Source organism: Eucalyptus grandis, chromosome 11 (assembly GCF_016545825.1).
Source record: "Eucalyptus grandis isolate ANBG69807.140 chromosome 11, ASM1654582v1, whole genome shotgun sequence".
Taxonomy (NCBI): Eukaryota; Viridiplantae; Streptophyta; class Magnoliopsida; order Myrtales; family Myrtaceae; genus Eucalyptus; species Eucalyptus grandis.
Genome location: NC_052622.1, coordinates 7,521,609 through 7,582,556, shown reverse-complemented (window position 1 = coordinate 7,582,556; position 60,948 = coordinate 7,521,609). Strand labels below are relative to the sequence as shown.

Genomic DNA, 60,948 nt, shown 5'->3' with positions numbered 1-60,948 from the left:
TAAACATCACGGATCAATTAAGACTGGCTTCTGAGTGACGACGCAACTAATTACCGGAAAACTTGCATGGCATGAACATGGCTGGACCCACGTTCCGGTTGGTAATGTAGGGTCAATGCGCAAAAATGAAGAAAAGCAAAGATCCAGCGAATGATCATCGGGGCCCCCCACAAAGCCATGCGCAAAAGATGGGGAAGTAAACAAAATGCACATGATCACCTGATGGTGACCCAAAGAGAAAGTGTATAATCATTGGATAGCTATAATATTTGTGATTCCTTCTTTTATGTACCAAAGCATAAACATCCTTTCTTTCAATTCTCTGTAGGCAAATATTTACTTAAAAACAACAGCTTCTCACATTCTTCTTTCTCTGCACAATTTCTTTACTTCCTTTGTTCAACTATAACAGCAAGACTCTACTATTACTAAACTTATCCTCTAACACACCCACAAGCTCTGATGAAAAGCTTGTAACTTTGACTCTGTATAAAACCCTTGTCATGAAATTAGCTTCTTCTCTGTGCATCAATTTCTTTTGCCTGAACTACTTTCGCCGGTGAAACACGGAGGACTTAAATCGCGCGTCCCTCCTGAGCAGCAGCTAGTTGAAACTGCAGAAAGGAACAAGAAAGAGAGAAAAGTCCAGTTGTATGTCGAACTCGCCACATGGTATTCGAGTTCTTCGGTCCTCTATAGTTGCTTTGTTTTTTTTTTTTTTTTTTTTCCCTGGTTGTCTATGTAACTGTTGAAATTCCAGTCCCTATTGTAGATGCGAATGGGCTGTCAGGAAGATTGATTCCTTGGCTGCTACAAAGTGGGAAAAAAAAAAGAAGAGGTTAAATTAGACATGCTATATAATTAGATGCAAATCAATCGAAATGACCAAGTTTTAATTTCGATCTCTGCTATAGTGAAGTCATGTGGTAATAAAAAGATAAGATCGCGATTTTCAGCAGTATAGTCATGAACTCTGTTTCAGAATGTCAGAGAATCATAGTAGACTTTTTACCTATCCTGTTCGGTGCAATTAGTGACCCGCAGCGAGATTTTGCTGGTGTTGCTCGAACCATTTTGTACGAAATCTAGGAAGTGATTAAAATGATCAGCAGGTGGTGACACTGCTGGTTCTTCATGGCCTACACAGAAAGAACGAGTCATCAGAAATTAAACGACATCATCAAAGATAGGGGGGAGAAATGAATAATTGAGAGAATAGAGAGGAGTCAAGAAAAGAGGCATAAAGATGCATTGCAGACCTTCTGATGGGTTCAATTGGTCCATTAAGTGCCCAAAGTATACAGGGCGGGCCAAAGCTTTTGGTGCCATATGAAATTCTGCAAAGCGTCTCCTCTCGAATTCAAGTGCAGTTTCATGCTCTTGGATGACCTCCTTCCTAAGAAACCTTGAATTATCACAACTTCTTGGCACTGAAAAACAATAGTTTTGGAGACACGCAAACCGATGAGAACACGTAGATCAAGAAGATTCTGCACAAAAGATGCATGCACCGTCAACGGTATCATCTACTCACTTGACTGAATATCAGTCTCCCCTTCTATAAGGTGCTGATTGTAATTAAATGTGAGATTCTGCATTTTCTCCATATACCTTCTGCGCATAAGTAAATTTCAAACCGTCAAAAGAGATCATCAGATAAAGGGAAAGCACCTTTGGATACAGTTCTTATACAGTACACTTCACATAAAAACCAGTGAAAAGGAAACAACAACCGACAATGCCAGCTGAAATTAAGAATTAATACTCGGTGCATATGTAGATATAGTAAAAAATTTATTCCTTTTAGCAACCAAAGCGGCATATGTTCTATAGTTGGTCAACCAACTACTATAAAGTGGAAAAATAATATATGTATGTATTGATTGTACACTAGAATAATGTAAATAATGGTAAATAAAGAACGGAAGCGCACAGCACTGACGCAGAACTCAAGACAGCTGGAAATTACTAGGTCAAGCACTAATGAAAAGTTCGTTCAGATGGTGATGGTTTTATTTTGTTTATTCTTAAAGAGGGTACTAAAAGGTAAAAGAATGCATAATTATTTCAATTAATGATTCAAATTAATGATTGTTTTTTACTTAATATATATCACGACATGACCCCTAAAAGTGCACTCCGAAAGAAATGCACCATCAAGCAACAAACCACCGATTAAACACGGATAACAAATGACTACACAAATGACTACGACGCGGAATGGCAACAAAAACCCACCAAAACAACGTTTGAAATACGTAAGTTCACCTGTCAAAAAGCCTCGACTTCTCCTTGTACGGTTTCACAAGAACACGAGCGTTACATATAAAGTGAGGATTTCCCTTGGCCAAAACCTGCTTGGCCGTTTCTGCAAAGACAAAAGTGACGAATCCGAACATCCTTTTCTGTTGGCAAGGAATCCTAACATCTTGAACAGGTCCAAAATTACTGCATCAAAGTAACCAATGGGTTATTCACAATGTGAGGTGCTTCTGGCAGAAAAGTAGACAGAAAATGCGCTTCCATACTTGAAGTAATGCGAAACGTCTTGTTCAGTAAAAACACTCTCCGCCGGAAACGTAAGATATATTTGCCGAGACCCAGAGTTTACACCTGGATCACATCTTTCAATCGTATAGTCCAAGTACTTTTGAGCATCCTCCGCCAAAATCACAGAGTGTTGGCCATGTGGTCTGTGAGATTTTAGGAACAATGTTAAAAGGCAGAACACCAGCATGAAATGTTTAAAAACCTCTAAATTCATAGGAAGTACCTGTCAATAAGACAAATGCTGCTCTTAAGCCGAGAAAGAAGCTTCGACAAACTAAAACCAGCCTTGCCATGTCTTTGGCTCTCTGTTAGATACCCCTCGGCCTGAAGTGTCCTCCCATACTTCTCATAATACAACATGGGTAAAGAAGCGATTGAAACAGGCATTCCTCCTCTTGATTTCAAAAGCTCGGCAAGCTCCATTTCTAGTTTGTCAAGAGATCCTTGAATAAATGCATGATCATCATTTCCTATCTCATTGTAATTTGCATTAAAATGCTGTGAAAAGCTCTCCGGCATAAGATGGCCGTGAAAGTACCGACAGTTGTTCCCGTGCTTGCAAAACCCCTTATTGAAGTAATGGCAAATCTTAACAGGAAAATCTGGTAAACTTGGAGACCTACGACTCGATTTTGCACAAATTGCAGCCTCAGGGAAATAATAACTCCCCATAAACTCCGAACCGCTGAAGTTGGCAAACTCAGCAGGGTCCTCCAAACCCAAGTGGCGAACTTGGTTTATGAGATGAAAATCATCAGGCACGTGACCACCAGGAACCTGCGATTCCCAGTATGGGCTGGTGATTCGGAGAGACGATGGAGGTGAAAGTGCAGGGGCTGACGCTGGCGAAAACGGAGTGAATTGCACAGGAATTTCTGCAGCAGACTGAATACTAACCGTTGGTGCAGAATTTACATGGGCTAACTTATTAACAGATACTGCTGGTTTAGACAATCCCAGTTCGGATTTTGCTTTGGCGATCAAGGAGTGAATCGCATTATCAGGGCTGAAGGCGAGCCTGATCATCTCGCGTTCGCCATGATCTTGCAAAAGAAGATATCCAATGATCTTCGAGACATTCTCGGGCTCGAGTTTCTGGATCCTGTTGTACACAACTTTGGTGGACTCTGAAAAGTCCATCGCAAACCCTGCAAAAAGCTAGAACTTTAAAGAGTATGCATGAGTGCAAACAACAGAAACAGCAAAAAGGAAAATAAAAATAAAAATTGAAACAGTTGCAGATCTGGCAATCAAGATATTACTATAATCCCGCAAAAATGCATTCAAAGCTATTCCACGACATTTGGCGTGTCGAAGTTGATGATTATAGTGAAAACACCAATGAGCAATTTATTTTATTTTTTTGCCCCGGAAAGGCATTATGCTATATGTAATCAAAATATTCATTCTCTCTGTTCTTTTCCTATCCAAGGAAATTAACAGACGCAGGGAAAAGATTATAACCAAGAGAAAGCCAGATCAAAATTTTCAGAAAAGTAAAAGTCTGAAAGAGAGGCAAAGATAAACTTCTGAAGCGTAAATTTATGACGTCTAACTAATAGCTATCAGGAAAAGGAAAGAAGAAGGCCTCAATATTTTATGCAGAAAAAAAAATGGGATTTTTTTCCCCATTTCTCTGAGAACCATAGCAACAAAAAAAAAAAAAAACTCAAACCACTTTCTTTTTCCTGTTTTGACTAAAAACTCACATTTTCCCCTATTCTATCATCTCCTTCTCTATGAAAAACTGTCAATTTATAGACATCTCCACAAGTGACCCAACACGAAGGAACAGTAAAGGTTAAATTTTCTAGTTTGAAAGACACAAACATAACCGGACCACAATTGTCTGCCGGAACCGAAAGGCTTCCCACTCTCTTACATCCTGAGAACAATTCCAAACCACAGAAAAAAAAAATGACAAATGAAACTCGAAATTCCTCCTCTTTTTTACCCCCCGAGAACTGCAACACAACAGAATTTCAAGCTTTCGTTACCATTTTTTTTTCCAGAAAAAAAATTATCCACGCGCCAAGAACAGAAGCAAAATGAAGTCAAACTCACACAACAAAGACAAAACACGAAAGGGTTATCGTTTATCATCCCCAAATCACTCCTTCTCCCCAAAAAAAAACAGAGAGAAAAAAAGGCAATGTTTTGGAAGAAAAACACAACCCATTTCCAGAATAATAAAACAATAGGCCAACAATGACACCAGAAGATGAATACAGAGATACATATACACACGTATATGCACACACGACCAAATTCAGAGGAAAACCACCCCCAAAACCCACGTATTCCAAACCAATTAACCCCCAGAAACAGAGAAAAATGCAGGGGAAACAACACGAAAATCCCAAGTCTCGAGCCTTATTTTCCCTTGCTTTCAGTGCGAAAAACACACGACGGTACATACACGTACTCACCACAAACTCTTCAACCGGGGGCCTTCTATGGAGAGAAAAACTTCAAATTCAGACAAGCCAATCCATGGCCCTCAACCTCCTCCCTCCCTCCCTCTCTCTCTCTCTCTCTCTCTGCTTTTTTTGGTGGGGGTGCTATTTTTAACTGTGTTTCCCGGAGTTCAACCCCTTGGCAGCAGCAAGCGAGTCAGCGACAACAACACGCCTTTTTTAAATAAGGGAGGCGAACGGAAAAAGAAAAGAAAAACCCAAAAGCCCAAAAAAACCAAAACTGACAATAAATGGATAGCTATAAAGAGAGCGCCATGTCTTTTTGCTCCAAAACGAGACCCCAACCCACCTCACGCTCCCTTTATATAAGCCACCCGCGCACGCACCCAGCAACGCCCATGACTTTATCTCGAATTAATCCAAAAAAGAAGAAGAAAGAAATAAACGTGACTGAGCAGGAAACCAAAAGAAAAAAAATCATATCTTTGATTGCTAATTTACTGCCACTTGCATTTCTTTAATCACCCATCATCCCTCTCTGTCTCTCTCTTTCTCTCTCTCTTTCTCCCCTGTTGCTGTCACTCAAGAAATCATCCATGGATTTCTTGAGAAAGGGATGAGCTTTCTCTCTCGCAATTCATCATCATCCACGTCATCGTCATCATCATCATCATCTTCTTCGTTTCGTTTCGAGCGTTAAATAGCGAGGGAATTAAAAAAAAAAAAAAGTTAATAAATTGGAGAGATAATGAGAGCGCGCGGGGGTGATTTACAGGGTGTACTTTGAACTGCGTCGCCCCCCGCGAGAGAAAATTACGGGGGGATTTTTAGTGGGGATGCGCCTGGATTTCCGAAACGGGCACGCGTGCGGATTGACGGGAATGCCCCCGCCGCGGCCGCGGAACCTCGAGGCTGCCATCTCTGTCTCTCTCTCTCCGGAGTTCGTGAATTTCTATGTGTGGTTACAGGGCGGACGAACTGAAAATCTGTCGGCTCTCCTTGTCCGTGTCCTCGAACGGGCGATCCTACGGTGCGGCCAGCACACCGTTTTCGAATCGGTGTGAGCGAATCCTGGCCGTTGATCATAGCGATCTTTTTCTTTCTTCAATTTTTTTTTTTTATTATGGCGATCGATTCGATTAAAGATGTTATTTAGAGTGCTGAGTAACATAGATTTGAGACATGTGCTAATGAAATATTATTTGTTCTCCGAGTGCACAATGAAATATCGACATGACTTATTTGTTCGGAGATTTCTAGTTTCAAAGCAGTTCGAAAAGTAGAATTGAAAACACTAAATAAAATGATCGAACGTTCAATATAGACAAAATTGAAAAGAAATATGATAGTCTTTGCATTCAATTGATCGCTAGGAAGATAGGTCAACACGAGTCTACTATTTATTCAAACTATTCAATTAACTTTGTGTTGGACAATTGAAAAGACCAACAGAACGTGTTCATACACTGATTTCTACTTCCAACTCTTGTGGATCAACCACTAGAGAGGCGATAGTTAGAAAGTAAGAATCTAAAACGCATGAGAGAACGGTCTAGTATGCGTTACAAACAACGCAAAGAGAAAACGACAATCTTATATATAATCAATCATGACGATGATTGAGTGACGTGAGCCTAATATCTATTCTAACGGTTGAATTTACTATATTATATACGGTGATACGAGATTTGTCTCAATATGGTATTTCATTTTAACTAAATATGAATGGTCGCAAAATTTAAATAATAGTAAATTTTCAGCATTAAATAAGAAAGATAATATAGATAATTTATGAATTTTGACCGAATATACAATAAGGTGTTTAAATTTTTAATTTACTGGATGTAATCCTTGAATTTAGATCGGTATGTATAGCCTCTTTCTCTTAGCGAAATGTCGGAAGCAACGAGGGTGCACGGTAGCCGCGGCGCAGGGGATCAGGGAGGGGGTGCTGGGCCCCACGGAGGGAGGAATCAGCGGCTGCGATCCTCCCAACTTCGAGAAGCTGTTTTCCTCCCTCTTTGCCGGTTCCGTTGGATTCCCGCCAGAAGAAGGAAACGCGAAACCCCCCGCCCGAGGCGCTTGCATGCGCGCCACGTGTCGGCCCGAGGCGCGGGTCCTGCACGGTTTCCTCTTGGGTTTTTTTGCGGTGATCCGCGGTGCGGGACCAGGGGGGCGCGCGGTGCTCCCGCCCGCGCCGTATTCGGATCTCGGGATTTTTTTGGATCGTTACGTGGATATGCAGAGAATCAGGACCGCGCAGGGTAAATCCGGTGGGACCCACCTCATCTACAGAATTTCTCTCCCCTTTTTTTTCTTTTTTCTTTTTTTGTCCCTTTTTCCCTTTTCTGTCCCCTCCTTTTGCGGGTTCCAAATCCAAACGTGGCCCGGAGATTCGGTGGCTTCCATCTTCCCGGTCCGGTTCGACGGCTGTCCGGTCCGGTCCGGTCCGCGGAGGGGGCGGGGGGGGGTGGGGAGAACCGGACCGCGCGCATCATCACGTCTTCCGTGATCAGCGGCCGATAATAATTGCCTCAACCCGCGAATTTCACAACTAACTAAGCAAATAATTATCATCCCCAAAAGAATAAAACATAAAAAACCAATTTGTAATAGTTCGCCAACTTAGCATGCAAGTTCGCAGATGGAAGTGCGGCGATTTGAAGCTAAACCTCAGACGACGAAGACCGACCACGAATGGATGGAGTTTTTGTTATTTTAATCTCGATTTTTTTTATTATTAATTGTCGAAATGGGTTAGAGGAGAAAGAAGAGAAAAGGGCGAATTGGACAAAACGCAAGCCCCATCTCAAAATTCCTAATACGTTGGGATTGCCCGATTAACCGGGAGATTATCTCGCTATTGAATTTGTTAAAAACCTTGCCTAATTTGCCGGTCTCCCAGCAAGTATCTAGTAATAATCCTCTTTACGCGGTTATTTCCAATTTCGAAAAAGCTTTTTCTTTTTTTCCGCAAGAGCTAAAATTATTTTATTAAAAGAAAAAGGGTCCTTTTCCTCGTGCCGCCACGTCACCATTCCGTATGGAATTTATGTTGTCACGGTGGTGGTTTAACACTAAGTACCGTGACATAAGACAATTCCGACGATAGCATTTATATTAATTATAAACCGACCATAAAGAAAAGGAGCTTTTAATTATCGATTATGTTGGTAGCTAGCACGTACATACGGACATTTCATAAAAATAATTATATTTTAAATAGTAGTGATGATGATGCCGGATTATCCAAGCTTTGATGGAGACATTTGATTGCATTTCTTTTATTAATTGGTTTTCCGAAAGGGGTATAAGATTTCATTGAACAGTAGTGCAAGCCAACCCGAATTGATGGACCCCAAAAAAAAAAAAAAAAAGTTTATGGTCGACATGATTAGAGGGGAGCAATTTAGTGGTTCGCATTTTGGAGATTATGTTCAAGTTTAATAAATTAAATCAAGCGACTCTTTTTATTAGCAAATAATGGGGATTTCACCCTAGCACACATTGTTGACAAAGGCCAGTGTGTACATTACAATGAAAACTAAATGTATAAAAATAAATATCTTGATTGTAGAGTATATAAATCGAATTTTTGATAAGTACCAACCTCTAGGTCGCCTTTTAATAATACCCAATTATCAATAAGAATCGCATGTTTGATAATGATACACAAGGGATTCACTAATTGACTTTATTATTTGGAGTTATGTTAAATGTTAGTTGAGTCGGGGTTTAGTGTATAGAGACCTTGTATGAAATAGCCGGTGATCAGTATATGTATATTGAGGTGAATAATCGAAATCACAAGAAAAGCAAAGCAACCCGAGGTCATACGTTATGTTAAATGCTAGTTGAGTTGATGTTTAGTGTATTAAGACTCTGTATAAAATGGCTGGTGATCAGTATATATAATGATGATAGGTATTGTTTTAGTTGTCATGATATTTCTAATGATGATATGGATAATTTCTCACACATTTTTCGCCAGTAACTAATATCTACGCCATCACTGCGAAACCCTATATTTCTTTGGAAAAAATATTAATTTATTTTTCTATATGATTTGAAATGTCTCGTGAGCATAGAATGATTTCACGCGACAAACAGGAATTTTCTTGATTTACGTCCAATAACAACATAATCAGTCCGAAGATGCATGTTTGCTGTCGTCACGATGAATATATCAATATAATAAAATGTCCCAATGAATTTTACGTTTCTGTGATACTAAAAATAACGTAATTAAAAAGTATCGAGAAAAAAAAAAGAAAAGAAAAAAAGAAATCTGTTTCATGGGAGGCAGTGCTGGTGTTATGCTGGCATTGGTAGGTTTAAGGGCAAAACACAGTTAACGAATTAAATTAAACTATATTAAGTTAAATTAAATTAAAATGAGGAGATAATTAATTATAAATTAATGAGCATCGAAATCAGCGACGAATTGGCAGCTCCAAGAGTTGAGAATTGTTAATGCCGTGTTCAAAAGGTTGCTTAAGCAGTTCGATGCCGAAATTCGATGTCGAGTCAATCTCTATTTTATTGTACTATCTTTATTTTTTTTTTCTCGGTGGGTTATTTTATCGATATTTCCTCGTTCATTTCGAAGAAATATAAAATATATCATTATGAATGTCGTGCGTGACTGCTCTGTCTCCAAGACGGATCTCGCTAGAGCAATGTAGATAACAAGAGGGATTTCTCAGTCAAGTCAGTCGTTGCTTGATCTTGTTTTAGTGATCTAATTTTAGAGAATTGTGAAATTAGACATCCGAAGAGTTGTGAACGAGATAACCCAATAAAGAAATGACGAGATCCTCCTCTTGGAATTTAGCTAATCAGAACAAATTATGTAGCATACACACGATATTATCGTATATATAGAAAATCCTCAATTTGTGATCGAATCCTAATTTCATCCTAAATCTTTTTTGTCTTGTAAAAAATCATCAGCTTTAGGTCATGTTCTAATTCTACCATAAATTTTTTTTTGTCGCATAAAGAATCACAAATTTTTACTTGAGTCTCATATTTACCTCCATTAACACTTCGTCAAAATTGCCTTTAGTGATAAGGGGATTGATTCTCAATCCGGTTCGGTTTTGGGTGATCTAGTAAAATCGATCGAGTTCAAATGAGATAATGCATTGAACTCCATAAGAGGCGAAAGAGACGGGGGGAAAAAAAAAAGAGAGTAGGCATGAGTGTGGTGAGGTGGAAGGGAAAGATCAAAAGAGGAGAGGAGATGTGTGTGAGAGTTTTTAAGAAATACAAATAATATATGAATAACAATTGGCTCAGGTAATCTTGTTCAATCCAATTCCTCCCTTGGATCCATACCGACACTCTTAGGAATCGGACCCAATCGGCCGATTTGGCCCAGTTTCGGTAGATCCTAGTTTCGGTCGATTCATTTTGCTCTCCCCTACTTAGTGATGTGGTATTTTTCATGTCGCCACTCTAGTTTTTTCCCAAATTTCAAATCCAATAAGACATCTTTTGGAAATGAATTTCCACGTTAGCCCGAATGATGTTGTTCTGAATCTAAAATTTGGGTAAAAACTATAGCAATTAGGGTTGACATTTTTCAAATGCTCTTACTTTTAAATGAGTCTTCCTTCCATCTCGTCAATTCTTGTGTTTGGGAATCTTCCATCTTTGGCGGTCAGAGAGCTTGTGCTCTAGAGCTTTCTATCTCTTGGTTGTTAAAGGAAATTTCGGAATGAGGGTTAATGCGCTTAGAGTTGGAACCAAAGTAAAAATTGGTGATTAAAGTCGAGGATAAAATTGGAATTGGACCAAAAGTTAAGGATTTTTTAGATGTAAAGTTTTAGGTTTTTATGAAATGAAGAAAGGTTTAGGGTAAAATTGTAATAAAACCTACATTTGGGTTTATGGAGGTATTAGTTTGTAAAGTGATGACCCTATGATTGATTTCTTGACACATAGGTTTAGGATGAGTAGTCGCCAAACATTAAATGCTATCTAGATCGACGGTTTCGATTCGATTTTTTTTACTTAAAAGAAATGTTATATCGCGTTATTGTACTTATACTATTGGATCGCAATGAAAAAAGTAATATAAGGATAAAGTTCATCATCCTCATATATTTCAGAGCCCGAGAAAAATTAAAAATCGCAATCAAAGACACTGCTAGATGCTAAACATTAGCTATATATATATATATTATATAGCTTATAGGTATGGGGATTTTTATTGTATTTTTTTAATGTAAAGTCCAAATGAGCAATCAAAGCAAGCAAAATCATTGAGGGCTCCCATTTGACACACTTGTCACGATCGATCATTCACCATAAGAAACTCATTATGAAAGCTGACCTCATTATCCCCTCCTTTCTTTTCTTTCCTTTCTCTTTTAATCTTATCCAATCAAATAATATACTTTACCAAAATTATTGGATGCTAATCATAGTCGCAGCTCCCACCATGTTCTTTATGCATGTTATGAAATAATTGCAATTCGTCTTCTTTTTAGTACACCTGGGACTTGGACTGGTGTCAATTCTCATGGGTTTCCGTAAAATCCCTTCAAAAGATCTTTCTATTTTTGGGAAGAAAACCAGCGTTGATTATTGATGTTATGGTAATTAAATTAAAGCAAATTCGTGCTATCATATTCATCTCTAACTTCTACTACAGCATACAATGATGGATATGACTTGGGTAAAAAAAAAAAAAAAAAAAACAAGGTCTGCGTATTCTGGGTCCCTAATATTAGTTTAATTTCTTTACCAAATTTAACAATGCCCACGTCGACTTTTAATATAATAAACTCATATGGTTCAAAGTGAAATCTATTATTCTTTGACAACTAGATATTAGCAAGCCAAATTACACTTAGGCCCTTCCTGGTGATAGTTGATTGGAGAAGAGTACAATTTGGAATTTTGATTTGCCATTCCTGTTCATTTAATATGAATTGAAGTGTTAAAAACCTATATATATATTCTGTAGCAATAGCAGATAAGGTAATTTCCTGTGATTCTGCAAAGAAGGAAAGTATTCAATGCAGAACTTTTCATCCAAAAAAATTCTAAGGCCACTCCTGTCTACCAGCCCAAGGCCCATCAAGCAGGCCCATCCATGTCGCCACAAGTCTCCAATCCTCCTATTAACTATTATGACGAGAAAGTTTAGCGTGCCAATTTTCCAACCATTACCGACCAAAAATAAAAAATAAAAAAATTCCACCAATTATATGGTATCACGTGACATGTTAATATAATAATGTCGACCAAAGTCGCGTCTTTTTTTTTTTTTTCCTCAATTTGCATTTTCTTTGTCATTGGACGCTCGAAAGTCTGATAAAACCAAGTAATAGGATTAATTTACCTCCACAGCATACTGCTCAATTCATTGATGAAATATGGGAATGCAATCTAGAGAAGTATACATTTTTTTTATTTGCTATCCGGTTAATTCAAAGAATTGATCATAAACTTTCTCAAACCGTTTCTTCTTAAAGAAGCAATAATTATTTTTGCCATGATAATGCATGCCAAAAATAAAGTGCATCTAGAAAGAGAGCTCTTATATTGCCTCAAGGGTAAGCAATTCCAGATTTCGCTTAAAACTTGAAACCTATCAATAAAAATCAATTATCCATTTTTTTTAAGAACTAGGAACCCACTTTATATACCAAAAGTCAGTTCCAAAGTCTAGCTCGGAACTAACAATTTTTTTTTTTTCTTTTAGTTAAGGAAATCCAAGAATCTATAATTGATTCGATTCTTGGTTTTACCTTGAAGTCATACTCACTCCTAATTTTATTATGCTTCCGCGCCACTTTGCCACATTCATATACTTGGTTATCATGTAATTCATGATTTAAACAATATTGTCACAATGAATAATTTCATCGGGTAACGAAAATAATGCTGGAAAATTTTAAAAATAATAATCTCGCATTGTTTAAATCCGAGTTTTGAGAAACCCTTACATTTGGACATTCTCCCTTTACACAATAAATTAATTTATATTTTCCGGTTGGACTTTATAATAAGAATAGATGAATTAAATTGCTGTACAACCACATTCAACTTAATTTTCCATCTCCGGCGGGGCTTTGGCGACACTTAATTTGCCCGAATCGGACCGACTGACTACATGATATTGCGAAATAATCATTCTCAAATCTCAAAATTAATGCAAAGTCGAGGTCAAACATATTAGGAAGGGTGTGGCCCTGGCGTGCCGACAATTACGGGAACCGAGGCTTGAGGCTCTAGGGCACCACATGCTGCACATGCATCTCCATGGTGGCCATTGACTTTGACTGCACTTCCTCTATTTAATTAGAAGCATAATGCACAACCCTTTTTATATTTTGTAATCTCCAATTTGTTCGAATACCGAATCAAGCTCGCCACTTCAGCAATACAGATAGAATCGATCGAAACATTAGGTCTCTCCTTATTATTTAATGTAAAGTAAATTCGCACTCACAACATCCAAATAAATCTTAAATTATGATGTGTTTGATTTGCGAGCTTTAGGCTTCATTTAGTAACGTTTTTATTTCTCTTAATTTATATTCTTTTGTTTTCGAGAGCAAAAAAGGATATACATCCGTTTGGTAACGTTAATCAATTTTTTTATTTCCTCGAATAGAAAAATAGTAGGCGGATATGTTTGAAATAGAAATAAGAAATAGGAAAAAATAGATTTTTGTTCTTGGGAACAATTCTATAAATAAATCATTTTCTTTCTTTTTTTCTTTTCATTGTTTTTCTTGCCATCGGCCGTTTCTCGCCATTTGTCGCTAGCTGCTGGCCGCTAGCTTGAGGAGGAGCAATAAGAAGAAGAGAAGGAAAAAAAAATATATACAAAAATTATTAAAAATTAAAAAAATTCTACGTTATAAAAAAAATTATGGATCATATCCTATCATTTTTTACTTTGAGAATATAATAAATTTTATATAATTACCAAATATATTATTTTTTATTCAAAAATTATTTCATGAAAAAAATTATTTTCGGAACAGAAATTCTATCAAAAGCATCTTCAGTAAACTGCGGATTTACTAAAAGCCTGCATGTTAATGAGGTTGCGTCACGATTTCATGGATACGCAGTGAACCTGTCAGTACAAGAGGATGGATGGAGGACTCTTATGGGTTGACCACGTACACGTACAGCACAAGCTGACGCACGAGCGTTGAGCTTCTGTGCGTGCATCTCTCTCTCTCTCTCTTCCTTCCTTTGCGCCTTCCCTTTACTCTCTCTCTCTCGGTCTCTTTTTCTCTTGGATTCTTTCAGTCCCAAATGTGGAAAGCTTCCCAGAATTCAACTGTCAAGGTAAGTTGACTGATCTTTCTGTACTTGCTTTTTCTTTGATTTCCCAGCTGCTGTTTGGTTGTTGCAGAGCGATGAGAAATGTAGTGGGGGGCGTGTATGTGAAACGAAACGAAAAAGGCTGGAGGCTTTTTCACTGCCTCCTCGTTTTAATTTTGTGGGGTGGTTTCTGTTTTTGAGTTTTTGCTTTCCTGATTTTGGATGTGTTGTTGCCCATGAATAGTGGGTATTGATTTTGTTGCTGTTTGCTGGTCTTCATCATGTCATTCCAGGAGTGAAGGGTTGGGGTTTGAATTAATAGTGATCTTCGTCGTGTAGAATTGATTTGGGAAATGAGCAAAGCGAAGTCACCCGAGCCTCTCGATTTCTTCATCTGGACTGTTGAGGTACTCATTTTTTTCTGAGGGTTCTTAATTGATTAGCTTTTTGGTTGACTTTGCCTGCTGTTCCTTTCTTTTCTTGTCTTTTGGGAGAAAATGGTATAAATTTTCGTGTCCAGGAGACTTTTGGGTTCTTGATTCTTCCTGTTTTCTTTTCTGTTCCAAGAAGAAAAGAAGTTCTGTTTCTTTCATTTCGAGATGTTGCCCTTATACAAGGAATTGGAATTTGGATTTTTAGTGATTAGTGAACCCTGGGGTGGGGCGGGGGGTTGGGGGAGTTCAATGGTGTAAAATAGGGGCTTTGGTTTTGTTTTCAGAGCCCAATCGCGTGGACTCACCTCATATATCTTTTGAAATAAATTAGCCAGAATTTTCATTTGTCGGTTTGCACTGGGGGGATATCTTGGTTTGGTGATGTTGCAAGCAAGATCATTCATCTATAAACTGCGCTTGTCATGTTGGCATTCTACACTCACCCTATTGCACCTGACTCTAGATCATCAAATGGTTTTGTTGGAGCACCATGCCTAATGCGAATTCCAGGACAGGTGATGCCTTTGGATTTCAAGAGCCCATTTTCTTAGCAGCAGTTTGATATAGGCATTTATAGTGTTGTGATTACAACAAGTAATTGATGCAAAAGTAAAGCACTGGCACAACAATTGAATGGATTGCCATCACCAATCTGCGGCGCTTTAGTTTGCGCTCTACCAATATCTTTGAAGCATTACTATCTATGTCGCAAGATGCTTGGGTTTTTAGACTCTACAAATCCAAATTTTCTTTACATTATATACATAATCTGCCTGCAAGTTAGTCATGAATGTTCAAATTTAATCCTCTCTGTCGGACAGACAAGCAATATAATGGAATGATTAAGGGACTCCTAATGAGAAATAGGGGAATTCCTCTGTTCACCCATGAGGTTAATCAGCAGAGCGACTTAGTAGGTCTCTGGATTAGCTAATCACAGTTTTTTGTTTGGCATGGCAAAAGTTGTGATTTTCCAGCGACAGATATATCTACTTTAGTTCATTCTACTGTTGCTCAAACTGGAACTTGAGTGCAAGAAAAACCAAAAGTAACTGCTGACAGGATGTGTGGTTCGTTTGCCCTGTCATGCACCTAAATTGGAGCAATTGATGGTTCATTTGGAAATTTTGCAAGGATCATAACTCTACTCTTGAGTGTTAAATCTGGCAAAGGAGATGACCTTGCTTGTCAAATTGGTTTGAAGATAAGTTTTATGAGGACTGGACTTGGATGAAACGCAAAGGTCTTACCAATAGATTTAGAATTTATCTGATTTTGTCATTGGTAACCTCAGCCGCATGTTTCTATAATGATATGTTTAAAGAATCTTGATGTAGGTGTTATGATTATTAGATTAGTTAGGCTGTATGCCTGGGACACAATCTTCAAGTTGAAAAACTTGTGTCCTTAAATCCCTGTGCTGAAAAGTTTTGATTTATTTGTGCAATACTTGAGTATAACGAAGTGAAAGGTTGGTCAAACAAGATAACATACTTTTTTTTTTCCCTCACAAAAATGCCACATATTTCAATGGCGATACTTCTGTGGCTCTTCCATTTCTTATTTGCTTTTCAGGATGTTGGTAGGTGGTTAGAAGAAATAAATTTAGGAAGCTACCGCCAGATTTTTAAAGAAAATGGGATCAATGGTGAGTATCTGGAAAGCATGTCCACGTTCACGACTGAGCAGATACTTCGGTTTATCAGAAAGTGCCACATGAAATGGGGGGACTTCATTACGCTCTGCAAAGAACTCCGGCGGATTAAGGGTCCTCACCCTCTCCCTCCCTCCCTCCCTCTGGTCTCATTGTTTTCCACATGCATAATCCTGACAGTAGTGTCTTTTGCTTAACATGTTAAATCACCGTCAATATGAACCATTAATGGTGTTTAGGACTTTTTTTTTTTTAACTGATAAGTAGTGTTGTTTTTGACTTTGGAGCTGTGGATATCTTTTTGCTTCACTTTGATGCATATTCAGGAATCATATTTATTGGGGGTAGTTCCTTTGTGAGGGCAGGTATCTCTTTCAGGGAATACGTTTGACTAAGATTAAGTAGGGGCAAATCTTTTTCAGTAGTGGCGATGTTAGTGGTTCCGATTAATTTTTTTGTCTGTAGCCAGATATTCTCATTCGGTGATAACTTGTGATGATCTGGAATTATGTTATCTGCTGTCACGGGTATTCCTCATGTAGAACCTGGTCTCTTCTTGCTATGCATAATGACATTTGACAAATTGACACACGAGCATATTCATCCGTTTATATGTTATATGCACTCTAGGCTACGCGTCAGTTTCCTTACATGTTCTGAGGTCAATTACTCTTTCCAGTGGCATGCTTGAAAGGCGATCAGAAGGTCCGGAGGCCATGGTGGGCTCCGTCGTGCCTCTCGATAGTTTCTGTGAAGGCAGCGAAGCGCAACAGACAATCAAGGGTTGTTTCACTAAAACTAGAACCATGATGCGTGACATGGTTTTGCCGACATCAAGATTGCCTCGTAGAAGGAAAGTGAAAGTAGGAGCAAGCTCTTTGGCTTCTTTGCATCTTGCAAGGTGCTTCCGTTGGTCCCTTCTCGGAGAACCATCACCAACCTGCACGGATAACCTGCTGCGCGTTTTCTGTTAATTCTTGTAAATGTTTTAAATGCATTTACCCTAATATTCGAAGAACAATATCATGTCATTGCGAACAAAGTGCAAGACACTGTATGGCTTGTTGCGTGAAATCTTTATATATCAAATGCTGGAGTTATTTCTTGATCGACGGGAGAAATGGGCCAAAAAATGGGCACGAGCCAGCTTGAATAGAAGTGGGTCTGTGTCAATCAAAGCTTGACCCATTGAAAAGACCCGATACAGGACCTAAATTCATATCGACCCCAAATCCAATCTCGCCTGGATTGGCGGGTCAAAATTAAGATGTCGAAAGTAGGGTGCGGTTGGAAGTCCCCGAAATCGCTGTGGAAGATTAAACATAGAGCAGTACAAAGGTGAAAGAAAGAGGGAAAAGAGAGATGGCAGAGAGATTTCTCTAGCTGAAGATGGTTCTTACGTGCTTCATTTAAAGGATCCAAAGTGAAGAAAAGAAGAGGTGATTGAGGATTCTTTCATGAGTTCTCCCTTCATCTTGAGGGATTCTTTATCTATCTTTCGTTCAGATTTTTATTTTCCATGACACAGGATTCTTTTCCTGTCGGTTCTTCGAATCATTCTTTCCTTGGCCAAGGCTAAAGGAGGTGATCTTCACGACTTTTGTAAACGAGAAGTCTGTCCGCAGTGTCCAATGTCTTGACCAAACACATACATATGACCTCTCAAACGAAGTTTTTCTGACAACAAATCACTATGAACGCGCCAGAAATCATGTCCCCTCCTCCCCCTTTTCCTCCTTTACCTCCCTCCCGTTGTGTTGAGGTACATGGAGTAGGAGGAATAGGTAAGACCATGGCGGCTGGAGTCATTTACGGTCGCCTTGGGAAAGACGGTGACTTACTCGACGTTCTCAAAGTTGACGACAAGCTCCTCGCCAAAGTACTGGATCCCGAGGAAGGTCCCGAGGAGTTGTCTAAAAGTCTAGTGCACCGTGCAGGAAAGTATCCATGGGTCTCAAAACACTCGGTTCCTTCCACAATGGCAAGTCGGCAAGTCCAAAGATCAATGGCATCAGATATTGGAGAAGTTGGTAAGCAACCCTCATCTCCAGCATATCTTCACTGTCTAATGTTGAGCATGTGGAAAGAACTGACAGTGTGTGGTTCAAAGGACCGGGCATATTCCTTGGCGTGCCCATTTTTCCTTTCGTTCTGTTTGTTGTTGGTTGGGTTTTCTTGAAGTGGAACTGGCATCTGTCTCACTTCTGGAGAGAACCCTAATTCTAATATGGGCAAATTACGACATTAATCCCAATCTTGTCCAGTGTTTTCAATCTTATCCCCCCTTTTAACCCCAAGAAAAATGCCCCACCTGTCAAATATATTTCAGATCCTTTAACACCATGTTGTAACACTTTCCTCACGCGTAAGCCACTTCCTTACAAGCGTAAGGCATGATATGAACGTAATCGCATCAATGAGACAACTGTACAGCAACACACACAGAATACCATGAAGTGTAGTCAAGAGAAACTTAAGAGAGAGTGCCCGAATTTGAACCATGGACTTGTACTTTTATACCATATCTTAGATAGACCATTTTTCCAAAATTGGCTTAAAATATTATTTATAGCAGATTTTGGCCATCCACGAAAATTCCTCTTCCTGTAAATGAACAAAGTGAATATGCCGATTTTCCCACACACACAAATAACTCTTTCATTTCTTGCAGGTGAGATTGGATCATCCAAATGAATACCTACTTTCTATATCATGCCATATTAGAAATGACGAAGCTCCTATATCCATAGCAATAGGAAGAAATGCAGACTGTTTGGATAAAAAAAGGGACAGTTTATCTGATTTCTGCAAGTTGATGGAAAGATGATCGGCTTTCATGGAAGATGCGATTAATTATGGACTTAATCGGAGCACATTTCGGGCCAATTTCTCATGCACCATATCCTTTTGGAGTCGTGGGTTTATTTGGTGATGATAAGAGCGCAGCGATTGGTGATGAGGGAAATTGTCGGAGGCTTCCACTCCAGAAAAGTGTCTTTTGCCATATTATACGGCATATATGCCTAGCATAGGCTTTATACATTGAGGATTTTACTCCTGGGTGCCTTGTTGTGCTCTATCTCTTCTTTGTAAAATGAGGGTTTTCCTAACAAGTGCCTCTTGTTAAACAATCAGATAAGGAATGCTCGTCACTTTCAAGGCATTGCCTTGTGTTATGTACAATCAATCTATTGGAAGTCATAATGTTTCCTTGTGATGTATGATTGACGACTGTAATAAGATGCATATAATGAAGTAGTTTGTCTCTTGAAGTAGTTTGGGATCTCCCGATGATGATTACTCTGGTATTTATTTATCAGCACGAAATGAGATTCTTCAGTTCTCATTGAGCCACTGACTGTTGCTGAGATTAAGGGTGTATTGTAGTCAAATGGAGGATGGAGGCAGGGAGATCCTCTCTCTCCTTTATCTTTTTGTCCTTGACATGGAGGTCCTCTGTCGGCTGTTAAATGATGCTGCAAAGGCTGGAAAGATTTTAGTTTTCATCCTTATCGTAGTAAAATCCAACTCAATCATGTACGCTTTGCCGATGATTAAATGCTGTTCTTTGTAGGTGACATGGCTTTCTTGAGAGAAATTCGTCTGCTTTAATACTTCAGAAGCATCTCTGGGCTGAAAATTAATCCTCCGGAGACTGAGGTTTATACTTCTGTTGTACTGCTGAGCAAGTGGAGAAATTAATAGCTTGCTGTGGGATCAAGAAAGGAGGATTATCACCTGTTAAATATCTGGGCGTTGCATTTTCTGGCAGACTTTGCATAATATTGCAGATGGAATCACTTCAAGGTCTGAGGGTTGGACTGTTAAATGGCTGTCTTTTGCTGGTCGAGCGCAACTAATTAAGTTTGTCATCTTTAGTCTTACTAACTATTGTTATCAGCTTTTCTTGTTGCCAAAGGAGGTTATCAAGCTTGTGGAGCAAAAATGCAGGGCTCATGGCAGAAGCCAGAGTAGATGCTACAGTTAAATGGCATTTTCTTTGTCTCCCAAATATGAAGGAGGTCTTGGCATTGATGGAATCTTGCTTGTATTTTAAGGTGCTTATGGAGAATTTCATGGAGTTTGGCCGCTTATGGATTCTTGGCTATATGGTTACCCTCTTAGCCAGGGTCGTATCTGGTCTGTGACCTCTCCTACAGATGCCACCTAAGTTTGGAGGAAAATGATGAAGGTGAGGCATATTTTGAAACCCCATATCGAAGATCCAGTTGGGAAGGGAGGAGAGTCTATTTCGTTGTGGAATGATTTGTGGCATCCCAATGGGATACCTCAGGATATAAATATCCTGTGAGAGAGGTACATGAATATGATCCTACTCTTCCAAATATGCCAAAGCAGTGGCTGTTACTTGCAAGTCTGAATGGAGTTGGCCAAATGCTAGATCTGAAGATCTTGTAGAGCTATTTGTCGTCTGATATTTCCCAACTCTTCCATGGATGATAAAGTCATTTGCTCATCTTTAGCATCTAGGTTGTTTCCTCCTGGTGTTGAATTGAATATCGTTATGAAACAGAGGCCATAAAGTTAATTGGCATAATTCGCTTTGGTTCTTTCCTCGCATGGCTTGCCACACTAGAAAAGTCGCCTACTTTTTAAGAGGATTGGCAAGTGGTCGTCCGCATGTTATGCTCATTTTCTATATCTCCTTTCTAATAATTGTGATTTATACTAGGTCCCATCTCTTCTTTGAGTGTGGTTGTTCCCATCAGGAATGGGATTAAGCTCTACGATTGTGTTACATTCATCGTAATACTGGTGATTGGAAGTGAGCTAGCTTTGGTTGCAGCAGTCCCCGAAGAGCGGAGATTTTCATGAGGGTCTGATAAAGTTGGTTTGCAGTTGCTGTATCTATTAGATTGGGCGAGCTAAAAAGTCCAAGCAGCATTCTCAGACTTCTCTTCCCGTGGATGCTGTGATTCGAACTGTGAGATGTACAGTTAAACATTGTTTTGGGGTGCGACGAACTTCAGCGGTGGAATTACTACCGAGCTGCAGAGGAGATTATGCATGCGGCGCTTGCTAAACTGAAATTTGAGCTTACCCTGGTGCTTCGTTGCTGCTATCGGAGGATTGCTGTATCAATCTCTGTAGGCTTTTGGTGGTGGTGGATCTTGTGGTATTAGCGGCAGATTGGTCACTTCTGATATGTTGGGATTGTTCTTTGTTAGCTGTATTGGTTTGCATTGTTCTTGATGGGATTGTGCTTTTGGCTTGCAAGTGGACTTAGTCTCCCACTCTCTTTGTTGGTTGGTGAGCAATGAATATAACTTATCAACTTCTTTTTCGTACTTTGGAATAATCACGATTATTGGTTACCAAAAATAATTCATATCCACATCACTGGGATTATTTGTCTGGACTTATGAATAATAAGAACTGGTACTTTTCACTTTGCCGTAAGAATTTATAATATTATTCGAATTTCAAAAATCGCGAAAAATTTATATGAGAATTTGCATTAAGAATAAGTTGCTTTTAAAGGTCTATAGAATTATTTCATTAAAGGGTACTCAAAGAGTATACTTTAAAGAAAGTAACGAAGTAAAAGCTATACTTTCAAATTTTATTGGAGAATAAGAAATGTTTATATCATTAAAAATCACAACTTGGTACCTTAATGATGCATTTATCCAATCACAAAAAATCCAAAATTGATATATTGTGATTATGGGTGAATGGTTCTAGGTTTCGAATCGTATATATTTCACATAGAACTTGAAACCTATCCTTTGGAATATGTTTTTTATTTTTGGAAACTTAGAACCTACTCTGTCCTAAGTTTCAATGTCTACTTAATTTTCATTTGTATTATTAATTGATTGATTGAAGTAAATTATCGCATTTAATGATCACTACTTGTTGCTATAATTTATTAATAATAACTTATATTTAGACACATGAAAAATATGAAATATTAACAAAATAAAAGTCTCAGTTATCAAATTAAAGCTCAGATTAGTGGTTCTAAATTATACGCTCATTATCGAACACTATGAAATATCGTAGGATCACATGAAGATATAAACCGATAAAAATACAAAAATTTGTTCCTTGTTCCAAGTTCCACCAACTTAGAATATATCCGTCAAAATAAATTTCACAATTTTTTAAAATTGAAATCTATTATGTATACCTTAGAACCTAAAATCAGATTAGTTCTAATTGGTTTGGTTTTTAGATTCCAAATTCTATTATGGAGCTATGCTCATCCCTACTCGTGATACATTTACTCAAATTGGTATTATGGCTGATTTCTCTCAAATTAATTTTCACCGCACAAAAAATTATAAAACGGTGCTTTTATAACTATTTTAATGGGGCTATTGGATAGACTTATGTTAGGAGTACTAATTTGAGATCTTTAGTGGAAATGTGTCATGTAGCTATGGTACGAGGTATTTTTCGAGACGAAAATCAATACATCGGTTTTAGACTTTTAATGATATTAATCTCAGAAAGAAATGGGAAATTTCTGTTTCATGTTGTTTTTCTGCTTGGTGACATGGGAGCAACCCTAGGCATGACCGGCCGGCCATCGTCCAGAATACTAGACCGGTCCTTCCTCCCTTCCTTCCCGGAGAGAGAAACCTGCTGGTCCTGGTCCTCTCTCATGGGCAACAACATATAAGCGAGTCCCAGGCACTGGTGGCGTCGCTGTAACCACGTCCCCAGCATCTTGCAATGTCCACGTACTCAAATCCCATCTACGCAAACCCACCAACCGCAAATCCAAACCCAAGATCCGGATGTTACCATTTCCCAAGATCGACGACAGCTCTGGCAAACCGCCCCGCCAGTCCGGCTTCTTCGTGCTGAACTTCAAGAACGGGACGAACCCATGAACCCGAATCGCCCGCCATGTTAAACCCGCTCAAACCCAATAACCCATCTCTGGTTCACCTGCAAAGCCTTCGTTCCGCGCTCAATCCGAGGTCCCCGCTCTGCTCCTCCTCGTTAACGGGCTCTCCCGCCGGTCTGGTGTCCAAAGTTTTGAGCTTTCTGCGCGTCGTCCACTGGCAGAAGAATCCCGAGCTCCTCCGTGTCAGCGCGGAGTTGAAGCCCCACCATGTGTCCGAAATCGTGCAATGGCATGATAACACCGGCTCCGCCCTGCAATTCTTTTTCTGGATGTCTAAGCGGCATTTCTACAAACACGATGCGCGCTGCTTTGTGTCGATGTTGGATAGGCTTGTCCGGGATCGGTATTTGGCGCCCGCGGATAAGGTTAGGATCATGATGATCCAGGCTTGTAGAAGCGAGGAGGAGCTGAAGCGGGCTCTTGAGTATTTGAATGAGATTGGTAGAAAGGGTCTTGCTTTGACGTTGTACAGTTATAATACTCTTTTGTTGCAGCTGGGAAAGTTTGGGATGATTGCTTTAGCTCAGAACACGTACACTCAGATGCTTAATGATGGTATTAAACCTAGTCTGTTGACATTCAACACGATGATTAATATGTTGTGTAGGAAGGGCATGGTTCAACAAGCTATGTTGATATTCAGTAAGATTTTTCAGTATGACATGCGTGCAGATACTTTTACTTATACGTCCTTGATTCTTGGGCATTGTAGGAATGAGGATATAGATTCGGCTTTTGAGGTTTTTGATAGGATGACCAGGGAGGGTTGTGATCCGAATTCTGTTACATATTCGAATCTGATCAATGGGTTGTGCAAGGTAGGAAGGGTGGGTGAGGCACTTGATATGCTCGATGAAATGATTGAGAAAGGAATCGAACCAACTGTTTATACTTACACGGTTCCGATCACCACTTTATGTGAGGTTGGACGAGTGAAAGAAGTAATGGAGCTTGTGCATAGCATGAAGAAGAGAGGCTGCAGTCCAAATATTCAGACTTATACAGCTCTTATTAGTGGGTTCTCTGATGCAGGACTGTATGAATTGGCAGTTGGAATGTACCATAAAATACTGAAGCTAGGTCTGAAGCCAAACACTATCACGTTCAATGCCTTAATAAATCTGCTATGTCTAAGTGGAAGATTTGATGATGCATCGACAATTGTTCGTAGGATGGAGAGACTTGGTTGTGCACCCAACATTCAGACCTTTAATGAAATAATAAGGGGTTTATGCTTAGTTGATGAGATGGACAAAGCAATGGTTCTTTTTGATAAGATGCTCAAATTTGGTCCTTTTCCAAATGTGATAACATATAATACACTCATTGGTGGGTACCTCAAACAGGGTTCACTTAACAATGCAACTAGACTATTGTATTTTATGAAGGAGAATGGATGTGCAGCAGATGAGTGGACGTACAGTGAATTGATAACTGGGTTCTGTAAAGCTAACAAGTTAAGTTCAGCTTTTGATCTTTTCAATGATGTTGTGGGACAGGGGATCCGTCCTAATCATGTCATTTACACAGCTTTGATTGATGGATGCTGTAAGGAGGGGAAGGTAGATAATGCTTTGCACATATTTGATAAGATGGGGGAAAAAGATTGCTTGCCTAGTATTGAAACATACAATGCCATCATTAGTGGTTTGAGCAAAGCAAATCGCAGTGCTGAAGCTAAAAAGCTAATTAGTATGATGGAAGATCAAGGACCTCAACCAAATGTTATCACCTATACATCGTTAATTGACGGGCTCTCTCGAAATGGAGGGATCGACCATGCATTTCAGATTTTTCATGAAATGGAAAGAGGAAATTGCTTGCCGAATTTGTTAACTTACAGTTCACTGATTTTTGGCTTGTGTCAGGTGGGTAAGCCAGAGAGTGCTGAGAAATTATTGGAAGAGATGGAAGGGAACGGTTTTTATCCTGACCACATAACATTCACCTCTTTAATTGATGGATTCGTCATGATTGGCAAACTAGATTATGCATTCTTGCTTTTTAAGCTTATGGTAGCTAGAGGCTGTGAACCGAACTTTCGAACTTTTGCTGTTTTGCTTAAAGGTTTGCAAAAGGAATGCCAGTTGTTCTCAGAAAAGGCTGTTGCACAACAGGAAGCTGCTTACACTAGTGTCTCTGATGAGAGTTACTCTACCATCAACTTGTTTGTGCTCTTGAATCGCTTGTCTGAGATCAGATGTGAACCCACAACCAACATGTACAGTGAGTTAATAAAGGGCTTGTGTAGGGAAGGTAGATGTGCAGAGGCAGATCAGTTGGTGGAAAACATGGAGCAGAAAGGCTTGTATCCCAACAAGGAGGCATATCAGTTTTTGTTAATTTCGCATTGTAGAGATTCCCAAGTTGATCCTGCCTTGAGAATCTTTGATTTGATGGCAGTTAGAGGCTTTGAGTGTCGCCTGTTGACATTTAAGGCTCTCATCTCTGCTCTATGCAGGGTAGGTCGCTTTGGTGAGGCAAAAGCATTATTTGAGAGGATGCTTGAGAAAGAGTTGAATGTAGATGAGATTGTTTGGACAGTATTAATTGATGGCTTGCTGAAGCAAGGAAATACAGATTTCTGCATGGAGTTCCTCCACATCATAGAATCCAAAAATTACATAATTAACTTTCATACATACACAATACTGGCAAGAGAACTGTCCAAAATAGACAAGTCAGAAGAAGCTGATTGCATAGCTGAGAAAATGAAAGCTTTCAGGTACAGCAATAAAAATAAGATTGTCTCACTGTAACATCAGCATTCACCAGAAGGGAGGTTCTTTGAGATGACTGTGCTGCCCACTCCGCGAGCCCAGCTGGCCATAGTAATTTTGCTTTTTGGCATGGAGCTGCTTCTAATTTTCATGGCGACCACATTCTGGATAATTGGTAAGCTGTAACTTCTGCTTCTGCCTTCTGTGTCTACTTGACTCTGGGATTTTCTCTTTACAAACATCTAAATCCTCTCATTAACTGTAGTTCACCTGACAATTCTGTGAACCACACATCTGCCTCCTTTGCAACAAATTGATAGGATTGGAGAGACTTGCATATCTTGGAGAGGTGATTGTGGTCAAGCTAGATTTGGAACGGTTGCCCTATGTCAAGCACTGGCTTAAGGTGGGTGTCATATTACAGGTATCATGCTCCTCGAGATATATTCGTATGATGCACCCATTATCTTGACCTTCAGAATCATGTCTACTTTTTACCAGCTAAGTTTGAGAAATTGGGCATCATAATGTGGGCCCTAACTGTGCGCTTATTCTTTTGTCTGGCCAAATTTGGCTGATAAAGGAAAAAAAAGAATATTCTAAATTTTCTGATTGTGCAATTTAATACTTTTACTTTTATGTGGTACAATTTGGTCGCTAGGAGGCGTTCAAATTTATTGATGTTTCTTGGGCATTTTTTGCAATTGGAAACAATTTGTGCATGTTATAAGAAGACCTTAAACATCTAACATTTGTCTTGACAACCTGGAATGTAGTAAATGCAGAGATATGTAATTTGATGCCGAAGAAGACCAGAAAATAAATTAAAGCATAAATGTCTGATAGTTGTTATCTATCCAGGAAAATATCTCTGATAGTGGCTGGTGAATTTCTTGTATGAAATGAAATGAACTTCTTTATACACTGAAAAAGATGGAGCACAGGTTTCTAGAGTGACTTTGTGAGTGCCTGGCCCCTGCATGGAAAACGAATCAGTTACTATTGGCTGAATTACAGACAATGTATGTGACTATTTTGAGCGGTCAAGTCCACTGTTTAAGTAGGCTCGGAAAAAGTATTGTTTCATTTGGCGGGCCGACCTGAAGTGATCATAAGTGTGATTTGGACAATCGGCTCTTCTATAGTACCTAGCCTAGCCCATCGATTGTTGCCCAATCCCAAAATATTATTCTTACTCTGTCTAGGTTCTGGCCAACCCTAAATTTTATCCGTACTTCATCAGGGATTTGCATTTGATGATTGAGTTAGGGAAAACTTTTGAGTTTTGCACCTGGCCAGACCTGATAATTGAGTTATAGAATTTCAAAGGACCCTGCCCAATCCTGCCACAGACTACCTTTAGCAGTTTGAGCCTTGTGGAATATTCTTATTACACCCTTGTTTGATTGGACCTCAGGGCAGCAATGTAAACAAATTCTCCATCTTTCTCAAGCAGCAGGACTAGTGAAGTACCTGATATGACTTCCTTGTGAGCATTTATATACTGGAGAAATGAAGAAGCTAACACATTCTACTACTTCAGCACACGGTTGACCTAAGTTATAATGAACCGTCCTGGTCCAAAGTTCGAGTAGAGAGCAGGATCTGTTACAGGTTCTTCATAGGAACTATTTGGCTATTAACCGGTTTATGAAATGTCTCATCCCAAGTTTATGGACACTCATGTCTTTAGATACATCTTTTGAATAGTTGATTTGTAGATTAGAGAATATAAGTACCTGCTGACTTCACTTCAAATGAAATTTATGTTTGCTCTTGAAAGTTTTCCATTTTGCTTTTGAGGTTTTTCTGCTATAAGTTCACAAATAGTGAAGCACAGTGGAGGTTTTAATGATTGGTTTTTGACTTCTCATACTTTTAAGATGAATTTTCTTGTCTAAAGCAATGCTTCTATCATTGTTAACCCAGTCTTTTACTGTGAGTTGAAGTTTATGCCATCTCAAGTTCAGATTTGTTTAGAGAAGATGGTAAGAGTTTGTAATATTAGTAGTGGTGAAGATTGCATAGTTTTTAGTATGATTAATCCTAGTAGATGTTCTTGATTTCAATGTCAAAGATCTGCAATTATTTTCTCTTTCCCAAAAGTAGTTTTTTTACTCTCTTCCTTCTTTTACTTCAATTTAAGTGTCTCTCATCCCTTTTGTGGTCGCTTTTGGTTTTGTATGACTCACTTCTATAAGCTCTTTTTGCTAAGCTCAAGAAGGAAGTATTCAGGGTTAACATTTTGGAGGAGAAATGTTTGCAACAATATATATTCACCAGAGTGGCTCTGCCAATAGTACACCACAATTACAATGTAAACTGAACAATATGGTGCCTTACCTTCATTTGTCCATTTCAGCACCATTGTGGAATCGTGCAAATTTCAGTATAGCTTTGCCATGCCAGATGGAAATCAAGCTTAGATATGGGAATGTTGTCATACTTGCCTCCATTTTGCAGGATGAAACTGTGTTTCTTGGCCATTTGAAGCTTTCCTCTTGCCTGGCAGACAGCAGAGATGAATGTTGAGGTAATGAAGTACAGTTTATGCGGCCCTGCTGTAGAAGAAGAAGAGACAAGCAGGGGAGGAGGAGGACGAGGAGGACGAGGACAAGGAGGAGGAGAAGTAGAGCTCAAATCATCATTACTGATGAATTCTTTATTGTACATTGGTAGATGTTTAATCATCCTAGTCAAGCCTCGGTAAAAGAAGTGATCAGGAAAATAATCACTGCATTCTGGTCTAATTTTATAAAGGTGCTCCTTAGTAAGGATGGTGGTTTTCCTTGTTGAGTTGGCTCTCCTATTCTTTATTCAATTATAGGTTATGCAAATAAGTGGTGCATCAAGCACTAGTAATCTACTCTTCAATTTTGGGAAGGTTGTCCATTTGGGTGATCTGAGGGGTATTTGAGAATCAGAAGTCTAGTGTACGATAAGATAGGTTGATGAAGTTCCTGGGCTTTTGTATCACAGAGATAGAGTTGTCATCAGAATTTGTTTCAAGTTTTGTATCATTGTATAGGGTAGTACCCTTTGGTACTCTACTGATCAAACATTGTGCATTCAAAGTGAGTAAAAATTGTCCAGTGAGAACGCATTCTGTTATCTAAGCTTGTTCCCTGTGCTACTCGTGAACTTCTTTTGCCCATAATGTTTGGGCTGCCTTGTGGTCATGCATTCTTCAATTCTTCAGGGGGACTAAACTTCTGAAGTCAGTGTCGGAGTCCGTACCGAGTTATCATTAGTTGAGTTTTCAATGACTCTTGACTTCTTACATAGGGTTCTCTTTCCCCATTCTTGTCAAGAGAATCGGGTAATCTATCCATACAAGGATGAAATGAAAGAAGGAACGCGTTAGTTCTTGCATTGAACTGCAATTTATCCAAGATATGGTTGAACGGTAACTTCTTATGTCATCTGTTTGGTTTCCGGCCTTCTGGTTCATCTCTAGTGACATTGATAAAAAAAAAAAAAAAAATCTATTTCCCACCCTTGATTTTCACGACTTGATTCTCCACATTCTGATCTCACGTCTCACGTGTATTCTGCAGGGGCCCTATACCATATGCCCCATTCCAAGCCCTGCTGGTTCATTTCTCTGGCCTTTTCAGGTGATGCTCTTGACGGCAACAAGCGAAAGAGGCCATATAATGGTAGGCCTCACTCCTCACGTCCCTAAAGCATGGCTCTAATCAGAAGATGACACACTTAAAAACTATGTTTGTTGTCTCCTTCTCAAGGACCCCATCAAATCTCATGCATTCTCTCTCATAATCCAGAATGAAGAAGAAAACAAGAGAACCAGTCCAATAAATAGGATTAATGAACTCCCTATTTGAACAAAAAAGTGCTCTTTCTCCGAAGTTAGGGGGGTTGTTGATGACAAAATTAGATGGCTGTGACAACCACCCAGAATCTGCTTATTCCCTTGCAGAGGCACCTCCAAATATGCTAGCTCCATCTTCATTTGGACTCTTCCTCTTGCAACTACTCCCCGCCGCCCCGCCCCCCACAAGAATTCATTTTGCCTCCTCATTCCCTCCATGAACCTCCACCGGAATCTTGAATTTTTGCTCTTGGACTTAGTTTCCACCCTGCCGATCCTCCCCTTATATTTCAGCCTCCGCTTTCAAGGAGTGAGGCCAAGAAATCACAAGAATTTCTAAACCCCTCCGACAATGGCGAGGCAGAGCGGCGATACGAAGATGGTCCGGTCCTCCCTGGCCTTACTTCAAGAAAGGTTCAAGGAGCTTCAGAGAGCCAAGGAGAGGAGAGAGCAGAGGGAGCACATGAGATGGTTCCCAGAACCGGTCCAGCCCAACTACAACGTGAGCCCCGACCGCTCCAGGGCTTGTTTCCAGTATCAGACGAGTCATCCTCATCTCCCATCAAGACCGGCCCCTGAAGATTGTTTCCTCTCGCCAGGCCTCAATTCGCACCCGCAGCGGAGCCACGGCAAGTTTCGGACCGTGAACACGATGCCATCTCCTGACATATGACCAAATGCAGCGTCTGCGACTTCGTTTAGAAGTCCTGATTATTCAGACGTCGATACTTCTCTCCATCTTTAGAGGAAATCAATACATCTTGTATCCTTGTTCTTTATTATATGCTGCGTGAACAGAGGGGGATAAGTGATAACAATACATATAGAATGGCAAATAATAATAATAATACGTGTTCGGCGGTTTTGTGATCGGCTCGTTTTCTTGTTCATTTCAAGACTTGCTCTCCTCTTTTTTTCCTTTCCTTTCCTTTCCTCTTCTTTCTTTCCACCCAAGGAGCACACTCACCATCGATCATGTTACAAATAGCCGATCATCACGGACTTCCTGCTCTGGAGTGTGTGACTACCTCATAGTATGGATGAAACAGAGAAAGTTGCAGGTGCAACCTGATGTTGTAGGCAGCCTTTGGAGAAACTGAGGAAGGCAATCTAATTTGGATCTAATGTGGACATCCCATTTGTAAGGACAAGAGAAGGCATAACATACAGAACCCTTCTACAGTAATTTGCCTCCTTCGGAAATGAGCATACCTCGAGTATATATATTGAGTCCAAACAAGAAAGGATCCTACACTTAGTTTTGAATCAGACTTTGTGTTTCTATAACTCTGAAAACTCAGATCGTTATACTAACAAGATATAAGGAGATGATGAATAATATGACATGATATAAAGAAAAATGAATTAATTTTTGCGATAATATAATTATAACTTTAAAAATTTATTTGCGATACTATCAAAATAGAAGGAGACGCTCAAGCAAAATGATTACAATATAAAGAAAAGCGTGTAAGGATAATTTTACGATAATATTATGGAAGAGTCATACATTGTAATTGTTGTTAAGTTTGAGTTGATGAATATATTTATGATAATTTAGACTAATTATCTCTTAAAAAAACTACACTAATTGATCACATTCTGTATTTAATGGAAAAAGCTTTCCTCTCAAATCGAGTAAAAAAACTGATCAAATTGGCGATTAACCGGGATGAACCGAACCTGGAGCACGTTTACATGGCTCTATATGCAGCCACCACCACCATCATCGTCGTCACTACTCCATGCCCTAACTTTCCCAGTAGGCATAGAGAGAGAGAGAGAGAGAGAGAGAATGGGAGGAGCAGGGGGAGAGCACGAGCACCTGGCTCGCGTCTTGAATACCCACCTCGACAACATCCACGACACCTTCCAGGTCCACTCTCCTCTCTCTCCTCTCTTCCATTTCCAAGAAAAAGATTCGATTTTTTCTTTTGGGTTCCTTCTTTTCCTTAACGATGGCGGATCGCATGGGTGTCTGCGTGCGTAAACCCTGTGTAGGTGTTGAGCCAAAAACCCTCTGGTTCTCTCGAACGGGTGAGTTGGGAAGAGGTCGTCAAGCTCGGTGACCAAGTCTCCAAGCAAGTCACTGTGGGTACTGTCTCTTTCTCTGTCTCTGTCTGTCCTCTTGCTGCGAGCTCGTAATTTCTGCTTCTGTGTGATTCTTGTCAATGTTGGCAGCTCGTGAACGTGCTCTTTCTCTTTGCTTGCTCTGATGATGATCGGTGACCTCGTAGTTTTCTTGATACGTATGTATGGTTGTGGTGGCGATACTTTTCCTTCAGCATGGGCCTTTCTGGTCTATGCCTATGCCGTTCCTTTTCTTGTGCACTTGGGGGGGCGTCATTCTCTCTACATATTAGGATGAACCCGTCATTTGTTTTTTCAAGTAGATTTAGTTGGTGGTGTATGGAGTCTGTCTGCAAATCCATCTTTCTACCTTAGGCTGCTGTCTACATTAGTATTCATTGCGGGTCTTGGAACTTTGGCAAATTTTATTTCACCCTTTGGGTTTTTCCAAAGACTGAATTGGTTCGAGTAATGGTTGAAGGGTAAGATGATAACATGCATGGAGAGGGCTGGATTTTATCTGGTGAAATGATTTATAAATTCAGTACAAGTACAGCTAAATGCGGAAAGGGAATGGTCAAGAAAAGTGCTGGAATGACATATATCATCATTGTGGTTTTCAAAGGACAAGCTATCTGTTTTTTAAAGAAAGAAAGAGGACAGACTTTTTTTGCTAGTATCTTGAGTAGGTCTTGACCAATAGGCTTTGTGATGGAAGTCAGTTCTTAGGGAGCAAATGATATCGGTTCTTTCATACTTATTGGTGCCTGTTTTGACCGTGCAGTCGGAATGTTGTGGATGGGACAAAAACCTCAAGCTAAAGCAATGGAGGAAAGCATGACGACATACTTTAATGCACTTCAGGGTTTTCTGCTGTTGTCCCATGTAAGCATGGTGGGTGCTGGACCGACTCTTTCTTCCAATATCCACGAAGCGGTGAAGAAAGTTGTGGATTGTAGCTTTAAGTTGCTCAGCACATCTGTCCATTCTTATGGTAAATCCTGGTCGCATCTCTTTCTTTCGCTCTCTCATATTCATGCATCCTACACCCAATGGATAGGTTTGAAGTTCGTGTCCTTGATAAAATGATTGAGAGACTAAGGCCGGTAACATCTTGATTTAGCATGGCATTCGCTATTGAGCCTTTATTTATTTGATGCTCCGTCCCATTAGGAAAACTTGTTGAGTTCCCGGAGAGGTGACAATGATGCAAAGTAACTTGTGATGGGATTCATGGACTAGATAATTGAAAATTCCAGGAAAAGGGTTACATGGGTACATTCATATGAAAGAAATTAAGAGCTTGTCTGAAGCTGTTTTTAGGAACGGTTTTTGTTTCCAAAGACATATATCAATGTAGACTTGCTTGTCTAACTGTTAAATAGTTTATTGTTTTGAGAATTGTTTTTGAAAGCAGGGTCATCTGAAAATGCCTAATGTTATTTTCAGTTGTCCTCATATTTTTTTCTTTAGTATATAAGCGTACGAATTCAAAAGCACAATGTTTTTTTGTTTTTTGGTGGGTCTTTTGGCACTTGCACATTTCGCTTAACTAGCTCACTTGTGCATGTTGTCCTGCAATCTATGGTAATAGTCTGAATATTTGAGAACTCATTTATCAACAGGTTCTAGCAATGGTGAGGAACAGGCGGCTTCCATTCCAGTGCTAGTTGGTACAGTATGGGAGGCATGTTCTGCTCTTAAGAAAGCTCCAGCAACAAATATAACTGCAATTGGGCGAGCCATGTCGCAGGTTGCAGTTACCATGAAAGATGTCATTCGCGAGATGAAAGAGCTCAAGCCAGCTTGCCTGGACCCCAGTAATGAAACTTCTGATGTCTCCTCTATAAAAGAGGAAGGCGAGACTCATGTTGATGATAATTCAAGTGAAGGTGACATAGGCAATGACTTATCACCTGAAGAGATGAAAGTTGCTAATGCGGCAATTGTGGTGGTATCTGATACCCTCACAGTCATCAAGGAGTTAATACGCGTCATCACAGGTTTGCTCAAGATGGAAAATTCAGATGACAGCGGTGCTTTTGTGGATTCTCTGGAGAAGTTATTGAAGCTATGCCAAGGAATTGGAGTACAAATCGACGAGCTCGGTGCTTGCCTTTACCCTCCACAAGAGGTCTCGGCCATGATGGTGGCTTCAGGGAAAATGTTGACTCATCTCAATGATTTACAGGTGGAGGTGGAATATATTAAAGGAACTTCAGAGGGTTTTGTTCGGGCTTGTGATGGTATCAGAAATTCACTCAAACAGTTCGAGTCCGATTTAAGTTGCCATCGCTCTGATGATTTGGAAAGCCTACTGCAGAGCTCTACTTTGAGTGATTAAGCGATGTAGGAGATGCAGCCCTGGGGGTGTCGTTGATGATAGGGATGAGATGCTCACTGTGCAATTTTCTAATTGATTTTGGTTGTGCACTTTTTGATGAATGGAGAGTCAACCTCACATATGCATACGACCTCGCGTGGTCAGTGTTAGATTTCAAACGAACTACTTACGTCTTTGGGTCAAGAACTTTGTAAAATGGTATACCGGACATGCTTTTACTGAAAATTGGAATCCTGATGATTTCCGCAGTTTCCTACCATGATCCTTTGCTTTTTCTTGAGCAATGTCTCAAATGATAGATTTATTCTGTCCGGATTGCTTGCGCAAGAACTAGATTTTGAGACAGCAAGGCCACCGGGAATATGTTCTCAACATTCACGTCTGTAGCACCACCGTAAAGTAATGAAAAAGAAAGAATCTTTGCCGTTTCCAATCGTTGAATATGCTTGATAAAAGACTAAAGCTTCACAAGAGTACACAAGTTTGCAGAGTAGTGGGTTTGTCCAAGGTTCCGGGTTTGAAAGTTCTTGTGAGCATTATTGTCAATGTTACTTTATCGCCATCACTGGGACGATTTTAAGCTTGCCATGGATAAAACGCACCTCTATCCTATTCGACAGAACAGAAATTACTAGAAGCTAATTGCCAGGATCAATGGAGGGGAGTCGTTCTTTTCGGCCAAACGGTCAGCAGCAAATTTGGCTTGGTTCCGTCTATCGAACCTTTTCAACTCACCGAAAGCGTCCGACATGAGCGTGTCGCTAATACCGTGGCACCGAGTCAGGGAATCAGACAGACGTCTGGGTTCACAATCCTGGCGTTGTTCACTAACATGCGTGACCTTCCGTCGTTAGTGATTTTGAGCATCCGGTTGGCAAGGCATGCGGGCATGAGTGTCCTCTTGGGGAATTGAATCAGGTGGGTCATCAGGAGTGGCATGGGGATAATGGCTGAGGATGAAATCTTGGAGATTGTTGCTGGTAATTTGGCATTATGAAGGCGATATCAGAGCCATGGAGCGCATCGGGTTAAGCGTTTAGAATTTGGAGAAGGATGACAAAGCCATGGTAGGACTTCATTCTCATGTAGGCCATGGCTTTGTGCAGGTCTATCCAGTTAATTTCACCTGTGGGCCAAGATTCGGCGAAAGCACAAATTTGAAGAAGGATGAAGAGCCACGAGGCCATCTCTATTCTATGTGAGTTCTTCTGAACTGCAGATTTTGAGCATGTCTTTCAGAATGAAGCTTGCTTATATATTCCAAGGTTCATGAGCTGATGAAGGTGCATATCTCCTGGGGCTAGTTGGTGGGCAGTTCGAACACGAGGAAAGTGCATAAGCCTGTTTGGTTAAAAAAGGAGAAGAACCCAAAATTTAGGACTGGCCATTCATACAACAAAAAGGATTGTAACAACGTTTAAGCCGCATGTTTTTGTTGAACATAGGATCCTGACATCGGACAGCAATTTAGTCGTTACTGGGACATTGTTTGTAGGAGATTAAGGTAGATGATAAGAATCCCATTTGCCATCTACTTCTTTGCAAAGATCTCCGTTTTGATATCATTGAAAAGGAATGTCCGCCTGAGTCGTAAAAAGAAGAGGCAAACTCGTCCACGGATTTCATCTACCTCAGAATGAGATGGACATGGGTAAATAATACGACCTCGGGAAGGCTGTATGTACATTATATAGATCGTTGTGTTCATACAAGGGCAGCTTATCGACAAGATTTTCTCTCCTGTGACTGCTACACAAGCTCCACCTTTACAGGGGGATTGGCATTTGACATTGGCGATGCAACAAAGTTTGTGTTCATTTTGGTCCTAGCAGGCTGTGAGCTTATTCATTTTTCTAGAAAGGAAAAATAGTATAAGAAATAAGAAGGAATAGGCCAAAACCGCATCAATGTGAACTGGAGAAGTTCAAGTGCTAAAGAAAGTTGAAAAGGGAGCACCTCCTCATGAACTGTGTACAGGGACATATGGTGATAACTTTGTCACATGCATCTAATTGTTCTCCGAATGAATTCGCAATCTTGGATTGGAATATAAAAATCTCCTAGCTGGAGTCCATACTATATGGAGTTTGATAAATTTTTTATTTTCTCTGGTCTCGCGTCTTGCCCTTCTTATAATAATATGACACTCTTGCTCTGGATACCTCTAAGCTTAAATAGAATGTGGCCATAAGACCTCTCTGGAGATAGCTCACATATTTGTCCCCACTGAACCCCTCTCTCTCTCTCTCTCTCTCTCTCTCTCTCAAACACACACACACCAGAAAGAGGCATGTCGATTTCACTGCAATGGATTCTGGTAGCTGCCCTCTTCTTGGCAACTGTTCCACACAAATCAGGTGAGTTTCTCAATATTGCGTCACAAGAAATTCATGGCAATCAAGGATCTTGAAACTGTATACCCTTCATGGTCGTTTTGCTCTTCCAAACACCGGTAAAGTTAAACCAGACAAATAGACAAGCATCTCACTGAGCTTCCGCTATCTGATTCACATCTCTGATGCCTCCATTTGCTCATCTGATAAAGCAAGGCATAGCAAGAGAGCCTCTCCTGATCTCAATTTCTCTGTTCTTTGTGCCGTTTCACTCAGCTGGGGAGTTCGAGCAATGGTGCGTGGCCGACGAGCAGACCCCGGATGACGAACTGCAAGCAGCTATGGACTGGGCATGTGCACAAGGAGGGGTTGATTGCACTGCGATCCAGGTGAACCAGCCTTGCTATCTCCCCAACACTGTGAGGGCGCATGCTTCCTATGCCTTCAACAGCTACTACCAGAAGTTCAAGAGCTCGGGGGGATCTTGCTACTTCCGCAGTGCCGCCATGACCACCGAGCTTGATCCCAGTAAGCATCTTGATCTCCTCTCTTTGCTTCCGAATCGGTTCTTCCATACAGATCTAACTAGAAAACATGAGTGTTTACTATTGAAAGTAGTCTACGCTATGTGAAGGGTCATATGTCATGACAGCGAAAGTAACAATCTTAGCATAATACCACTTGCGTGAAGATTTTGGTAGCTGAAGTTACAGAAGATGAGATATTCTTTTGTTTGTTCAATTCAAAGAGTGTACAAATCACGCTTTACATTTTATAATTAATTTCTTACTGAGGGGCGATCCGAGAAGCTTTACTGGTATGCGATCTTTCACATGGGATCTAGAGAAAAGAAGCAAAAGTCCATGTGCCCAGGAAGAGCGTGCCTTGGGAGTTTTAAATGGCCACGTCCGGAATCCCATGCATTGTCGAGCTGACTCTTATATCATGGCCCAACGCTTAACTTTTTCTTTTTCCTTTTCACTTTGCTTTCCAAAGATTGAGAGAAGACAAATGACCATAAATCAATAATTGCATAAATCTCATCAGTGCTCTCGATTAAGAGGGACGAAGCGTAATCATCGGGCGGATCCCGAGAAAATCTGTCACCGTTCTGCTGACTTTACAAGCTGTTCGATTCGCAGGTCATGGTTCTTGCCACTACGACTACCTTCCATGATTCGGATGCATGCAGATCAATGGGCCAAGGCAGCATGATCCGGTCTCCAGGTTTACTTGGAGGAAATTCAAACCAGAGAGCTTCGTTATCGTTCTACTTCATTTTCTTTTCCCAATGTATGGACGATTTCTCCTCAGAAATCGGTCATAGGAATGTTCTTGCTGGAAGTGGTACCTAAATCATGCTTGCAAGCGGTTCTTTCCATTGCCAAGAGATGTGAAATTCCTTTTTTGGTTTCAACTAGTTACGCTCTATACATAGAACAATTACAGAGAACACAAAAATCGCAGAATTGAAAGACTCGAAAGAAAGACGGGGAACTATGCCTCATGGGAAATAATAGTCATAACTCTAACTACGAATCTGAAGTTACCTTTCCAGGAAAAAGAAAAATTAAGAGACTACTCTAGTTTCAATTTGAACATGGAAAACTGTAGCCAGATGACGACATCGGGGTTAATTCAAAAAAGAAGAAAGCACACTAAATCACTAATGAATGGCTCAAGAGCTAACGGCAGACTGAATGACAGACTTCTAAGATTCGACATATCATAGCATAGTAACAATCGAAGCGGAGTTGCTGCCCCTAAAATTTCAATTCAAATGATCCTGCATCCTCCAACAACTATTGGTACACAGATAAACCTTAAATAATCCGTAATCCAAGTTCTGAACGGTATCTAAATTCTTGACATTGAAAATGACATAATATGCCCAATCAAACTTGTCAGTGAAACTCGAAATATAAAGATCTATGACGGGATTCTTCAGTATTCCCGGAACAATAAGGGCTGTAGATACTCCTACGGACCTTGAGGTGAATGCGGCAGATAACTGGAATGGAGCTTCTCAACCATGACGGAATTTGAATGCTGTTCACTCCCTCCAGGCTTTGGCAAAACCCACTTGCTTGCATGTATCCTATGTTATCAGACCGACCACAAAGTGGATTTTTCCACGAACAAACAGTCAACAGTCAAGAAAGGCACAACAAAGAACCCTCGAAAACCATCTTGGGGTTAATGTTACAATGGCCTTTTTGGCCATGTGTCTGAATATTTGTACACCTTAAGGTAACCTTGTCTAAAGAATGCTAACAGTATAGGTTCCACCTGATCCTTCTTTGCCTCTCTCTGTAGATGCATTAGGCAGGGACTTCAATTCCAGCGTGGAGGAGTTCATCAGGAGTTGCAGCAGGGTCCAGATCCCAGCAGCCATCAGGCAAGTTACTGCTTGTTTCTCTCTTCAGAGACCAAGATGGGACCCGGTGCGAAAAGCGTAACATCTCTCTCCTTGGGATCCACCTAAGTGCATCCTTGCTTGTATTCCTCTGGTATACCGTCTTGTACCCTTCCAATTTTACAAGGGGGGTAACACAGACACCAAGCTCTTCAGAATAATCATCGACCACCTCTACCATCTCATATTGATGCCTCACCTCAGCTGGTGTGGATCGGTCCCAATGGGGAGACCAATTACGATAAACAGCCCATACATCTCCACTTCTTGGGTATATGCGAACACAACCTCCACGGCCAGCTTTTTCCTTACTCAGTAGATGAGAGAAGATGTTCACATGATCAACAACATCAGAGGTCCATGCCCTAAAATGACCACATGATTTGGTAAATCCACGATCTATCCAGTTAACTGACCCAAATTCAGAATCAGTTTTAGAACTCAAGTAACTGATCAGGATCTTGAATGGCTTTACCGAGATGATCTGACGGATCAGACAATAAAGTCGAGGCATGCCATCTTCTTCATCATAAATAGCCCATATTTGCTTGGGCTTGAAACATTCCTCAGATCGGTCCTTGTCAAAATCATGGAAATCAGGGTCAGGGACTGTTATCGTGACTGGTCCACTTCTACTAGCTTTTGAATGACTAACTAACTTGGACTGACCAGCAGCTTCAGCCTGTAACCTCGCAGCCTCTTTTGCTGCTGCAGCTGCTGCGACTTTCTGCTTCATCTCTTCTAATTTCTTCTGGATTTCTGTCCTAGCCTTGTCCATCAGCAATTTCCTAGCATCAAATGCTGGCATAGCAGAGCAACGTCTAGCTGGAAGTTCATTTGAGTTCGACAACTTAGGATCAAACTCTTTTTTGGTTTCTGGAGACGACTTTACCCCTGTTAGTTCAGAGCCATTCCTAAACTCGGATCCAACCACAACCTTCCTTCTCTTGTCAGGTTTGTCAGGTCTAACCGTGTTCAACCCAGATGATCCATTAACACCACCAGACATATGTGGACCACTGTCTGCCAGAGTATTCCTAGTAGCATGCTTTTCACTGCTTCTGTGTCTAGCTTTATGAACCTTACCATTGGCTGGTTTAACTGCATCACTTGTTTTGGCTGTAGACCCATTAGGGCCAACAACTACAGTGGAACTCCCAGAGGGCGAGCTCCACTGGAAGGACACGTTCGAGGTGTAATCATAGCCCTGTCCGGTGTGATAGCTTGACACTCCATTTCCCACAAAATAAGTGGCATTTGTTGGGACGTAGGACATGCCATCAGATCTGTGGCTTCCATATCCATTACCGGGGAGATAAGTATAAGGACTATAGGGAAAAGACCCAGTAACTGGAGCGGTACCGGTCTCCACAGCAACAAAAATACCCCGGCAATTTTTACATGAAAGTCTCTTGTTGACGTACTTACGAAGATATTCATACTGAACTTTACAAGACGTGCAGACAGTCCAGAAAGTATCAACTGTAGGTTGAGCTGTGGGTGGACTGAAGCAGTTACCATGCGTTGTATAACCAGCCCCGTGTACTGAAGATAAACTTGGCTGTGAAACCAACGATGCCGAGTGTTGATTTCTCTTTAGATCATAAGAGCCTCTCTTAGCATTGTCCGACAAAAGAGTCCATGCCTCAGAAACAAGTTTAAAAGCACCATCAGCTCCAACACATTTGTTTTTATCAGGGTGAAGGAGAACAGCCAACTTCCTGTACTGTCTCTTCACTGCATATTTATCTGCAGTAGGCTTTAACCCAAGAATCGAATAATAATCTACCTCACCATTAAAGTGTACTGCAGAAGCCACATAAATGTCGAAAGTGGCCACCATCTGAGATATACCATCCAGTTCAGGCCACAGCTTTTTAGCCTTCAAGGCATAACTTTTTGCAGCAGCAAAGTCTTTTTCAGCAAATCGCTTCTCAGCAATTTCTTTTGCCTTAAGGGCCTCTTCTTTGTTTACTTCCATGTAGTGAATTGCTTTAGAACAGTAGTGCTTGAATGGAAGCCACGGTCACTTCAGCATCTTGATACAGAAACAAGCTTGACTTCCATGTAGAGCCGCCTTATCAAGTCTGCAAACACTTTGGTTAACATTAAAGTCTAATTCGTATTAAAACGAGCGTTATGACAATCGAATCTGACTTAATTCAGTTGAATGTACTGCTTACCTTGATGCTAAATAACGAAATTATCCGCTGGCTGTACTACCACAACTTGCTTTGAATCTCGAGTTTATATTCTCCGGTCCACCTGATAACTAAAATTCCAAAAGAAAAATAAAAGTCAGATAAAAGAAAACTGATATCTCAAAAATCCGACTATTACCAAAACACGATAGCAAGCAATCAAGGGACTATAACGCCAACTCGAGCCAACTGTTATGGCTCAGCATACTGCGCAATTAATATGGCTACGAAACTCTAATAGAGTTGCTTTCTCATTCCGGCACAGCATACTGCACAGTAATTACTCTAATTGAGTTGCTTTCACATTCCGGCACAGCATACTGCGCAATAAATACAGCTACAAAACTCTAATTGAGTTGCTTTATCATTTCCCCATGCAATCAAACTGACTAATCATGCATCGCATCCAGATAATCTCAACATCGCAAAAGACCAAGGACGAGTCAGCGGGCTTTGACGTAAAACCTGAAGTCACAGAGACAGAACCGGAAAACATTTAAACCGTACAGACTACAGAGCAGTGAGCAGCACCAGCTCAAAACCCTAGAAAGACTCGCCTAGTACTTCTCTACCCTACCTCGAAAGTCAAAACACCAAAAGCCCGAGTGTCCACGACTTATACTTGACCTCAATTACACCAATACTCCACTAGCACCGAGCAAAGGCGAAGTAACACAAAACCCTAGCGGAACCGAGCATTTGACGCGAAAATCGACCCGAACGACTGTAATCAACAGCAAAAAGCATCATTTCGCAGTTCAAAATCAACTAGGGCGCCAAATCACCAAGATCCTGGCACAGAATCACCGGATGGAAGCTGGACAACGGCGAATTCCGCCGTATCCGGCCCAACCGCGAATCGGCGAGCGATTAACCGAGAAGATTATGGGAGAGATTAAGCAGATAATCAACACTCACAGTGACTCCAGCTGAGACTCGAGCTCGGGGGGCCTCGGATCGCGGCGCTGCGATCCGGAGCTCGAGCGAATCGAGGTCGAGTTGAGCTCGCGAATCTCGGTGGGGTTACGCACCACCAAAAGCACGCACGCACGCCCACGCGCACACAAAACACACTGAAGGAACCGCTTTTCAAGGCGGCCGCAGCACAGAGACGGGGGCCGCGAATGGAGGACTCACCGTGCACGGTGGCTGAGGGCGGCGAGGTTCGGGGGCGGCGCGGCGGAGCAGCTCCGGCGATCGGCGGCGCGGACCGGGAGATGCCGGTGGATCGCCGATGGGGGATGTGGTCTTTAGAGGAAAAGGGCCCCAAAAAAGGGAGTTAATAAAACGGAGGAAAAATAAAAAAATTTATTATGAGATTGAGTGAAAGTAAACGGGGAGGGGCGGGCGTTAATATAAAGTTTATTTATATATAATATTTTGATTTTAATTTTAATTTTAATTGTAATTAAATCGGAAAGTGAAGGGGGTGTTTGCTAAAATGTGCGGGGGGTGCGTTTGCTGTTGGTTAGGGCTGGGTTTGGTAGAGATAGAGAGAGAGAGAGAGGGGAAGGTGATGATGATGAGGTAGATGTGTACTTTTTGTATTTTATTTTTTTATTATTTGTCATTATTAATTATGGTGTCATTTAATAATATGTGATTTGATGTGATATATATATTTTTTTATACCATATATATCTATACTGGCAATACTATTATTTAAAGCAAGGAGAATCTGATACTTTTATGGCATTTTAATTAATTTCCTCTCTTTTTTAAATAACCTTAGTTACTTATTTTTATAAATATCATAGCCATTAGTAAATGCATGAATGGATAATCTACCTTATATTCCCCCGTTTCGAATCTAATCTATCTTACAACAACCTTCCAAGAAAAGCTGCAAAGTAGTTTTCTCATAAATTTTTTTTGTGTATTTTTCATCTTACATTTCTATTATCTAGCTATTATCTAGTTTTATCGAAGTATTTTTTGATATGGTGATTTTTCTTAATTATTTGAATGTCTCTTTCGTTTATACACGTACATCATTGCCAGCGTATTTTTCGTGTTGGTGTTCGTATATGAGGGCGAAAGAAAATAAATAAATTATAATTTGGAAGGATGTATAAGATAATGGAGGAATAAAAGGGGCAAAAAGTGGGCTGAGTCTTTGACAAAGTCATTTACAATCTCAAGTGTATTGGTAATGGACAGCTGGGATGGAGAGAGAGGTTGTGCGGATTTTATTTTATTTTTTGTCATTAAGTGCTCTCTGGATTTTATTATCTGCTATTTTATTTTTTGTCAGTAAGTGCTTGCTGGATTTTTTTTTTTGGTTACGTTTGGTGATAGGAACGGTAACTTCCAAAGGATGATTGTAATTTTTGGAAATGTGCAAGTAATTGTGTGTAAAGCTTTGTCATTAAATTAGTGACTTGTAAAAGAAAACCACGAAGTTTCTGATTCCGTTCTTGTAAGCATTTCTAATTTTTATTATATTATCTCTGAAGGTATAGGTAATTTTTGTTTTGCAAATGCGCCGCAATTGTTTTTTTGTGTTTCTCGAGTCCATTTTTGAGGCATTTCAATTTTCAGCCATCCATCTTCTACATTACATTCATAGGAAAGTATCAATTTAGTCACTTTGCTAACATAATTCTCAATATTTGAGCAAGATTTGAAGACAGTCCTTTAGTCAGGAAAGTATCAATTTATCTAAATAGTCTTACATAGCCTGCCGAGAAATGCTTTTGAGACCCCTTTGGCTTGAGTGGGACTTATATTCCATCTCAATCCTCTGATTTTGGTCTAAAGTTAGGTGAAACTGTGAAGTATGCAACTAGCAAGAAAATCACAAATTCGATATTTTGCATAGTAAGTCGCCTCAGAACTTTACATATGTAATCACCTTGTTATAGCCAAAAGCGTCACTACAAACCTATCTCTTTAGATCTTCATACCGACTATCTTTCTTGGTGCACCTAAATCTTTCGTCTCGAAATTACTCCTCAATTGGTGTCTCAACTCATCAATGTGAAACATGTTCATAGTTGCTATCAATATATCATTAGCATATAACATTAAATAAATGTAATTGTATAGCCTCCTAGAGTACACGCAATGATCATGAGCACTCTTATATAACGTTGAATGGAATCAAATCGTTTGTACAACTATAAGATTGCTTAAAGCCATAAACAGATCATTTGAGCAAGCATGCATTGCCTTAATGAACCGAAACGACAAAGCCTGCTGGCTATTGCATGAATATCTGCTCCTCTAATTCCTTGTCTAGAAACGCCGTCTTAACATGGAGCTACTCCAACTCCAAGTCGTCCGCCGCAACTAGTCCCAACGCCACCCTGATTGAACTATGCTTCACCGCAAGTGAGAAAATCTCGTGCAACGAACCCTTCGCCAAGCGGGTCTTGTATCTGGTCGCTCGTGAATCAAAACTATCATGCGCCTTTCTGAATGCCCACCTGCACCCTATCTTCTGCCAGATACCACTGATTACCGTGTTTGATTCCACTCAAGCGACTCCAATCTCCTCTCTCGTTGCACCAATCCATTGCTGAAGCTGTACACCTGACATCGCTTCAGAAGAATACTACTGGCTACCAGGTCTCCTTGCAACATCTTTGCTGATGATGAAATCCGGGCGATTGAGGATCCCAACGCCACGGCCTGTAACCTTTCATCCCTAGTGCATAGGCATATGCACTTTTTTGTCCTCGGTTCTAGCTTACCGTCCTAAACATGGCCATATGCGGCGCTCCCAAATGCTCGCAGACTCGAGTAAAGTAGCAGGTTCACCAGTTCACGCTTCCTCCACCATCGGTCGATACGTTCTCATCTACATTCTGCATGTCATTAATTACTATTGAACTTATAAAGGTGATTTTGGATTGACGTTCCTCATTAATCTGGAAAGTTAAGAAACGTTGAATCGGGAAAAGTATCTTCGGGACGGCTTTGCAGCCCAAACTGCAGCTACATTAAACTCATCAGCCACTTCAACCACAAACATCGTTTCCTAAATTTGGCAGAACAAAACCTGCAGCTTTTTTCAAAATATCAGCTTTTTTTGCAGCTTTCATAGTTTGGGGAAATTTATCGTGTCCCTTTAATGCTCAATCCAAAATCTTGTGTCTCCAATAAATTGCGCATCTTAATGTGCACAAAATTAAAATTATAAATTTCTCTAATTCAAATATCACAGAGACCATAATGATTATCATAGATGGACAAAATTCCTAGAACAACCAATCAACAATAAACTTAGTTTCTAATGCCGCTTTGTTACAACCAACACGGAAGTATGAACACATGAAGCGATTCAAGCCTCAAGTGAAATTTAAACTTAGTTTCCATTGCCACTTTGTCACGATTAATGCGGAAGTGTGAACAAATGAAGCTGTTAGAGCAAGAAACAAATTGCAGAAATAAGACGTGAGCATGGTTTGGTGCTTTGGCTACTCCACGAGGCAATGAGATGGTTCCATTATAATGGCAAAGAGAAGATTACAATTGCTTGAACAAACAACTCTCAAGCGTTTCCTAATTTTAGATGTCACTTGAACTCGCAAGAATCAATCACCGCAAATGAGTTCTCTCACTCTTAAATTTCTAGCTAGAAGGCTTTCAATGCATTCTGTCTCTCGCCAGTTTTACATATATTAGGCGCACTCACTTTGTATCCAGGCCGAACTCGACAAGAGTTATATGCAAAAAAAAGCTGTGTAAGCCCTTCTCCGATGATGGACCTGAACTTCAATAAGAAAAGGAGGTCTTGCGGGCCTGTCAGCAAGAGTTCAAGTTGGACTTTCTTGATATGGGCCAGGTTCCCTTACAATTCAATTGTGTGCAGGCTCTCTAATCAAACGACACTTACTTCGACCCGCAATCCTCAAATCACCATCTGGGAACCCTTCCAGGTGATTATATTAGCTGTAAAGAAGCGTCCTCATCCGATGATCCATCTTTCGGGGAAAAAGAAGAAGAGATTGGAAAGAAAAATCACATGAAATCAACGCTCCATTTGTTTTACAAAAAAATTGATATTTTCCAAAAATATTTTTCAAGAATTTTTTTTTCCAAATAAATAAGAATATTTTTTGGTATTTGACTGAAATTTAAAAACGAATTGAAAATTATATCATTTGGAAAGAAAAAACTTGATTTTATTTTCCTAAAAAGTCATGCACTATTCATAGTATATAAGAGATACCCAACCGCTGGTGTCTTGGCAGCATGAGTAGTATCCAAGCATGAGTTTTAGGGACCTAGGCATAGATACCTAGGTCTTTGGCACGATCTTGAGGGAGCTCAGGAGCTAGTGACTTGGGTGTGGAAGTCAATTACCCAAGCATGCAATTGAGGACCCATGTACTAGTACCGAGGTCTTGGGCATGGGCTGCTGGGGACTTTGATGGGAGCATTGAGTTCTTAGCCCGACCTTGATGGACCAAGCCTTGTTCACCGGTGACTTAGGTGTGGGAGCAAGGTAAGGCCGTTGGGGACCCAGGTACCAGCACCAAGGTATTAGGTCAAGCCTTAAGGGACCTAGGCCTGGTTGGCCTACTTGCCGAGGAATCCTGTGTCTCCAGTAGAATAAAACCTGTAGCTTTTTTCAAATTGTCACCTTTATTGCAGCTTTCATAGTTTGGGGAATTTTATCATCTCCCTTAAATGCTCAATCCAAATCCCGTGTCGCCAACAAAGTGCACATCTTAACCCGCAAAAAATTAAAATTGTGGATTGCTCTAACTCGAATATCACAGATACCATAATGATTGTCCCAGACGAACAAAATTCCCGGAACAACCAATTGACAATAATTTAGTTTCTAATGCTAATTTGTTATGAATAACACGGAAGCATGAACAAACAAAGCGATTCAAGCCTCCAATCAACAATAAACTTAGGTCCTAATGCCACTTTGTTATAACTAACATGGAAGCGTGAACAAATGGAGCAATCAAGTAAGAAATAAATTACAGAAATAAAACCTGAACATGATTTGGCGGCTTGCCTACTCCACAAGGAGAGATCAACGAGAGATGGTTCCATTATAGGTGGCAAAGAGAAGATTACAATTGCTCAAACACTCTTGAGTGTTTCCTAATTATTTAAGATAACACTTGAAGTTGCAAGAACTAATTGCAGCAAATGAGTTCTCACACTCTTAAATTTTTTAGTGGAAGACTTTCAATGCTTTCCGTGTCTCTCGCAAGTTTTACATATATTAAGCGCACTCCCATTGCATCAAGACCAAACTCAACAAGGTTTATATGCAAAGAAAAGCTATAAGCCCTTCTCCAACGTCAAAGTGGACCTCCAGTTCAATAAGGAGAAGAGGTCTTGCGGACCTATTAGCGAGAGTTCAATTCAGACTTTCCTCATATGAGCCAGGTTTCCTTACAACCCAATTACGTGTAGGCTTTTTGATTAATCGACATCTACTTCGGCCCATAATCAACAAATCACTATCTGGAAACCCTTCCAAGTGATTATATTGCTGTAAAAAAGCCACCTAATCAAATGATCCTTCTTTTAGGGGGTAAAGAAAGATTATACAGAGTATAAAATGGCATTAAGAATTCGTTTGTTTCGAGAAAAATTTTGCATTTGGAAAATATTTTTAAGAAATCACTTTCCAAAAAAAAAGAATATTTTTCGATATTTAGATGAAATATTATTTTCATTGTTTGGAAAGGAAACTTCATTTTATTTTCCTAAATAGATCCACTATTTGTGTTATATAAGAGATGTCGATTGCTAGGGTCTCGATCGCACGAGTAGGGATTCTTAGGCCCAGCCACTAAGAACCCGACCACGGGTGTTGAGGAACCATGACCGACCTTGATGGACCTAGGCTCGGATGTTGGTGACTTGGGTGCAAGAGCCAAGCATCCGGGTACGGTTATTAGGGACCTAAGCATTGGCATCGAAGTATTGGGTCCGATCTCAAGAGAGTTAGGCCTAGTCTCTATGGACTTGGGCTTGGCTATTGGGGACCCAAGCACCAGCACGGGGGTCCTGGGCATGGTCTTTGGGGACTTTGACATAAGCATTGAGTTCTCTATCCCGACTTCTACGAACCTAGCATTGTTCGCTAGTGACTTGGGCGTGGGAGCAGGGCAAGGCTGCTGGGGACCTAGGTACTAGCACGGAGGTCTTGGGCCAAGCCTTAAGGGAATTGGGCTTGGTGTTTTGCCATTGAGGAAGCGTGCTCGAGCACTAATGATTTGGGCATAGAGGCGAGTACTTGGGCATGGGCACCAAGTCTTGAGCCCAGCCATTGTGGACTCGGACTGGAGCACTAGTGACTCGGGCATGCAAGTTGAGTACCTAGGCATGGCCACCGAGGATTTAGGCACAAGCACCTGAGTCTTGAGTCCAACTTCCTTGGACTTAGGCCCTAGGGGTTTGGTGACTTTATCACAAGAGACAGATACTCAAGAATAGCTCTTGGGGACCTAGGCACGAGCATCGCCCGGCCTTGGTGAACTAGCCTAGGCCTCGGGCTAGGGCGTTTGTGAATTGGCATAGGACTCGAGTACTCGAGTATGGCTATTGGGGACCTGGGTATGGGTACCGAGGTCTTGGCCTCTATAGACCTAGGCTAGGGTGTTAGTGACTTTGATTCAGGAGCCAAGTACCTAGACAAGGGCTCTAGGGTCTTGGGCTTAGGTTTAATGGACTTGGGTTGGGAGCCAATGGCTTGTTCATAGGAGCTAGGTACTCGGGCAAAGGAATGAAGGTCTTGGTCCAGCCTTGAGGAACGTGGGCCCAAAATTTGTGGACCTAGGTTTGGTGGTCAAGCAACCTGCCCTAGCCTCACTAAACCTAGGCGGGAGAGTTGGTTTCTTGAGCATGGTCTCTGAGGACTCGGGTACAACACCAGGGTTTGGGCATAGCCATCATGGATTTGGGCAGAAGCACAAGCACAAGCACAAGCATAGGCATTGGGGTCCTAGTCCCCACCTATCTAGCCATTGAGGACATGGGCACAAGTGTAAGGATTTCTCGTGCTCAAAAACAAATTCTTTGATCAAATGGTTGATATCTAGTCACATTGAGAAAAATGATTTCTATTTTATTTAAAAAAATCAAAAATCAAAATTATTTAGGTATATATATTTGACTTATTTTCATGAGCAGTCCTAAAGCCAAAAAATGAGGGAAATATTTTTCGACAAAAAATTGTCCACGAACAAATGGAGATTAACTCTGTAAATGCTGGAGGACATGACCGTACAAACATAAAAGAAAATTCGAAAAGTAAAACTGAAATACATATTTATCCCTTAGGGAAAGTGAAACCGGTGAAACAAGGTTTCTTTACATGGTTCACCTGCAGAATGCTTTATATTTGAATCAATTGTTACGGTTCTTGTTCAGTCAAACTCCATTGCGTCTCAAATTTCAATACAAAGGTTGTTTGACAGTTTCCGTGACGACAAACAAACAATGCAAATATTCGGAGCGTGGGTGAGTGCCTAGTTTTGCACTAGTCTGTAACCTTGCTATTGATCGCTTCACTAGAATTTGTAAACGAGTTTCAGTTTTATGTGAACCCTGGATAAAGAAGAATCCCCATGGCAATTTAGATTTGAGTTCCATAGGAGTACTTTGAGTAGTTTTTCTTAAATATTGATATAAAAGGGGCATGTGAGCTACCACCCGCCGCGGTGGCTCAGCCTGGGTAGGCGCTAGACTTCCATCGAGGAGGAGTAGTATTTGAAACTCTTGCAACGCAAGTTGCGGGAAGGCTAACTTTAAGTCTCTTGGCGACTTATCCGGTGGCAAGTGTGTGGTGGCTAGCACGTGTCGCCCCCAGTGGTTTACCTCCGGCTGCCGACCGTGCAGGGTTCCCTGGGTCAAAAAAAAAAAGGGGGCATGTGAGCTTGTTTAACAAATAAAATTGGCTTTATCAAAAAAAATGAAAAAGTGTACAATTATGACCTAGATGCGATGAGAGACTGACTTAAGAAAGTGACGGTTTGATAGAAATGATTACTTTAAAATATTATTAAAGTTGTACATTTAAGAAAAGAGGGAAATACATAGCTCATTTCGTAGGGAAGCTCTAGTATTGTAGTAATTGGAAAACTTGTTTGACTAGGACTTCCCACCCCTCTTAGGCTGCCCCAGCTAGCTGTTGCCAACTCCTGCCATTTCCGTCAAACCACACACATTTCCAAGAGATGGATGAATTTTCCAATGACCATTGCAATCACTAAGCCGCTTCCATACCTTATAAGAACAATTTTCAAATCGAGTTCAATTGGTGATCTTGAGTCTTCTTCTTGGTGGGTTGAAGGTTGTCACTCCCGAATTTGGACATTTCCTAGATATGAATTCCCCACACAATCCCAAGTTCCCTTCAAAAGAATTGTTTGAAAACATATTGAACTATTTCCCTCTTGACACAGACCAATCATATTGTCGTAAGACATTTAGGAAAGAAAGGAACCCTAGTTCTAGTAGCTTTTGGGGCATCGGCCTAAAAGTTTATTCAAATAAAGGTTCAATGACTCAAGTGCCGTGAAATTCCCTGATTATGACGGGATGTGACTTGTAAAGAACTTTTAGAAAGGTTTAGTTCGTAGCCCCTTTACATCACCTATGACACTCGGGATCTCTCCTTCGAACAAGTTGATGGAAAGGTCAATGAATGTGAAGACTTCTAAGAGCTTTGGGTACTGCATTTTAATCCCTTTGTAGATCAATGTGATGGAGAAATTGCGATTGGTGTCATCCAAGGTTAAGTAAAGGTACCATTTTGACTTTACGTCACTTTGCATATACATAAAGTTTCTCGTTGCAGATTTCATGGCATTCAACGACTGAAAGAATTCCATGGGCAATTTACCGACAAATGCATTAATAGAAACATCAATTATCTATAACTTAAGGAATGTGGAATTGGATTTAGGCCTTTCTATGATGCCGTGGAATTTATTGGATCACAAAATAAGGCATGAAGCTTTTGTAGAGATCCCAACCATGATGGGAAGGTGTCCATGATACAATCGTTTGCAAAGGCAATGATCCTAAGCATTTTGCAATTGGCCAAGGACCTCGGTGACTTGCCTTGCAACTGGTTGTCACTCCAATCAGGCATCGTCAGTTGTGTCCCTGTCACCAATACCTCAAGAATGCTCCCATGGAAATTGTTGCCTTTTAGGTTCAAAATCATGAGAGATTTGCTGATATTGCCCAAACAAACTGGAAGCACACTAGTCAAATTGTTAGTAGACAAGTTTAGTGTGATTGCTGAACTCAATTTGCAGATCCATGGTGGTAATGTTCCCGTCAGCTCATTGTTGGATACTATATAGGACATTGTTGACGATGGTGCTTCGGGGGGTGGTCCTTGTGAAGAATTCAAGAACGGGGAAGGAGAAACAGAGAAGATGAAGAAACGAGCTTGACAAAGATGAAGACTCAAAAGAAGAAGAAATGATCTTGAGCTTCGTATTTGGTTCTCTTGCTCTTGAAAAAAAGAGAGAGAGTAAACTTCATAAAGTGCTTCTTGTATTCGTTCTTTGTACATTCCGTATTTATATGCGAGAAACAAAACTTGTACAACTGTTTTAACGAAATGAAAACAAAAGGAGGGAAAATAACGAGAACACGGAAAATATTCAGTTTTGACTTAAAACTGAATATCTATTATTCAATGAGCACGTGTTGTTGATGTAACTCATGCTCTCTTTGTTCTTCTTTTCTTTATCCTCGCAAGTAGAGTTGAGTTTATCGTTTCCATCCTTGATCGAATCATTAGCACCAGCATTTGTTCTGCACTTCCCAAGCCAGTGATCGCCTTGTCTTACTTCCCTGTTTGCACCGAACTTAACTCCCGTACATCGGTATCTATCTTTGACTTTAATTTGAACTTCTTTACTTCATCTTCCTTGTTTCCATTCAAGCTTGGCTCTTGATCTCCAGCATTTGTTTTCGACTTTGGCTTATATGCTTTAACATCCCCCCGCAAATTGGGAAGGGGTAAAGAACCAATTCCTAATTTGGTACGAATGTCAAAATGAGCAAATCGTGAGATAGGTTTTGTGAAAATATCAGCAAGCTGGTGAGTGCTTGGAATATAACACATTGAGAGAGCCAGAAGCAACCTTCTCTCGTACAAAATGAAAGTCAACTTCGATGTGTTTAGTGCGAGCATGTAAAATGGGATTAGCGGTAAGAGCAATAGCGGTCGATTATCACGAGAATAAACGAGTTGGTGAAGAAAGTGACAGACCAATATCACGAAGAACAAAGTTGATCCATGTCAGCTCAGCAGTTGCAGAGGCAAGGGCACGATATTCTGCTTCAGTAGAAGATCGACTAACAGTAGGCTGTTTCTTTGCTGTCCAAGAAATGAGATTAGAGCCGAGGAATGTACAGAAGCCAGTTGTAGATCTTCTAGTCTCTGTGCAACCAGCCCAGTCGGCATCTGAAAAACCATAAAGTTGTTTGGAGCTTCGAGAGTGAAGAAATATACCACAGCTGATAGTTCCTTTAACATACCGCAGAACTCTCTTTAGGTTATGAAAGTCTACAATAGTTGGTTGCTACATTTTCTGGCATAACATGTTTGTAGCATAGGCAATATCAGGACGAGTCAATGTTAGATATTAAAGACCACCAACAAGACTTCGATATTCAAGAGGATTAGATAAGGGAATGGAATCAGATTGCAGGATATATGGTCTCTGAGATAGTGGAGTAGAGATTGGTTTACAATCAAGCAATTTTGCCTCGAGTTAGAAGATCGATTGCATATTTGGTTTGACAGAGAAACAGATCAGTAGAGTTGCGTTTAGCTTCAATGCCAAGGAAGTAGTGAAGATATCCTAGATCTTTCATGTGAACCGAAGGCTTAGAGAATGAATTAAACTTGAAAGTAATGAGGGTGAGCTCCCGGTTAAGACAATGTCATCCACATACGGAAGAGAAGTATCGTGTCTTGTGCATTGCGAAGAATAAACAGAGAAGGATCGGTGGAGGCTGAGACAAAACCATTTTCAAGTAAGAAGGTACTAAACCTATCAAACCATGCACGAGGAGCTTGTCGAAGACCATAAAGAGATTTCTTGAGGAGGCACACATGATTAGGTGTTTGTGACTGTATGAATCCAGGAGGTTGCTCCATGTAAACTGTTTCAGTCAATGTGCCATGTAGGAATGCGTTCTTGACGTCAAGTTGATGAATAGGCCATTGATTCATCATGGCTACAGAGAGAACTAATCGAATTGTAGCATGTTTAACAACTAGGCTAAAGGTTTCAGTAAAATCTACACCTTCTTCTTGGTGAAATCCTTTAGCTACAAGACGAGCTTTTAACCTGTCAAGACTTCCATCAGATGCTAATTTGGTTTTAAACACCCATTTGCAGCCGATCACATTCATGTCAGTTGTTCGAGGAATTAAAATCCAGGTATGATTCTGATGTAAAGCATCCATCTCTTCTTTCATAGCTGTGTACCATCCTTGATTAGCTAATGCTGACTTAACTGATTTAGGTTCAGTAGGTACTTTGTATTCAGCAAGACAAGCATATTTAGGATTAGTTTTGATAATTCCAGATTTTGACCGAGTCTACATATGGTGAGATGTAGGTGTACCGTGTGAAGTAGAAGTAGTAGGAGCATGGTTGCTATTGTTTCCACCGAAGTGAACATTTAGGATGAGTTATAGTGCTAGATATTTCCCGATCTTGTGAACAGCAATGATCTGATGAGTAGGAGCTTCAGCCTGTGTTGTTGTAAGGGAAGTAAGGTTGTCCTGTTCTTCAGGAGGCAAATAGGATGAAGTAGAATGATTGATGCCATTATTATGCAGTTGTTGTATAGAATCTTGTGTCGATGAAGAGATATCATTTCGGCCTCTTTGGATCCATAAACTTTACCTCTTACGTCCATAGTCAATATAGTGTTGTACATGATGTGTTCTCTGTCACACGGGTCTTAGTGAAAGGAAAGAACCTTTCATCAAAGATAACATGCCTACTGATGTATATTCGACCAGTAGTAGGAACAAGACATCTGTATCCTTTGTGACGTTCGCTATACCCAATGAATATACAGGTAAGAGACCGTGGATCTAGCTTGTGTTGAGCATAGGGTCTGAGACAAGGAAAACAAGCATAGCCGAAGACTCTGAGATGATCATAGCTCGGTTCTTTCTGATAGAGTCTACTATATGGTGATTGCATGCGTAGCTTTGGTGTAGGAAGCATATTGATGATATAAATGGCTGTTAGAAAAGCATCAACCCAATATTTTAAAGGAACTTCAGCATGATAGAGCATAGCTAGACCTAACTCAACAACATGGCGATGCTTTCTTTCGGAAACACCATTACGTTGCGGTGTATGAGGACAGGACACTTGTTGTTTAATGCCATGGCTATGTAAATGTGTCTGAAACTTGTGACTAACAAATTCACCTCCACCATCACATTGGAAGGTCTTGATTTTGCAGCCAAGTTGATTTTCGACCTGTTTCTGAAACAGAATAAAGATGTCATAGAAGTCTGCTTTTGCTCTCATCGGGTAAATCCAGCTGAACAGAGAAAAATCATCTACAAGGATGATATAATACTTGAAGTTTTGAAATGAAATGACTGGTGAAGGTCCCCAGATATCGCAGTGCACCTTTTCTAAAGGTGTAGATGTTACAGATTCAGACAATGGAAATGGTAGAGCAGTATGTTTTGCAATTTGACAACTTCGACATATATTCTGTATTCGAGTGTTACAGTAAATGTGTTGTTGATTTTGCAGGTACTGCAGTGTTTTCAGATTGGTGTGAGCTAAACGCTGATGCCATAGATCTTCTCCTAGAGCTCTGTGTCTCTGAGTTAGAAATGCTCTGATACCATGTGAAGAATTCACGAACAGGAAGGAGAAACAGAGAAGATGAAGAAACGAGCTTGACAAAGATGAAGACTCAAAAGAAGAAGAAATGATCTTGAGCTTCTGTATTTGGTTCTCTTGCTCCTCAGAAAAAGAGAGAGTAAACTTCATAAAGTGCTTCTTGTATTCGTTCTTTGTACATTCCATATTTATATGCGAGAAACAAAACTTGTACAGCTGTTTTTAACAGAAATGAAAACAAAAGGAGGGAAAATAACAGAACACGGAAAATATTCAGTTTTGACTTAAAACTGAATATCTATTATTCAATGAGCACGTGTTGTTGATGTAACTCATGCTCTCTTTGTTCTTCTTTTCTTTATCCTCGCAAGTAGAGTTGAGTTTATCGTTTCCATCCTTGATCGAATCATTAGCACCAGCATTTGTTCTTGCACTTCCCAAGCCCAGTCTGCCTTGTCTTACTTCCCGTTTGCACCAGAACTTAACTCCCGTACATCAGTATCTATCTTTGACTTTAATTTGAACTTCTTTACTTCATCTTCCTTGTTTCCATTCAAGCTTGGCTCTTGATCTCCAGCATTTGTTTTCGACTTTGGCTTATATGCTTTAACAGTCCTTTCAACATGTTATGAGAGAAGTCTATCGTGTACATATATTAACGGATATTGTTGCCTAATATTTTCTTCTTGTTTGTTCTACCTATATCGTCGAAATAAAGAGAAACCGCAGACCAAAACTAGACTGTGGCTGGTTCCGTCAAGATCTAAGACAAAGTAAACAGACAAAAGTGAAATGTACATTGTTAAAATACCTCTCTAAATAAGTTTTATAACTAACTAAAATTCTCTGTGTTTTTTTTTTTTTTTTTTGCTATGTAACGATCAAAATCTTCAAAAGGTAGCCTGGACATACATACATACATACATACAAACATGTAAGTGGGTAAAATTCGCGCGCGGGGTTGAATGATGTGCCACTCTCACATGTGAATTTTGGCTAGAAATTTAAATTTTTAAGACTTTTAAATTTCAAATGCTAGAAAATCTCTAATTCTTAATTGATGTACAAAAAACAAGACAATCATGCATATTGTGGTAATTAGCATTTGAAAGTGATCGACCATATGTACAAGATCCAAGGCAGGTTAAATGCTATTTTATTCTCACATCTCTTTTTCTGAATTTAGGCTATATCACATGAACATTCTTATTACTAAAATGAGAATAAAGTCCTACATAAAGGTTTTATTATACGATAATTACTTACCACTATCAATGAGGCTTGTGGTATAATACTACTAGTAATTATCACAAAATAAAAACTGAACGGACGAATTCACATATGATCACGTACGACGATGAACAGGCCAGATGGGTGGTCTCGGCAGATCAATTCAAAGTTGCAATTGAAAGGATCAAACATAAACGTCTTATTCCGAACACGTAACGATCAACCGAACGCCGATGTGCAAGAGTTCTACTCAAATTCGTATACAGATTCCCTAAAAAAATCATGCAACACTTGGTTGACATTTTAATCTAATGATCCATGCACCAGAATATGTCAACGATTCGTCTCCATATCATCACCAAAGCAACACAATGAGTTCAAATTGATAGCAGAAGCTAACATTTTCTAAAAATGATTGCTTGCTTGAAATAATTAATCAAATGAAAATGCTTTCCTTATTGATAACAATTTATCATGGAGGATGAAAACATTTTTTATTCATTCATTTATTTAAATGATAAAAATTATCACTTTAAAAAAAAAATATTTTCTAAATCATTCGGTCTTTGCGAAACAAACTGAGCTAAGATATCGGTCCGAGTTTTGCTAAAACGGGAGCAGATACCATTCGATTAAACATATCAATTGGATATGAGCAAGGCAGTCACAGAAACAACTCGAAGACTGGAATGAACGAAATAATAAATGGTGAATGTGGCACAAGCTCTTCAGCGACAATGGTGGTTGAGAATAGGGATGGCTTGAGGCGATGATCAACGGCGGTGAATGACGTCCTAAGAAGGTGAATCGGCTATGAATTCTCTGGAATTTCAATTCTAGAGAGAAGGAACTTCTGGAAATTTGGCACCTGTGCTGTTTTTACCCCATTCTTTCTTAATTTTTTAGGTCCTTTTGTTAGTATCAAGTAGGACGAGAGCGTCCATAGTGAGAAACTTTTGGTAGTTGAATTTTGGGTTTGTGTTGAAGATGTATTCATATGTTTGATTGGATTATAGAAACTAAAATATTTTGTTTTGACTTTGAGGCTGCGTCCTTCATCAAAAGAGAATGATGGCTGTGCCATTACTCCTACTCTGATAGGATTTGGGATGTGACAAAAATTATAGCAAGTTCTCATCTATTGTTGACAGGACGAGCTCAATATCCTTGTAATACAGAAAATGCATGTCTTTAAAGTACCAAAAAAGTCCTAAACCTCTTGCATTGGTACCAATTCAGTCATAAACTTTTCAATTGGACCAATGCAGTCCTAAACCTTTTAATATTGGTACCAATTCAGTCCATCCGGCCAATTTTGGCGGCCGCGTGACATGGACGTCGGCCGGTGACCGGACGCTAACGTGGCAATTTTATGATTTTTCGAATTTTTTTATGATTTTTATGATTTTCTATGATTTTTCATTTTTCTTTTCTTTTTTTCCTTTTCTTTTATGCTTTCTTCTTCGTGGTTGCCGGCGAGCCTCCGGTGAGGCTCGCCGGCCACCGGGCGAAGGCCGCGAAGCCCTCGCCCGGCCTCTCCCAGAGCCGCCGGCGAGGCGGCCGCCGGATCCGGGCGAGGCCGGCCTCGCCCGCAGCCGGCGAGGCCATGGCGGCCATCGCCGGGCGGAGGCGAGGACCGTGAAACCCTCCACGGCCGCTAGCGAGGTCACGACCCTCGCTTGGCCTCGCCCGGCCTTGCCGGCGAGTCCCCGGCGCCTCCTCCGGCGTCGACCCGGAGCTTCTCGACCTCGTCATCGCCGCCCTCACCTCCACGAGATCCTAATTCGAGGCCCCGGTCCCCACCTCCCGCGACTCACGCCGCCGCTCCTCCGCCCGATCTTCGCCTCCGAAACCCTAGCCCGCCGCCCCAACACCCTCCTCTCCTTCTTCCGAGGCTGGCCTCGCCCGCGCCCCAGGCGAGGCCGAGCGAGGGTCGCGACCTCGCCGGCGGTTGGCGAGGGCCGCGGCCCTCGCCTCCGCCCGGCGATGGCCGCCATGGCCTCGCCAATCGCGGGCGGGCGGCCTCGCCCGGATCCGGCGAAGCCGCCTCGGCGCGGCTCGGGGAGAGGCCGGGCGAGGGCCGCGACCCTCGCCGGCGGCAGGCGAGGGCTTCGCGGCCCTCGCCCAGTGGCCGGCGAGCCTCACCGGAGGCTTGCCGGCAACCGCGAAGAAGAAAGCAGAAAAAAAAAAAAAAAAAAATCATAAAAATTAAGAAAAAATTAATAAAAATGAATAAAAAATTCGAAAAAATCATTAAAAAATCATAAAAATTGCCACGTCGGTGTCCGGTCACCGACCGACGTCCATGTCGGCGCCGGCCAGTCAAAATTGGCCGGATGGACTGAATTGGTACCAATATTAAAAGGTTTAGGACTGAATTGGTCCAATTGAAAAGTTTAGAACTGAATTGGTACCAAAGCAAGAGGTTTAGAACTTTTTGGTACTTTTCCCTACAGTTTGGTGTTGAGTATATAATGTGCGATTTATCAAATCATTACCATTTGCAGGTGTTAGACATGACCTAAGTATTTGCACATATATATCAGTGTTGGTACTTAGACCTGAACATTTCCACGGTCTGTAAGTTAGGTTGAAGGCTTGGTCCTTGATGTCCTGCTCTTTTCTAGACCTGATAGTTTTTCCAAGGTGCAAGTCAAGGAATTAAAAGTAACATCCGGATGGTCCCGGATAAAAAAAGAAAATTAAAATTTGCCACTCAAGATCGGACAGATCTTTTTGGCAAGTGATGATCTACGTTTACCTCCAGAGAAAGCTACCATCATAAACCTGTTGGCAAGTCTACGCAATGACATGTCAAGGGTCAGCGCCGATGATTTTTTCGCTCATATGGGTCCGGTGGACTAATCTGTGTTTTCTTTATTATTTTGAGATTTTGTCTTTATCTCACTTCAAGCTAGGGATCTCCGAACCTTTTCCATGGATTAACGTTCAGAAGTACAAATATTTCCTGGTGATCAGGAAAGTAATTGACATAATATAATGCCCAGGGAAGAGCCAAACGACATCCTCGGAGAGCTGAAATAGTTCATAAGGTGAACCTGTCCATTGATATAAACTGTATCACTCTTTCATTCTCTAATAAATATCACTCTTTCATTCTCTAATAAATAAAAGCATCATACTGAGCAAAATTCTATGTTCTCATTATATCAATACTAACTGGAATCAAAACAGATCCTCCGACTATAAATTTCCCAGTTATGTTGTACCTGCATTAAGCGCCGAGTGAAAAGCGAACTCAGGCTTCGCTAACTTCAAGTTGTAAGAAAAAGCAACCTTGAATCTAAGTAGCATATGTTAAATTAATGTCTCAAATTTGAATTTGGATAACGATTAGAAATCGGATGGAGAAGCAATTCCTTTTTGGACTTTCTTTTGGACATACAAAAGAAATCAAGGAAGATGTGATCTACCACTAAAGACAAAAAGGGCCACACTATATTTGATTTTATTTATTTATCTTTTAGGGGCAAAGGTGTCTTTGCTTGGAGAGATAAAAGAATGAAAGTGTCTTTGCTCGGAGAGATAAAAGAAGAAAATTGTCTTATGCAAAAGCCAAATTCTTGTTGGTGTTGAAGTAGTGGAGTCTAAGGTCAAATTTGTTGACTTTTGGGCACCCATATAAAAAGTGCCTAGGTTTTTTTTTTTTTTCCTTCTGAACATAAATAGCGCCACATGGAAAGAAAGAAAGAAGAGAGAAGCTGCACGTCGAAGAAGCTGCATGAAGCCCAAACAAGAACACGAAGCCATACCTATGTGAAGCAAAAGACCAACATTGGAGTTCTTGTTTTTGGGCATACATAGAGCGTTTTGTTTGAGCTTGAACGCGTGGTGAATTTGTGCCGTGAGTTTAAGTCCAAGTGAGTTGTTTATTTATAAACACTTTGAATTTGAGTTTAAATCTAGGTATGAGAAACACTCGGCGTTTGAGCGATTGTAAACTCGACTCTCGATTATAGTGGATTATTTGCTGCTGACTCCTCATGGACGTAGATACCGATAATCGGACCGAATCACATAAATCTCTTGTGTCCTTATTATTTATTGTTGATTTCTTTGATGATTTCATATTGATATAAATTGCAAGATATTGTCGTTTCCACGTATTATATTTCAACCATTAGTATCGGAGCTTGGGGTCGGATTTCTTTATTGTGATTTGGCGCTTTTGTTTGTCTGATTATTATTTGAAAATTTCGTTATTACAATTATGCCTAAAGCGAAATCTGAAAGTGAGAAGTTTAATGGGAGGAACAACTTTGGGTTATGAAGCATTAAGATGTGGGAATTATCAACAATCCAAAGTTTGGCCAAGGCACTGGATGGTGAAAATGAGTTGCTGAATATAATGAAAGCCTTTGAGAGGGTAAAGTTAATGAAAAGATCAAAGAGCACAATTCTGTTGAATTTGTCAGATGTGGTTTTAATAGAGGTGGCTGAGAAAAAGGATGCCACAGCATTATGGGCAAAACTTCAGACATTCTATTTGAAGAAGGGTTTGAACAATCATTTGTACATATTGAAGATGATGTTTCAGTTTAAATATACTGAAAGTATGTCTATCAAATCCTACCTGGATGAATTCAATAAATTCATGATGAATTTGAAGAACGTTAGTAAGATACTTGATGATGAAGAACATGGTATGATGTTGTTAACTTCTTTGTCAGATTCATGAGAGCACTTTACTGATTTATTGTTATAGGGACGTACT

The 60,948-nt window shown here is 40.4% G+C and overlaps 6 protein-coding genes across 18 annotated transcripts; 4 read left to right on the top strand and 2 right to left on the bottom strand.

Moving 5' to 3' along the window:
- Nucleotides 1–242: 242 nt before the first annotated feature.
- On the bottom strand, nt 243–5,310 carry LOC104424659 (zinc finger CCCH domain-containing protein 18). Of its 3 annotated transcripts, none has more exons than XM_010037140.3 (8): nt 4,980–5,310; nt 2,774–3,698; nt 2,529–2,693; nt 2,269–2,448; nt 1,535–1,614; nt 1,260–1,430; nt 1,013–1,139; nt 243–807 (listed from the first exon to the last, which is right to left on the bottom strand). In XM_010037140.3, exons 2-8 carry the CDS (start codon nt 3,688–3,690, stop codon nt 738–740), a joined length of 1,710 nt encoding a protein of 569 aa, XP_010035442.2. In that variant the 5' UTR covers nt 3,691–3,698; nt 4,980–5,310; the 3' UTR covers nt 243–737. The 3 variants fall into 3 exon arrangements, with proteins under 3 accessions (XP_010035442.2, XP_010035441.2, XP_010035440.2); XM_010037139.3 differs by having other exon boundaries at nt 253–810; nt 2,774–3,708; XM_010037138.3 differs by having other exon boundaries at nt 253–810.
- An 8,797-nt stretch (nt 5,311–14,107) lies between these two features.
- On the top strand, nt 14,108–17,464 carry LOC104424658. 2 transcript variants are annotated; one of them, XM_039304918.1, is made up of 4 exons: nt 14,108–14,288; nt 14,604–14,671; nt 16,274–16,466; nt 17,032–17,464. In XM_039304918.1, exons 2-4 carry the CDS (start codon nt 14,618–14,620, stop codon nt 17,160–17,162), a joined length of 378 nt encoding a protein of 125 aa, XP_039160852.1. In that variant the 5' UTR covers nt 14,108–14,288; nt 14,604–14,617; the 3' UTR covers nt 17,163–17,464. The 2 variants fall into 2 exon arrangements, with proteins under 2 accessions (XP_039160852.1, XP_039160851.1); XM_039304917.1 differs by having other exon boundaries at nt 14,558–14,671.
- Nucleotides 17,465–22,896: 5,432 nt separating this feature from the next.
- LOC104424656 (pentatricopeptide repeat-containing protein At5g65560) lies at nt 22,897–29,071 on the top strand. Of its 7 annotated transcripts, none has more exons than XM_039304901.1 (3): nt 22,897–26,127; nt 26,273–26,358; nt 28,416–29,071. In XM_039304901.1, exon 1 carries the CDS (start codon nt 23,232–23,234, stop codon nt 25,989–25,991), a length of 2,760 nt encoding a protein of 919 aa, XP_039160835.1. In that variant the 5' UTR covers nt 22,897–23,231; the 3' UTR covers nt 25,992–26,127; nt 26,273–26,358; nt 28,416–29,071. The 7 variants fall into 7 exon arrangements, with proteins under 7 accessions (XP_039160835.1, XP_039160834.1, XP_039160833.1 ...); XM_039304900.1 differs by having other exon boundaries at nt 26,273–26,376; XM_039304899.1 differs by having other exon boundaries at nt 26,218–26,358.
- Nucleotides 29,072–31,499: 2,428 nt separating this feature from the next.
- On the top strand, nt 31,500–34,446 carry LOC104424654. Its single transcript, XM_010037131.3, has 4 exons — nt 31,500–31,660; nt 31,786–31,879; nt 32,639–32,848; nt 33,480–34,446. Exons 1-4 carry the CDS (start codon nt 31,580–31,582, stop codon nt 34,196–34,198), a joined length of 1,104 nt encoding a protein of 367 aa, XP_010035433.2. The 5' UTR covers nt 31,500–31,579; the 3' UTR covers nt 34,199–34,446.
- A 163-nt stretch (nt 34,447–34,609) lies between these two features.
- LOC104424653 (glucan endo-1,3-beta-glucosidase 4) lies at nt 34,610–37,919 on the top strand. The gene is made up of 3 exons (XM_010037130.3): nt 34,610–36,555; nt 36,808–37,059; nt 37,674–37,919. The coding sequence occupies exons 1-3, from the start codon at nt 36,489–36,491 to the stop codon at nt 37,706–37,708; spliced, it is 354 nt and encodes a 117-aa protein (XP_010035432.2). The 5' UTR covers nt 34,610–36,488; the 3' UTR covers nt 37,709–37,919.
- A 309-nt stretch (nt 37,920–38,228) lies between these two features.
- LOC120286341 lies at nt 38,229–42,440 on the bottom strand. 4 transcript variants are annotated; one of them, XM_039305707.1, is made up of 3 exons: nt 42,286–42,440; nt 41,131–41,219; nt 38,229–41,043 (listed from the first exon to the last, which is right to left on the bottom strand). In XM_039305707.1, exon 3 carries the CDS (start codon nt 40,926–40,928, stop codon nt 38,853–38,855), a length of 2,076 nt encoding a protein of 691 aa, XP_039161641.1. In that variant the 5' UTR covers nt 40,929–41,043; nt 41,131–41,219; nt 42,286–42,440; the 3' UTR covers nt 38,229–38,852. The 4 variants fall into 4 exon arrangements, with proteins under 4 accessions (XP_039161641.1, XP_039161639.1, XP_039161642.1 ...); XM_039305705.1 differs by having other exon boundaries at nt 38,229–41,034; XM_039305708.1 differs by lacking the exon at nt 42,286–42,440 and adding an exon at nt 42,067–42,263.
- Between the last annotated feature and the right edge of the window lie 18,508 nt (nt 42,441–60,948).

Bases quoted from the DNA above. Each gene is read 5' to 3' on its own strand.
- LOC104424658 (XM_039304918.1), top strand. From the start codon at position 14,618: ATGAGCAAAGCGAAGTCACCCGAGCCTCTCGATTTCTTCATCTGGACT. The intron at 14,672-16,273 runs GTACTCATTTTT...TTTGCTTTTCAG, and splicing joins TCTTCATCTGGACTGTTGAG to GATGTTGGTAGGTGGTTAGA. The intron at 16,467-17,031 runs GTCCTCACCCTC...TACTCTTTCCAG, and splicing joins AGAACTCCGGCGGATTAAGG to TGGCATGCTTGAAAGGCGAT.
- LOC104424653 (XM_010037130.3), top strand. From the start codon at position 36,489: ATGTCGATTTCACTGCAATGGATTCTGGTAGCTGCCCTCTTCTTGGCA. The intron at 36,556-36,807 runs GTGAGTTTCTCA...CGTTTCACTCAG, and splicing joins AACTGTTCCACACAAATCAG to CTGGGGAGTTCGAGCAATGG. The intron at 37,060-37,673 runs GTAAGCATCTTG...TTCGATTCGCAG, and splicing joins GACCACCGAGCTTGATCCCA to GTCATGGTTCTTGCCACTAC.
- LOC104424654 (XM_010037131.3), top strand. From the start codon at position 31,580: ATGGGAGGAGCAGGGGGAGAGCACGAGCACCTGGCTCGCGTCTTGAAT. The intron at 31,661-31,785 runs GTCCACTCTCCT...AACCCTGTGTAG, and splicing joins ACATCCACGACACCTTCCAG to GTGTTGAGCCAAAAACCCTC. The intron at 31,880-32,638 runs GTACTGTCTCTT...TTGACCGTGCAG, and splicing joins CTCCAAGCAAGTCACTGTGG to TCGGAATGTTGTGGATGGGA.
- LOC104424659 (XM_010037139.3), bottom strand. From the start codon at position 3,690: ATGGACTTTTCAGAGTCCACCAAAGTTGTGTACAACAGGATCCAGAAA. The intron at 2,694-2,773 runs GTACTTCCTATG...AAAATCTCACAG, and splicing joins AGCATTTGTCTTATTGACAG to ACCACATGGCCAACACTCTG. The intron at 1,615-2,268 runs GTGAACTTACGT...ACTTATGCGCAG, and splicing joins AAGTCGAGGCTTTTTGACAG to AAGGTATATGGAGAAAATGC.
- LOC120286341 (XM_039305707.1), bottom strand. From the start codon at position 40,928: ATGGAAGTAAACAAAGAAGAGGCCCTTAAGGCAAAAGAAATTGCTGAG.
- LOC104424656 (XM_039304901.1), top strand. From the start codon at position 23,232: ATGTTAAACCCGCTCAAACCCAATAACCCATCTCTGGTTCACCTGCAA.